This window comes from Emys orbicularis, chromosome 24 (assembly GCF_028017835.1).
Source record: "Emys orbicularis isolate rEmyOrb1 chromosome 24, rEmyOrb1.hap1, whole genome shotgun sequence".
Classification (NCBI taxonomy): Eukaryota; Metazoa; Chordata; order Testudines; family Emydidae; genus Emys; species Emys orbicularis.
In genome coordinates this window covers 10,554,402-10,622,617 of record NC_088706.1, presented here as the reverse complement: position 1 = coordinate 10,622,617, position 68,216 = coordinate 10,554,402, and the positions used below count along the sequence as shown (strand labels likewise).

The following is a 68,216-nucleotide window of genomic DNA, read 5'->3' as shown; positions in this document are numbered from 1 at the left end:
CGATTGCCCGCACGAGCCAGGCCCCACGTGGAGCTGGCGCTAGTTCATTGATCGCGCTCCCCCCGCAAAGCTGCTGCTGCTGCCGCCGCGGCGGGGCCGAGGCCGGCCGGGAGCGAGCGCGCGGGCAGCCCCCGACTCCGGCCGCCCCCTCCGCGCTGGGTGCAGCCGCCCGGTGAGTCCCCCGGGGGCGGGAGCTGGGCTGCGGGCGCCGCTCCCTGCCCGCCGGGCTCTACCTGCTGCGGAGGGGCAGGGCCCATTGTTTGGATGGAGGTGGGGGGGAGCTGGTGAGTGGGGGCACTTGCTGGGGGGGGGCAAAGGATGGGGGCAGTTGGGGCACGTTCTCAGGGGGGCAGGAGACAGAGTTGGGGGCACTTGGGGGCGGGAGCAGCTGGGGGGGCGAGGGAGGGGCCACTCTTTGGAGGTGCAAGGGAGGGGGTGCTTGCTGGCTCGCCAGTGAGCTTTCTGGGGTACAGGGCAGGATGTTTGGTGAAGAGCTTTTTCTGCCGTGGCCGTAAGTGGGGAATATCGTCTAGGGGAGCCATGGAGGGGGCACTAGAGGGAGGATGCCTGGGGCATCACTGGATGGGGTTGCTGGGTTTTTGCTTTAGGAGCAGGGGAGCCTGCAAGGATGGGGGGTGTATTCCTTGCCTGCCCATGGCCGTGCATGGACATATGCGCGTGGCGGTGTTGCGTGGATCTGGGCTAGGGAGAGGCGTTGCTGGGGAGTGCCCTGCAGTCCGTGTCAAGGGCCTTACCCACATAAAGAGGGTTGAGTTCCTCCCCTGCGCAGGGCTGGCAGGGGCGCTTGCAGGCGAGGTGCGTAGATGGGACATAGGCGCTTAGGGGATGCATAGGGAACCACGGGAGCTGTGCCCGGTGGGCCTAGCTATTTCAGTGATGGGGGCCAGCCAGGTGCTTGGGGTGCAGGGTGGCAGGTGGGTTCTTAATGACAGAGCTGGGCGAGGAGCATCTGGGTTGGTGGAGTTGGAATTTAGATCAGGGTGAGCTGGATCCTGAGAGTTCGTGTCTGAATGAGTGTGGGCGTGTTGAATAATGGGCCAATGGGGCCTAGATTCAAACTTTGGGTGAGATATTTGTTGGGGGCTGAGGAAGGGACCTCTGGCTGAGGGTCACTGCTGTACTGGGATGCATGGAGAAGGGGTGTGTAAGGCAGAGACCTTCCTGTTGAAATTTAAGAAGCATTTCTTGGTTGGATCTCACCTTCTCCCACGGGATGGGGGAAGATGAGAAGCAATGGCTCTGTGGCCGGCTGTAGTAGGACTGGTGGTAGCGGGGGTTTGGCAGGGAAGGAATGAAGAGGATTCTCCTCCTTTGAGTTTCCTTGGCTGGAACGTGACTGTCCCTGTCTCTTTCAGAGTCCGTAGCCGTGCTGGAGCTGGCCGGCTTCCTTGGGCCTGGGCCCTGAGAGAGGATCCCGTGACAGGAGTGGTGGAGTGAGATAAGGCTGGGATTGCAGGCCTGCTTCACTCCAAAGATGTTCCCCCAAAACCGCCCCCCGGTGAGTGCCCCGGTTAGACTCCGTTCCCACGGCCCTGTGTGGAGCAGCATTGGGCTGTTCCTTGACCCGCATCCCTGCAGGCCGCTCTGTCTGGATTGCCCCACCTAGGAGAGGGAGGAAGCGGTTGTTGCAAGTATCTGTGCTTCTGCCTTTGCGTGAGAGTCCCTTGCTGGTATAGCTTAAAGTGTGAATTTAAACCGGTGCGAAAGGCGGTGTGGACGCTCTTATTCCGGTTTCTCTTAGGAAGAGGATCTAAGATAAACTGAATGACCAGCGTTTGCACAGGAGGGTTGCGCTGATTTAGCTAAATCAGCTTCAAACTGGCGCAATTTCTGCGTACGCGCGAGGGCTTAGCCGGAGCTTGGTTTTATACCCCTCCGACGGTACGTCCTGCGTTCGTCTTAGGGCGGGTGTTCTCCAGCTTGGCTATTAGTCCCTGGCTGTCAAGCTGGGACCAAAGGTGGCAAAGGCTCGCCCTTCGAGGAGCTGATTTCCTTTGTGTCCATTCTCCTTCAGCTGTCCCCTTCCCGCGAGTGCCTTGCTGTCTGTCTCTCCCTTGTGACAGAGCCAGGTGTGGGGCTGGTGGCTCCAGGAATTGGGACTGGGGCTTCTGCAGTCGTTGTCCCCCCTCCCAAGAGCCTGGTTCTTGCAGGCTGCGTGAATAGCACGGCCACGTTGCGGTGACTGCCCTCTTCCTTCCATGCCCTCCGCCGTAGGCTCATCTCCAGGCACCCGCCGTGGCTTCGGCAGCTGCCAGCACGGTTTCCACGACCCCTCAGTCCCTGAAACTGACCTACCCGGAGACCTTGGACCGGATCAAGGAGGAATTCCAGTTCCTGCAAAACCAATACCACAGGTAACGCGCTGCCAAGCCCCACCGCACCAGCGAGAAGCGGTGCCACTTTAACTGAGCTGGCAACAAAACGCTCCTCTATCTCCACGCTGGGCATTAGGTCTAGGTGGGTGGGAAGTGGCACGCCAGGTTGGCACGGGCACTGAGCCATACGTGCAGCAAGAGTGTAAGAAGCCACCTTGGTTCCTTGAAACGCTCTTCTTGGGCAGCGCTGCTCAGCTCCTGTGCTTTCGGCTCTATCCCAACGTGGGCTTGGGCTTTCCCCCTGCGTGTCTGGTAATCTGGGTCCAGATTCCTGCCTGTTCTCTTGCCAGTCTAAGCAATCCTAAATGCACCCCCTTCCCCGGCCCCTGCTCTGTAGCTTGCTACATTTGGAAAGCAGATGAGAGAACATTCAAACTTCCTGCAACCTGTTTCCTTGGAGCACGGAAGCCCATGACACACATACCTTCCTGTGCGCCTGCCTGAATCCCCCCCCCCCCCCCCAACCCCCTTTTCCAGTTCCCTACCTCTTGGCAGATGGGACTGAATGGATTCTGCCCAGTGGCTCTTTTTTTCTGGGCTAGGGGTTGGCAGACCAAAGTTTTGCATGAGTCTTAAACGCAAGCTTTATGCTTCTGTGCCGCCGACTAATCCTTGTTCTCTTGGTGGGGGGTGGTGGATGAGGGTGGGGGTCTCTCTCTCACTCTTTATTTTTACAGCTTGAAGTTAGAATGTGAAAAACTGGCAACAGAAAAAACAGAAATCCAGCGACATTATGTCATGGTGAGCGGGGTGCGGGGTGGCGCTCCCCTTTCCCAGCGTTCGGAGCGAGCGAAAGACCAACCGGGTTGGGTTCCCTTGGCTCCCGGTTTATATTTGGGCTGCTGCGCCTGCCCCCAGAGATCTGGCTGGGTGAGCTCACTCATGAGATGAGTGCGGCTGAGCTCTGCCTTGGTGGCTTTCAGCGGCATGTTATTGCTGCCGGAGAGGGTGGGAGGGAGCGCTGGTCTGATGATTTACTGGGCCCCAAGCTGTGCGGGGAGGGGAGGGAATTGACAGGCAGGTACAGCCCTATCTCTGCTCTTATTCCTGGAGTTGGGAGGGGAAGGGGTTGGAATCTGCTCGTTAGTTTCCCTTTTCCATCTCTCCCCTCTCTGCTGGAAGAGAAATTGCCTAGAACGTGGGGCCTGTGTTTGAAGAAGACCGTCCTGGTTGCTGTATTGTTTCTCTGTTCCATGGGGTGGGGTGTGGGGGAGAGCTCGCCCCGCTCCTGGCAGAGAGATTTGGGGCAGTATCTTCTGATCCCTGCACGTCCCGATAATGCAGGAACTCGGGGTCAGGCTGACCTCGCACGCCTGTGCTGGAGAGGACTTTGCAGTGGGTGGTTTGCCCGTTAGCCTTGCATCTCCCTTAGTGACGCCGTGTTCTTTCCCTTGCAGTACTATGAAATGTCCTATGGCCTGAACATCGAAATGCACAAACAGGTGAGTCTCTGGCATGCCTGGTCTTCCTGCCAGCTGTCTGTGGTAGCCCCTGGTGGGCTCACCTTTGCTTCCTGCTTCGTAGCCCATCCCCGTCCCAGATAAACCCAACCCTGTCGCTTTTCTCCTTATGCAAAACACAGCTTGGGGCGTGGGTTCCACCATGCCTTTCCCATGTTACATGGGGGGGGGGCAGCCCCCCACTATGGAAAAAGACAAGAGCCACTATTGCGGACTTAGAGTGGAGGATTCCATTTCCAGCTCTGCTACTGACTTGCCTAGTGCCATTGGGGTGGTCCCTCAGTGTCACCTCCCCCCTGCAATACGGGGATAGTTCTGGCCGACAGAGGTGGTCTTCGTGCGCCCCGGCGGCAGGGGCTTCCTGTGAGCCTTTGCCCGGTGCTGGGGAAGCTCAGCGAGCATGCGGGGAAGATGGGCTTCAGGCCTGCGCGCTCAAACACTTGTGGGAGGCGGGCTTTGACATTCGCTGCTGTCCCGCTTGTCCAGTCCGGGGACCTGGTGCCGTGGGACCCCCTGAGCTAAGCCAGGCAGCCCTTGGGCACTCAGCCAATGAATGGAAGACGGGTGATAACTGGGCTCTGCGAGCCGGGGTGGAAGCTGCCAGATAATTCGTTACCAGCCTCTTGGTGAGCTCCGTTGAGCGACTACGCCGGGGTTGCCTGGGGACCTGGCAAGTGGCCTGAGGCCCTGTGATGCCCAGGAAGGGCCAAGTGTTGGATCTTCTCCCATTGCTGCCAGATCTGCCCTGCCACCCGCAGTGGCCACATGGCTTCTGTATCAGGGAGCCCGCGCGGGAGCTGAGGTGGGTGTGGGGAGGGGACTCCAGGGCCTCGGAAGCCGTCAGGCTTTTCTCCCCCTCCCCCCGCTGCACTGCACACTGGGTTACCAGCTGCTCTGAGACAGAAGGTTTCTTCTCATCTATTTTTAAAGAGGCTGCATAGGAGTCTGGCAGCGTGTGCCTTTGCCAGGCACATCCCTTCCGCCTCGTCCCCCCAGCCCGGTGGACTCACGTCCCGCCCGGCCAGCTGTTGCACGGGGGGGGGGGGGGGTGTCTCTTGGCAGCTTCGTGCCAGGGTCGCGTTTGGTTTGGAGACCCGGCTGCAGCCAAGATTGGTCTGTCCCCCCCCCTCACCTCAGGAGCACTGGGGGATGTGGTGGGGTATCCTTAGCTCCAGGTTGCACTGACGGCTGCCCTGCCCCCTGGTTTTGCGTAGCCGGCCTGCTTCTCTGCTGCCTTCCCAGCAGAAGGAAAAGGCCACCTGGTAAAGCCAGGGACTAAGGGAAGCACAACCCCCTCTCCCCTCCCTCCCCCCCCCCGGAGTAGGAGACTGAGAGCCGAAGGGAAACGGACACAGCTCTGCTCTCTGCGCCCCCCCCCCCCCATTTCATCTGGCTGCTCGCTCGCAGCGCCGCGCAGACAGCAGTATTTACTGCCGATTCCAGGTGCCGCTGGCCGCCTGCCAGCGTGCTGTCTGCACTTTTAACGAGGGCCCGTAAGTCTGCGCTCTGACAGCCAATGGCCCTCGTGTGAGAAATGGGAGCTGCCCGCGCCGAAGGCCGCAGGTTATCGGTGCTGCGGGGAGATGGGACCTCTCCTTTGCACGGCTGGCTCGTCGTCGCAAGTGGAGCCTTAGTCTGGGTCTTGTCCCTGTTCCCACCCCGCCCCCCCAGCAGGCAACCTAATGCCCCGGGCCCCCTGCCTGCTCCCACCCCCCCGGCCCGCTGCCTCTGCCAACCCGCACAAGCCCTATTTTATTTTGCTTTATCGCACGCCGCTAGCTGCTGGCATAAAGAGCGCGTCGTTAACTTAATGCTCAATAAGGAGTCTCGTTAATAAAAAGGACAAGCGTCTGAATGGTCCGGCCAAGGAAGAGTCCACCCAACGCACGTCTCGCTGAGCCGGGTCGCCCGCCCTGCTCTCAATAAGCTCAGAGAAGGATCCCAAAACCCCGTTGTCTCCAGCCGGCGGCTGCTATGGGGCAGCTGTGATGGCTACAGGCGTCCGTTCGGAACGAGACGAAGGCGATCCGCTTCTTCTGGCGTCGCCATCGCGTGCCGGGATTCTCCGCCGCTGCTGCCCTCTGGCTGACTTCGAACCGGCGACCCGGTCAAAAGGCTCTGTATCCCGCCAGCTCTCAACTGACCCGTCCAATCCCTTTTAACCCTGGCCGCTCTTCAGTACCGGGCGCGACGCTCTAGTTAAGCCCTGTCACTTCTCCCCAGGCTGCCTGGTTTCTCCCTCGTGTCGTGTGACTCTGGAGTGCGCCGCTTTCTTGTGTCAGAGCTTTGAAGAGGCTGGGAGGTGAGCGGGCCAAGCTCTGTTGGAATGGCTTTCTTCTCTCTGGCCGGCTCCCGGACTGGGAAGGAAGCCCTGGTCCCTAAGCATTCAACAGGGGAGTCATTGCACTGCGGCTGGAGAAGCTGGATTTTCTTTTAATGGCTGCTCCGTGTAGCACTATAAACCCTGCCGTGGTCCAGGCGGGAGAAGCTGCAGGCAGATCCCGGCGAGATGATATTTTTGGCATGTTATTTGTACCAGGAAAAACCCTCAAATCTGCCTGGATTTGGACTTTTCTACCCAAAATAGCGAGCGAAGGAGATTTGGGGGGGGGAGAAAAAGCCCTGAAAACAGCATGATCATTTTTCATGCTGAGAGCGTTAAAGTGCCAGTAAATTGCACATTAACGAGCGCGAGCGAATTGGAGGCAGCGTTCCCTGAGGAGCTGGCTGCCCATCAGTGCATTAGGAAGGAGAATCCATCACTGCTGGCCCCAGGAGATGGCTAAATCCTTCCCAGAAACTACCTGCTGCCAATTTTTTTTTTCTGGGGGCTAGTGTGTATCAGGGGAGGGGAGTGGCTGTTTCCTTTTTGGTGCTGGGGGGGGGGAAATGCAGAGAGCACATGGCTCTTGGCTTTGTTTTTCGTGGGTGAGAGAGCGAGATCTAGGACGGGATCATTAGATTTACAGGCTCCAGCTGAGATCTGGGCTGCACTGTGCTAGATGCTGGACAGACACACAAAGGCCCTCCCCAGAAGAGCAGTCTAAATGGAGGTGACTTTCCCAGGTCGCTGGCCTGACTCCCAATCCGGTGCCCTATCTGCTAGGCTGCACAGCCTCTGACTGATCTCCGGTAGCCCCCCTCGGCACGTGGCTCGAATGAGGGTCACCCCATTAGATAGCGATAAAGGGAGAGGTACCGAGCATCTCTTCGGGCCCATATGACTCCCATGGGCGCGTCCCGTGTGCGATGGCTGCAGATGTGGGGACCCTTTTCTGGCCCCCTGTGGGTGGGTCTGATGTTCTCTTCTCTGTCTGCTCAAATCCTGCCCGGTGTGCTCTGAGTGGGCTGTAGTGGGTCATTTTCTCGGGCATATGCCCCCACCAGGGCCCTGCAAATCTCTTGATTTGGGAGGCAAATCCAGAGGCTGCTTGCCTCCCGCCCTGCCTATAGTGGCTTCTTAGAAGCAGCTGCCTTCACTCCAGCGTTGGGAAGAGCAGAGCTGCTTGGGGCCCAAAGCTGGTGAGAGTTGGGGTGTCAGGTGCCCTTCCCTTCCCCCACAGCTGGGTCGTGCTAGAGAGAGGCCTCAGGGCAGCGTGAATGAACCAGCCCCAGGAAGGGGTTCCTCAGTTGGAATTCCCTCCCCCCAGCTGATTCGTGGGGTGGGGGCTGTGAGGGTCACCCCAGCCAGGCTTCCCCCCCTGCGTTTGAGGGGATCCCTGTCTCTTTAATTCACTGCTTTCTTCAGCTGCTCGAAGCTGGAACGTTGGCGTGGGAGTCTTTGTCTGGCCTTGCCCAGCTTGGTAGCTCGGGGCATTGATTGAAGTGCAGTGCTGTCCTCTCTCCACCTCTTTTCCTCTCCCTCCCTTGCTCTCTTCCTGCGTTCAGGCCTTCTGATTGCTTGTGGCACTCAAGTGTTGCAGAAAAACAGCAGCTGTAATGAGAGCACCTCTCCAGGGCTTCCTGGCAAACCACCGAGAGCATCAATTAGCACTCGGCAGGGCTGGAGAACTATTTCTGGTGGGGAGAGGAGACGTTTGGGGGTGGGCATCTTGACAGGACATTGAGGGGGAGGTTGGTGGGGAGGGGGCAGGATGCTATCACCGAAATTGTGTTGCATGGCTCATTAGCTGTCCGTCATGGGGAGATGGTTGCACTGAGGGTCTGGGGGAAGCTTTCTCTGGGGTGGGACATAGCAGGCATGTCAGCACCTGGTCTGGATGCTCGGGTCTGGCTTCTGAGATGCAGTGGGCTTCCCGCCCCGTGCACGGAGAGCTGCCGAGGCCGGAGGAGCGCTGAACATGGAGCAGGCTGAGTCTGCAGGGACTGGCTTGGATCAGCCTTGGGGTGCAGGGGGCTCTGTTCCTCACCTCTCCAGGGGTTACTGTTGCTTGGTTTCCCAGGGAAGCTGAGTGGCGTAAGGACCCCTCCCCCCCCCCGTCCCCTCCAGGTGCTCTCTGGATCACACGGTGCCCTTTCAGGGTGGGGTTCCTCTGCCTTCCCCCATTCATTGTAGCTGGGCGGCAGGACTCCTGCTGGGTCTGGAGGGCCTGGGTTGGAAGGAGCCCGCAGGACAGAGAGTGGCTATCAAGGGAGGGGGCAGAGCTGGGTATTAAGCAGATAAGTGTCTCTCTTACCCTGGGGGGCCGTGGACGCAGCAATGAATGAAGAGCTTGCTTGGGCGTCACATTCTCCGTCCAGACGGGCTTTGAAGTGTCAGTGGCTTCTGGGGAGTGGCAGTATCTGCTACCAGGGGATGGTGGTGGGGGGGATGCACAGGAATAGGGGAGCATTAGTCCTCTTTCCGCCAGGGGTGGGAACTAGTGTGTATTTGGCTTGCAGCAGCATCCGGGAGCCCCGGTTCTGGAACAGCTCCCCTCTGCGCCAGGCATTGCACAAACGGGCCCTGCCCCAGAGAGCTGACGGCCTGCCTCCCCCAAGACTCCCCCTTTCCCAGGGAGCTCTCCGAGGAGGAAACGAGCCCCGGCAACCTGCACACTTGTCCGGCTCGTGGCTCTCCGCTTGCTCCACTGAGCGGGAGAATCCACACGTGGCACTGGCTTCTGCTGCACCGAGTGGTGGCTGCATAAGCTGCCCCCCTCACCTCCCCCGTAACGCTAAATGGGGAGCGTGGGGCGTCACGCATGCACATTGACAGCAGGAGAGGACGTGGAGGGACGTGGGGGGCTAGAACTCTGGGGTTCTATTTGCAGCTCTGTCACAGTGATCGTGTGAGCCAGTCACGGTCCTGCTCTGCACTCTCTGTTTTGCCCTCAGTAAACAGGGGTGATACCTACCTACCTCTCCGGGGAGGGGAGAGACGGAGGGGTGTGTGTGTGTGTGGGGGGTCATTGGCGCTGGGAAACCCATCTGTGTATAATTCGGTTTGCAATGCAGCCAAATCTGGGATGGGACATGGTAACTGCTTAGCACCAGCCGTTCTGCATTGGCAGTGAGGGGATCTACACGTGACACGCTCGAAGCTTTCGATGGTGCACAACAGGGCTTAAGTGGGATGGCTGCAGTGGGATTCTAGAGGCGGAAGGTAACCCCTGCATTAGAATAGGGTCAGGACACGGGTTTGTGCTCCTCCTCCTGGGCTCTCTAATGGGCACAGCGTCTCCTAGCTCTGGATCACTCTTGGCTTGGAGGCTAGGCCAACGGGCAGCCCTTGGCAGGAAAGTGGGGGGTGTTTCTTGAAGGTCTCTGCACGCCGTGGTGAGCCCTGCCCAGGGGCCCGAGCCTGTGGGGGAACAGAAGTGCAACAGGAGCAGCTCAAAGGTGCCGCTAACGTTTGCGTGTCTTCTCCTTCCAGACGGAGATCGCCAAGCGGCTCAACGTCATCTGTGCCCAGCTCATCCCATTCCTGTCCCAGGAGGTGAGGTGGACCTGTTGCCTCTGTGGGCAGGGGGTGCGTGGGCTCGTACAGGCTGCCTGGCCGGGCCTGGCTCCAGCCACGGCTTGGAACATCCCAGGCTGTATTCTCAACCTCTGGGCAAGCCAGGCACCTCCGCCTGCGGGTGGGGGAGGGTCAGGTCATGCCATTTCCTTTCCCTGCCTTTTTAAAGGTGACCAGAGGATTTTTTTTGTCTCCTCCCAGCATCAGCAGCAAGTGGTCCAGGCAGTGGAGCGAGCCAAGCAGGTGACTATGGCAGAGTTGAACGCGGCAATCGGGGTATGTGGACCGTCCCCCACTGCTGGCCACAGTGTGTACCGCCCCTCCCGGGGTTTAACTCGGTCTCCTGCCCGCCCGGGGCCGTGGGGAGGGGCTCTTGGCCCATCCGAGGTGGGGTCCATGTCCCCCAGTAGCGGGCTCTCTCGGCACCGGGGAGTGCCTCTCCCACAGCTTGGAGCATCCGAGAGGGGATTGTCCTACTTTAGCCGGAGAGGCTGCTGTCTGGGACCTCAGCTGATGCCTGACTTCTATCCCATAATGAGCTCAGTGGGAGGACGGGGGAGGGGAGCACTCCACTAGCTCTGGCATCTAACAGCAAGGTGGGAAGCAGCTTCCCTAACTTAGAATCCTAAGCTGCTTTATTGAGGTTCCTGGCCCTTTAAAATTTGCCCTGCCCCCCTGGGGAGCGGAGTCTCCTAGTTCCAGGGAACCCTGGGCGGGGAGGGGGGGGATGTTGTTTTTTAAAGGACCGGTGCTGTAGGTACCCCATAGGTCCTCCACACCTGTGTTCTGCCAGCGAGATGCACCATGCACGCAGGATGGGGGTGGTCGGCGCCGTTCACTGGAGGGCAGGGTCCTTTCTCTTCGTCTTCCTGAGATGCCAGCGAAACGCGTGCCTCCAAAGATTCCCTGGAAATGCCCTCTGAGTGTCAACCGCCCCCTCTCCAGTACGGACGGGCTAGTGCGTTAACCCAACCCTGTTCAGTCCCCACCGGGCGCGGACCCTAGAATTGTCTTAAGTTTGGGCTGCCCCCTTCTTGGCCGTGGGGGACCGTGTGAGGTGTCGAAGGCCGGAGAAGAGCTATTGCTCAGCAGGGCCGGCTCCAGGGTTTTTGCCGCCCCAAGCGGTGCCACAAAAAAAAAAAGCCGCGATCGCGATCTGCGGCGGCAACTCGGCGGGAGGTCCTTTGCTCCGAGCGGGCGTGAGGGACCATCCGCCGAATTGCTGCCGAATAGCTGGACGTGCCGCCCCTCTCCAGAGTGGCCGCCCCAAGCACCCGCTTGGCAAGCAAGTGCCTGGAGCCGGCCCTGTTGGTCAGGGACATGGGGTGACGAGCGTGGAGACGAGCCCCCTTGAAAATTGGCGACTGTGTGTCCGGGGGAGCTGGGATGGCTGTCTCTGTGTCAGGCCAGTTGTCAGCCAGGTGGATGGATGGGGACACGCAGCCAGCCCTCTCGGGGACTTTGGGGGGGATTTTGTACTGAGTGGTGGGAGGATAAGGGAAGCATAATCCCGCCCTGGGGCCGAGAGCGGAGGGGAAGCATGTGAGACACTGGCAGAAATAAAACCCGAGGAAGGAAGCGGGGCCCAATAAAGGAGCGGTGACAACTTGCTCCATAGCCGCACTTAATGAGCAGATTATGAGAGCCTTTAAACGTAGGGACGTGAAAACGATAATGGAACAGGGTAATTGGATTTGGCACGGCATGCCAAGGATTGGGGACATGAGACGCCGAGCAGAGCGTCTGGAACAAAACGTGGCGTTCGCGGAGGCCAGTGTGCGGCACAGAAGCCGAGGAAGCGTTATGGATCCTTGTGGCGGGGAGGGCTGGCAGCTTGGCTCTTACAAGCTGTGATGGGAAGGCTGAACGCAGCTGAGAGTTGGAGGCTTAGAGACCTGGATGTGACAGAAGCAGGACAAATGATGCAGGAGAAGAGGGGGTGGGGAGAAGAGGCTCTCCCAAATGAGGATCTAAGAGTATTAGCGCTTGCATACCTTGGTGGGGCAGAGGAGCGCTGCTTAGGAGGAATACATTAAAAATGATGGAGCTGGATCATGGCAGGGCTGGATAATTGATGTGTGTATTTATTTTACTACTGCTGCTGCTCAATAGATTTGGGTGCCGAGGATTCTGTGGGCTGGTATGTCTGTGTGGGGTTACTTAGCCACAGACATCACCGCTTCTTAGTAAGGCTTGGCAGAATTCAGTTCAATATTTTTATATATCATTTTGATGAATAATATCAATTCTTTTAAAGCATTTTTTCCTTTTTTTACGTATGTTTACATTTTCACCATTGTGGGAAATTATGGATAGAATAGCCAATACTTACTTATTGGCAGTAGATGCCGAGAATCAAAAAGTTAAAGCTTTATAACCATTAAAACACAAACGACCAACATCCCCTCACGTGTCAAAATATACAAATGGAAAAACGCTTAAATCAAACACTGAGTTCACAAGGAGCATTTTTCTTACTTGGCCTGTTTGTGTTTCCAGCAATACTAATCGAAAATGTGTGTGTATATTGTGACAATAACATTTACCAACAAAAATCTGACCCTTCCATGCCTATTTTTGGTTGAGAGGACACAATCAAGCTATATTGTGACTCCAGATTCATACTCCATATTGATTTTTTTTAAAAAATCAAATACCCCCACAACGTTCTTATAAAAAAGGAACGCCAAGCAAGGTGCTTCTCTGACCAGCTTTCTGTGGTAGTGTAAACAGAGACTTTTCCCTGCTGTAGTTTGCCACCTGGGTGTTTCAGCCCTAAGAATGCAAATGAAACAGGACTCTAAACAAGAGGGAAACCGACTCCTCTGGCCCCACAGAGAGAAATGTAGAAAGTCAAGTGTGCAGAATGCAAAGTGGATCATAATTGACTTTATAAAGGGCTGTTAGGGACTCAGCTGGAGAAAGGGATGGGCTTGGGGTTTATTTTTTGGTTTGCAAGCGAAATTGACAAGTGGCCCTATTGGGAAGAGATTTTTTTTTTTTGCCACCATCTTCCCAACAGTAGCCATCCAAAACTCACTTGTGACCAAGGAAAGGGGAAAGTGGTGGTTGGCTGAACCAGAGGATTGTTGTGTATGGTGAATTGCGCTGCTAGCCCAGCCTGGCTCCTGGCTTGTGATATCTTAGGTGGCCGGGGGAAGCCAAGACAGCTGCGGCGGAGGCAAGCAGGTTACTTTGGTTACCCTGTCTGGGATGTTACCTGGGAGCCCTCTTCAGGGAAGGCCCAGACTCATGTCCTTCCGCCGCTGTAGTTCTGACCTCTCCCTTTATTTCTTAAAGCGGATGTAGCGCCGGTGCCAGGGGCTGGACTGAGAGCTCTGGAGACTGACGTCCTCTGTCCGTAGTGCAGGTACCACATGGGCGGCAGTGGCCAGGCAAACTTCCTCTGGGCCCCGGACAGCCTGCCGTCTGACCGCTGTCGGGCAGCGACCTCTGGTTCCTTCCCAGATGGAGTGAACTTCTTGGAGATCGTGGCTTGCACGGGGTCTCAGCCTTGAGTCAGCGAGGCTGGCCTGGCCCTTGAGGGCAGGGTGGGGAAAAGCAGACGCCTCTTCTCAGGCGCTGGCGTCTCATCCGCCCGGCCTTCCGCGCTCTTTCTCCACAGCATCAGCTCCAGGCGCAGCACCTGTCCCACCACGCCCCTCCCATCCCGCTGACCTCTCATCCCTCCGGCATGCAGCCCAGCATCGGTGGAGCTTCTGGGCTGCTGGCTCTGTCCGGGGCCCTGGGAGCTCAGGGCCAGCTCCTCCCGAAGGACGACAGGGGACTTCACGACAGTGAGCACAGAGGTAGGGCTGGGGTGTAGGGGGTTGGGAGAGCAGGGAAACTTGACCCTGACTGCCCAGTTGTCGAGATGGTGAACTCCAGAGAGAGTAGGGAGCCTGAGGTACGGCTGGCAAGGGGGAGCAGAGCCCTGGAGTTGAGCCCTGGGGTTAAGCCCCATCCCGGCCAGCCTTGGCCGGAGCGTAAAGGCTGTTCTCAGACTCTCTGGGCACCCTGCTCTCTTGCACTGGGGTTAGCGATTGGACAGGGCGAAGTGCTGCGGGTGGAAACGGTAGAGATTCAGCCTCGGTCATAACTGAGCACGACTGGGCATGGGGCGGGGCATCGGTGGGGTGGGGGCATTGGTGGATCTGGCCCTCTGGGTAGAGGCTGGATGGTGGGGAGGGGGTTTGAGTTTCCCTTAGGTCCTTGCCAGCAGGGGGTCTCTTACAGCGAGGGCCTTTTCCAGCCAATTTCAGGCAGCAGCCTGGCTCCTCCGCCTGGAGCCACGTACTGGGGGAACTCCCCAGCCGCTAGCAGGGGGTGCAACGAGCACTTGGGTTTGGGGCGGAGGGCTCTGCCCCAGGGTGGACACTGCGGTGCAGGGCGCAGGGTATGCTCCCAGCAAGGAGCTGACCCCCCTCCCACGCCATGCGCCCCAGTAACATGCCGGGCCGGTCTCGGGGACCAGCTTAGCAGCCTGTCCTGTCCACAAGCTGCAGAGGTGGGTGGCAGCAGACGCTGCCTCCCTGTGAAAGGAATAAGGGCGGGGGGCAGGACAGCATGTGCATGCTGGGGGGGGGGCGCCTCGGAGATGAAAGCAGCACCCTCTTCTCTCTTCCTTTCTTGCCCTGCTGCTGATCCGTGTTGCCATGGAGACAGAGCGAGACCTGGGTCCCGTAAGTACTCCTCCTCCTCCTCCGCTTATTGTTTCCTTCCAGCTGCGAAAGGCTTTGGCCAGAGAGATTGGGTTGGGGAGGGGGGGGCTTTAAAAGCTTCCTTTTAGCCGTGGGGGGGAAGGTTCCCTCCTGTCGGGGCTGGGGAGGAGGTTGTGGGTCTGGCGGAAGAGGGGTTACAACCTCAAGCAGCATCCTCGCTGCGTGCAGCTGGTAAGGAGCTGGCAGGCAGCCAGGCGGCCAAGGTCATGGTGGATTGAATCTCTTTCCTGTCGTCCCCCCCCCCCCCCTTCTGTGTTGCCCAGGGAGGGAGGCCGTGCATGGCACCCCCGTATGGGGGGAAGAGGGGGCTTCGCATGAACCCACCCTCTAGCTCGCCATGGGGGCTGGAAGCGGCGCACCCCTTGGAATGCAGTTTTGGGGGGTGGGGTCCGCACCCTTTGTCTAGGGCTAGAGCTGGGCAAAATCTTCCTGTTCGGGCTGACGCTGCTGCAGCTTGTGACCCTGGCAGCCCTCCCTCTGTGCCCGCCCGGCCCTGCCAATCCAGACTTTCCCCATCGTGGGCTGCTGGGTTCATCTCCCTCTTCCTTCGCCTGCCACCCCTGCTCCCCGCCCCCCCTTCTGCAGCTCTCAATGCCCTGTGCAGAGAGTAGGGCCCCAGCTGAGCCCCACGGGTGCAGTTCCCATTGACTCCAGTTGGTCTGGTACCGGCCTTCTGATGCCAGGGCTGTGTTGGATCCACAGCAGCCCGTGGTGCGTGGGCGGCCGGTGAAGCTTATGCCTGGTTTAGTAATGGGGAAACTGAGGCAGGGGGATGTCACACAAGGGGTGGAAGCCAGGAATCCTAGCTCCTGCTAACATCGGAGTCGGGGAGCGGCTTCCTTTCTCTGCCAGCGCATCCCTAGGTGTCCCCCTGGCTGACACAGAGCAGACAGGGACTTGCCAGTGGGAACCTTTCCAGCCTAGATCTCTGCAGCTGCCTTGTAGATGCAGGATGGAGCTGGGGTGGCAGGAGCAGCTGGCTTGCCAGGTGCCCGAGTCCGGGACGGCCAAAGCCTGGGGCACCGTGACCTGGGGTTGAGGGCAGAGCTGTGGGTTCTAGCTGGTGAAGTGGAGCCACTCCTGGAATGCAGCCTGTTACCCACCAATCAGGGGGTGCCCGGAGACCTGGCAGTAGGGGAAAGAGGGCGACCTTTGGTCCAGCAGGCTTGGGAGTACCCACATCCGGGGGCGGGGGATATCTCCCAGATTGCAAAGCTTGCTGTGTGCGTCCCCACAGCCAGCCTGCTCTGCTGCCCTGCGCAAACGTCTGGGGCCCCAGCCTCCTGGCTAGTGGGAACCGGGGGGCGGGGGGGCTGTGGCCGCAAGCTGTCAGCGGAGCCCTGGGGGCCATGGAGCTCAGCTCACTCCTGTGTCTTTCTGACCCAGTCTCTTGCCCCTGCCCCCACCCCCACCCCGCTTTCTGCTGGGAACTGGAGCTGGGACCCAAGCTTGGTCTGGAGGAGCCGCGTCCCGGTGGGGGAGGGCCTGTCGACTGCCCGGCAGCTGGGTCTAGAGGCGCACGCCGCCCTGGGCAGGCGCACGCCCCGGAGTCAGGAGCTCGCCTCCTGGCCGGATCCCCCTTCCGGCTTTACGCTCTGCCCCCATTGCTGAGTGGGGGAGGCGAACGGCGCTTCAGTTCATCCCGTGCTGCTCGAGAGATGCAGCCAGGGGAGGGGTAAGTGGCTTAGGTGACCCGTGGGCAGAGCAGAGTCCAGCTGTCCTAAGGCAGTGGCCTCGTGGGAACGTCTCCTGTGCACCATGGGGTGGAGGGTAGGGGGCTCTGCCGTTATCCCTGTCCATCCTGCTGGGAGCGCGGGGGGAGTTAAGCCGGGGCCTGCTGTCTCAGCTTCGTAACACAGCTGCTCCTCATCTCGTTCCCCAGAGCTCCCTGGTGCTGCCCAACGGGGAGCGGGTGCGAGCCATCTCGGAGTACCTGAGCAACAGCAAGAAGAGGAAGGCTGAGGAGAAGGACTTCGTCACGGACTACGTGAGTGGTTCTTTGCAGCTGCTGGTGTGGGGGCGTGTTCCCGGGACGGGGGGCAGAGGAGGTAGTGGGGGGCCTCTCCCCTCTACTGCTCCTTTTTCTAGGCTGGGTTTGCGTGTGCCGAGCTGTGAGCAGGCCTCCATGGGACGCTGCCTAAGCGGTGCCGTGACCCGTTGGTTCCCATCTCCAGCCGGGCAGCGCCCTGTGCACGGGGCCGTGCCGGCTGCTGGGTGTGAACGCGCCTCTCTCTGCGTTTCAGGGCAGCGATGCGGACAAGAGCGAGGACAACCTGGTGGTGGATGAGGTCAGTGCTCGGGAACATGCCTTGGCTCGGTTCGGCGTTTAGATGGGCTGCGGCTCAGTCTGGTGGGCTCTAGACCTTCCTTGTGGCTGGGCCTGGCCCTGTTACTGAAGACAAAACTGGCCCTCAGAGGTTAAGGTCGCACTACTGTGTAGCCGAGGTGGGAAGTGGAACCCAGGAGTCCTGCTCGAATCGCTAGACCCGGAGAGCTGGGACGAGCACCCAGGAGTCTGGACTAGTTCTTCCCCCTGCTCTAACCTGCGAGGCCCCCTCCTTCCCGGAGCTGGGAACAGAACCCAGGAGTTCAGAGGCCCAGCCCTGCTCTAACCGCTAGCTCACCCTGCCTCTGGCTGTTGTATGGAGTTCCCTGCTGGCTTTGTGGGAGGTGCCTGGCTCCTGTACCCGTCAGCAGCCAGAGCCCCCCACCTGAGGCCGGTCAATCTCGCTCTGTCCCACAGGACCCCTCCTCCCCGCACAGCGTCCACTCGTACTCCTCCCGCGAGAACGGGGTGGACAAGGTCCCGTTGCAGCGGAAGGAGGCTGTACCGCTCAGTCCCACCTCCATGGCCTCGTCCAGCAGCACCTCCCCATCGCGGAGCAAGGACCAGCCCACGGTGTGTGTGTGGGGGGGGGCTGTGTTTGGTGGGGTTCACTGGTTTCCTGCTATCCAGGGAGCAGTAGGGTGTGGGGAGGAAGCACGCTCCCCTCGTCGCGAAAAGGGAGGGCCAGGCTGAGCCGGAGTCTGATCTCACATTGGTGCCGCCCTGCGGGTTTCGTCCTGGCCTCCGTTTCCCACGGGGGGGGAGCGAGATCAGAATTGGGGCCTCCAAGGGGCGAGGGCAGCACGCGTCGGTGTATCCGGGCTAGCTCTGAGCGGGCTAGCGATAGCAGCGTGGCTGTAGTGGCACAGTCCTGCCCGGGCCCCTAGGCACGGACCCCGCTGCCCTCTGTGCTGCTGCAGCTCCTCCGCTCCGTTTAGCGAGCTAGCGCAACCCCAGTGTGCCCACGCGGGCTGCCCCCCTTGCAACGCAGACGTGTCCTGGGCACAGCTGCTCCGGCTTTGCTCAGACGTCAGGGCTATGAAACGGGCTGCCCCTTCTCTCCGGGGGGGCGGGAGAGGGCAGGGCATTACGGTCAGGAAGTGACCATGTAAAAGCAGCGCCACGTGGCCGCCTCACCGATTGCCAGCAGGAGCAAACGCCGGGCTTGGCTCGGAGGAGTTGCCCGCATCCTCAGCGCAACGTGCTGGGTCGCTCTGCCTCGGGCTAGCGGAGCGGTTCGTGCCCCTGCTGGCGTGAGCGGGGCTGTTCCGCCTCTCGCCAGCCCCGTGTGCAGCCCGCCAGTGCTGGGGGGCTAGGAGAGCTCTGCTGGAGAGGAGTCCACCCCACCAGCCACGCAGGGCATTGCAAGGGCAGATGCAGGCTGCCCGCTCCAGGGGGAGAGAGGACGACCGTGTTTCCTGGGCGTCTCGTGCAGCCACCGTCCTAGCGACGGCCTCTGGCAGCGGCCTCTGCCCTGGGTGAGGTGGGTTTGCTGGCCTGTCGCAGGGTCCTTCTCCCCACGGCCCCAGGCTCCTGTGCTAACCCCTGTGCATGGGGGGCATGGATGTAGCTGGCCTGCTGCCAAGTGCCGCTTACCAGCTTCCAAGCGCCCTACAGAGCCCTCCGTCTCCCCCTTCTCGTGCCCAAGGGAGCATCCCGATTTCACAGCGGTGTTTGGGGCCCGGGCTCCGGGGGGGAAGCCAGGCTGGGCTCTCTGCTCCCAACCAGGCAGTAAATCAGAGGCTTGGATGGCTGCCAGTTTGGAGCTGGGGGCTGCAGCGCTGTGGGTGGGAGGGGTTTGGAGCCCGCGGTGCCCAGAAAAGCCCTGGCTGAAGGCGGCACCCGTGGGGGCGGGGGATTTCCAGGCTGCTGCTGCGGCTGAGTTTGAGTCCGACTCTCTCCTTTGCAGGTGGAGAAAGTCGCAACTCCCGGTTTGAAGTCCAGCACCCCGACTTCCCAAGGAGACGCCACGGTGCCAGGCTCCAGCAGCAGCAGCGCCACCCAGCAGTTCCGCCCGGGGGCGGCAAAGCCCTCGGTGGATTCGTTAGGTAGCGGGAGGCTGGGGATGGGGACGGAGGTTACAGTGGCCGTGGGGCAGGGTGCAGCGAGACGCAGTCACTCAGCACTTGGATGCAAATCAACCTGTTGTGGTGACCCAGGAGACTGGGCTTTGGCTGCCTGCGCTGCCGTCTCTGCCCCTGCCCTGGTGCAGGGGACTAGACCCCAGTCTGATGCTTCCCGTGTCTTGAGAGGTGGCACCACGGGCCGTTCCTGGCTAACCTGGAGCCTGGCCAGGCTGCTGGGACAGGGCACCCCAGCTAGGGTGGAGTGGTGTGATGGGGCCGCCTCCTCCACCTCTGCAATATCCAGTCCGGTGGCTCTAAGAGGCCTTGTCCTGGGAGAATGAGACCTTGGCTCCAGGTACCCAGCAATCAGCTCCCAAAGCCATGGGGCGGCCCTAGAGCCGGGGCTGGAGCCTTGCTGGGCGCGAGGGCTGAATGAGGGGAGCAGCCGAAGGCAGAGCCAGCTGCCCGACGGTCAGCAAGGCAGCTCCCCTGTCCGTGCCCCTCGAGCACGGTGCCTGCCCTGCCGGGCGCAGGGGGCGCTTGAGCGAGCCCACGCCTGACGCCCAGCGGAAGGATCCGCGAACGACCTCACGCGCACCCCTGGCGGGATGCCGCCTCCCTGCCAAAGGCAGGGCTTCAAAGCCAGCGGCATCAGCAGATCCGGCCGTCGGGAAGCAGGACTGACCTGGGAGTCGCTCGGTGTCGAGATGCACAGGTGTGGCGGCGAGAGCCAGCTCTCTGTGCCCCCTGTAGACGGTGGTGGCGGAAGCTGGCGGGACCGTTCTCTGCGGCAGGTGGCCAGAGCAACCCCTGGCTGGTGGCTCCGCTCTCCCTTGGGCTAGAGCGGGCGTCGAGCAAGGCCATGCTCGTGCCTAGCCCCGTGTGTGGCCAGCGGATGCTGCTCCAGACACCGCAATGCGGTTGGGCCTGTTCACGCCATAGCTTGGTTTGGCCCTGAGCTCCTCCCTCCCATCCCCGGGTCCTGGCTGCTGCTGCTCCTCTATCCCTATGACTTTCTCCTTTCCCAGCTCTGGGCCTGAGGAACCCGCTGGCCATGCAGAGCTCCTACCCGGCCGCCTTCGGCATGGCGCACCCCTCCGTCAACGGCGACATGGCCGGGGCTGGGGCCTACGCGGGGCTGCACCTGGTGTCCTCACAGCTCAACGGGGCAGCGGCGGCCGTGGGAGCCGCCGGCTACGGCCGCTCCCCTCTGGTGAGTGCGCCGGCGGGGTGGCGGGACGGTGGCCGGCCTCCTCCTCCTGCGGGTGGCTGAAGGGAATTCTCTTCTCTGCTTGGCTAGGTCGGCTATGACCCGCACTGCCACATGCGTGTCCCGGGGCTGTCGGCCGGCATGCAGGCGGGGACCTCGGGCAAACCGTAAGTGCTGCACACGCCAGGGCGGGGGAGACCCCTCTGGTGGGGGGCTGCCAGCTGGGGTGGGGTGGGGGTTCCCCTTGTGTGCCACCTCTCCATGTTGGGCATCGCCCTGGCATTGGATGGCAAGGCAGATCCCGCTGCTGATGCTGAGCGGGCTCTGAGCAGGCTCCTTCCCTTTACATCACCCCCAGCCCCCCCCGGCTTCGAGGAGGCGTTGGGTTTGATGCTGGGCTTTTATTACTGTGACGTGCTCTCTGGGAGTGGAGGGAGAACCGGACCCAGTTTGCACAGGGGACTGGGTCTTGCTGATGCTTCCCTCCCCCCTCCAGCGCCTACTCCTTCCACGTGAGCGCCGACGGGCAGATGCAGCCGGTCCCCTTCCCTCCCGACGCCCTCATCGGCACCGGCATCCCCCGGCACGCCCGCCAGCTCCACACCCTGACCCACGGCGAGGTGGTTTGCGCCGTCACCATCAGCAACTCCACCCGGCACGTCTACACGGGGGGCAAGGGCTGCGTGAAGGTGTGGGACGTGGGGCAGCCTGGGACCAAGACGCCCGTGGCGCAGCTGGACTGCCTGGTAAGGGCAAGGGTTGGAAGGCAGAGCAAGAGAAGCAGAAATGGATTAGTCGGTTTAAAAAGGGGATATGAGAGAGATCTATAAAATCATGACTGGTGTAGAGAAAGTGATTTGGAGAAGTGTTGTTTACCCCTTCACATAACACACACAACCCAGGAGTCACCTGATGGAATTAGTAGGCAGCAGGTTTAATACAAATGGAAGGAAGTGCAATGCACAATCAACCTGTGGAACTCACTGCCAGGGGATGTTGTTCTGGCCAAATATCTAGTTCTTTTTTGAACCCGGTTAAGTTCATGGAGGTTAGGGCCATCAATGGCTATTGGCCAAGATGGCCAGGGATACAACCCCGTGCTCGGGTCAGCCCTAAACCTCTGACGGCCAGGAGGGGAAGACCGGGGTGGATCACTCCAGCTGTCCTGTTCTGGACATGCTCCCCTGACGCTCTGGTACTGGGTTAAATGGACCATTGGTCTGACCCAGTTTGGCGTCTCGGTTCTTTATGTCCTCGGAATTCCACTGCAGCCTCGAGGGGGACAGACCCTGCTGGGCTGGGTGCAGCCTCCAGTGTTTGTGGGTGCAGATGGCGAGCACATGGATGTGTCCGGTTTAGGGAAGCGTTTCGATGGGCATCTTGAATTTAAGCAGCTCCCCGAGGTGAGTAAGGGAGGTGCTCCCGGAGACCCAGTGAACTGCAGGTGTAGTGATCCTCGGTGCAAAGTTCCCACCCAGAGAAACACATGGGAAGTTTGTCTGCAAATTTGCCTGAATATTCCCCCTCATCCCATCGCTTCTGGCTGCCGCCTTTGGGGTGGGGCGTGGCCACTGGGCTAATGCGACAGTTTCAGACAGGACATTAATTCAGTAGAAACTCCACAAAGAGGATTTGGGCTCAGTAGCTTTGCCACTTGGTACTTCGATTTTGTGACCACTGGTGGCTAGTAGCAGCCTGGATATTTCTGTCTAGGAGCTTCCCTGGCCCCCGTAATCAGAATATCTTGGTATCTCCCTGTCCGTGCATTTCATCCTCTGGCAGTAGCGTGTAGGCATTTGTGTGTCCCAGTGAGTCAGTTTAAAAAAAAATTAATGGACATAGATTTAAACCCTGCTCCATGTCTTACCCCGCCCGCAAATTTCACCTCCCTTTAAACCTTGCACAAATTACTTGATGTTTGTGCCTTTAGTTTACCCATCTGTAAATTGGGGCTAATATAACTGAGCCTACTTCCTTAGCGAGCTGGGCCTTGAATCAAGCAGCATGGCTTTAGTGCGTTGTGCACTGGATTGGGTCTTGGGGAGGGGGCTGGGTTCTGTTCCGTGCTCTGCCACTAGCCTGCTGGGTCACCACAGGCAAGTCACGCTGCCTCCCTATGCCTCGGTTTCCCCATTTATAAAACGGGTGATGATACTGACCTTTTGTCAAGTGCTTTAAGCTCTGTGGATGAAAAGGGCTGGGTGGTATTATAAAGCACTCTCACATCCTTAGATAAAAGCTTCTATGCATGTACAAAGGGCAAAAAATCCTTCAGTAGCATGCACCCCAACTGAGGAACACACACAAGCCCAGTGTTGTGTGAACACACACAACTATGGTACACACACACACGGCCCAGCTTTGACCTGTGCATCGGGGTGGGTTCACATGGTTTTCAAAGCTCTGTCCAGATTCATTCTGATCTGGTGAGAATGAAAATGTAGCTGCACTATTCCCTTGCTGAGATGTCAGAAGGACACGGTGAACTGATTACTGTTGCGGACAGGAAATGAGTCGGTCTGTTTTGCCAGCGATGTGCGTAACCAGTTTCACTGTTTTCCCCTGGATATAGTCCTTGAGGCCCTGGTCCTGCAAATACTCACACATGTGCTTAAAGCTAAGCACTTGCATAAGTGTTTGCAGGATGGGCCGTAGTCAGTTTCTGCTTTTGCTTGTGGGGTCTTTATTCCCTTGTTTAATGAGAGAGAGAGACATCCTGGAAAATGGGATTCCGGGGCCACTGAATCGGGGACAGTACCTGGAACTCTTTTTAACATTGACTAGATTTCAAATATGTCCCTAACAACAAAATCCAGAGCTATCTTTTCCTGCTGGCCTTAAGGCAGCAGTCTGGTAACAAATCTTCTTCCCGGAGTTGTGCTGACCTTGACGATACTGATGCATAAACAAGGAAGCGGATGAGTCATGATCACGTCAAGCTGCATTGGAAACTCAGGAGAGGGGAAATCTGTATTTTAGTAATTGTAGGTAGTACATAAATTATTGGGTAAGGTTCTCTGTTCTGTGTTAGGAAGGAGGCTAGACTAGATGAACATAGTGGCCCATTCTGGCCTTAAAAATCTATGACCACCTTTGAGGCAGGGAAGTGCTGCTGTCACCATTTTACAGGTGAGGAAACTGAGGCATGTTGAGGCTAAGTGACTTGACCAAGGTCAGATGTGGAGTCTGTGGCAGAGCTGGGAATAGACTCCAGGTCTACTCCAGTGTCCTGACCACTAGCCCTGCCCACTTGGGAGAAGGGCCTGTGTCCCTCCTGACTAATCTGCTCCTGGCCAGGAGCCCCATCCCACAGGCTCTTGCATGGTTGCTCCTCTTGTTCATGTGCCAGAACCAGCCGTGTCTGTCGAGCAGCTGCTGGGGAGAGCCGATGCTGTGGGCATGAAGCACTAACAATCACGTGCTAATAAAGTGAAGGCCCCCTCTTGGGCCCCCAGGCGCATGTGTTCGCTGCTGGAAGCCAAGCTCCAGAGAGTGTGGGCAGCAGGGCTCTTCCCACCGCCCACATGGGCCCATCCGCTTGGGTTTCTCCCATGGGAGGCCGCGACTGGCCATAGCTGACCCCTCTGCTCCATCTCCTCTCCCTTCCCCAGAACCGCGACAACTACATCCGCTCCTGCAAGCTCCTCCCGGACGGGCGCAGCCTCATCGTGGGGGGGGAGGCCAGCACCTTGTCCATCTGGGACCTGGCCGCGCCCACCCCCCGCATCAAGGCGGAGCTGACCTCCTCGGCGCCCGCCTGCTACGCCCTGGCCATCAGCCCCGATGCCAAGGTCTGCTTCTCCTGCTGCAGCGACGGCAACATCGTGGTGTGGGACCTGCAGAACCAGACTCTGGTCAGGTGAGCGCCGGGGTTTGCCTTCCCAGGCTGCAATGCGGTGCGGCTGGCTAGCGCTGGAGAGGGGAGGTGCTGCCTGCCCCCTGGCCACAGGACCCGAACCTGCAGCAGGTGACAGTGCCTGACGGCCGCGCTCTCCCCTCCAGGCAGTTCCAGGGCCACACGGACGGCGCCAGCTGCATCGATATCTCCAACGACGGCACCAAGCTGTGGACGGGGGGGCTGGATAACACGGTGCGGTGCTGGGACCTGCGGGAGGGGCGCCAGCTGCAGCAGCACGATTTCAGCTCCCAGGTAGGTGGGTGATGGGGCGCTGCAGAGCCCGAGCGGGTGCGGGGGGAGGCGCTGCGCTCTCCCCTCCCCCAGAGAGCCAGCCGGGCAGGGACCCGTTTCCTGGGGCCTGACTCTGCCTTCTCCCCAGATCTTCTCGCTGGGTTACTGTCCCTCGGGGGAGTGGTTGGCCGTCGGCATGGAGAGCAGCAACGTGGAGATCCTGCACGTGGCCAAGCCGGACAAGTACCAGCTCCACCTCCACGAGAGCTGCGTCCTCTCCCTCAAATTTGCCTCCTGCGGTAGGGACGCGCGGTCGCTCGTAACCTGCTGTGTGGGCTGGCTGGGCTGAGCGGAGCTGTGAACCCCTTCATACCAGGGTTCCATGCGAAGGCCCACGTCCTGCCTCTGGAGCCATGCCACTGTCCCACCTGCAGTGGGAGGGAGCTATCCTGCCCCAGCCCCATATCCCCTCTGCTCTGGGACCCTCTTGCCAGCAGAGTCCCATGTCTGAGCCCCTAGGGGAAGGCGAACAGCCCCTTCTGCACTGTGCACCTAGGCAGCTCTGCAGTGGGGGTAGGAGGAAGCAGAGGAGCCTTCCTTCCTGACCCTTTGCAGCGAGCCTGGTACTCCCTGAAGCATGAGAGTGCCTCACCTGGATCTCCACTGGCATCAATCCACCGATTGCTCGGCCTGAGTCACAGCGATCCCTTTTCCTTCGCTTCATTTGGCTTTGGAGTATAATTTTGGTGCATGCCTCTGGTTTCGTGCAGGGGGTGGGGAGACATTTTTCCCTCCCCCCACCTGCTTCTTTGTCCTGGGGCTATCCTGTGCCTCACCTGGGGGCGGGGCCACACGCTTTGCCTGAGCTAGACTTGCCCACTCCCTCCGTCCTGCTCACGCGCTGACACTCTGCCGCAGGTAAATGGTTCGTGAGCACAGGGAAGGACAATCTGCTGAATGCCTGGAGGACGCCCTATGGAGCCAGTATCTTCCAGGTGAGCAAAGGGGGTGGCTTGTCCCAGCAAGGGGTTAAACCAGGGGCAGCAGCGGGAGAGGCCGTCTCAGCAGGAGACCAGTTTTTTTAGCCCAGTAGTAAATTTGTCTTAATCCGTTATCCTCAAACAATCGGCTCTCTAAACTAGCGCAGCCTAGTGTCTCCCTGGAGGCCGTGCTAAGTAGTTCAAGGCCAGCTGGTATAAATCACTGCACCACTCCACGGCCTTATAAATGAGCTGGTTTGCTATGTCCCCTCTCCCCGCTCTTCCTTACAGTCAAAGGAATCCTCCTCGGTCCTGAGCTGCGACATCTCCACCGACGACCAGTTTATCGTGACCGGCTCGGGAGACAAGAAGGCCACGGTTTACGAGGTCATTTACTGAAAGGTGGCTGGACGTGGGGGAACCGGCCGGCCGGGCGTCTGTCCCAGCCCGCCACCTCTGCCCCATGGACAAATATCCACAGCAGTGATTTTCCAAAGAACCCCTGGAAGGGAGCGGGGGGGTCATCGGCGAAGCTGGAGAGAAGAGCAAAGTGGGGGACCCTTGGAGTTCCAGCCAGCGCCCCCTTCCAGTGAGGAAATCCCTCTCGGCCCGAAGGGACAGCGTCTGCCTAGATCCTGGGCGTTCTCATTCTTTTGGGTTTTTAATCTGAACACTGGGGGACTTTTTTTTTTACAGCTGTACACTTTTTTTTTTTTCTTTCTTTTTAATGCTCCAGGCTGAGCTGGGAAGGAGGTGGCCACTCCACCCCTGGCTGTCTGGCTTCTAGGTTGTATTTAATAAAAAAAAAAAAAAAAAAACACCCGAACAATCCCCCCTGAGAGCGGTGAGCCCTGGACTCCGTAGAGAACCTCAGGCCATGGTGTGGTGGAGTACCGAAACAATCTTGAATAAGGGCTGGCAAACCCGAACAGCTCTTGGGTAACCCCCAGCAGGTCCTAGTGGAGCTGGGGTGATGGTGGCTTTGGGCTGGGGTGTATTGAGACATCCTTCCCCTGCCCCCCCCCCTCCCCCGTTGAAGCAGGGATAATGGCAGTGCCCAGCAAGAGGTTGAGGGTTAAGCACTTTTGGAGTTTTTTCCTGCGTGGGTTTCATTCTCCATCATGCTGCAGTTTGGGGGGACACATACTCGGTTACGGGGTGGGGGTGAAAGGCTGGGATGTGCTAGAATTCTTACCCCCACCCCCTTTTGACCTGGTGCAGTGGAGTACGTGTCCCCGGGTCTTCTGCGTGGCGTTGAGAGCTCCCAGGGGTGGGGGTTGCTGCTTAGGTCGCTGGCTCTGGGTCTCTTGGGAGCCAGGACAAGGCGCTGGACAGGAGGCCTGTAACTGACCAGAAGCAAAGCCCCTGGTTTCATGGTGTAGGTAGGGAACACGGCACCCCAGCTGGAAGGGGCCCCCGCCCTGCTTCAGGTTTTCCGTCTCTTCTGCAGAAAGATGTGCGAGCACCAGGGGCTGGCGCCAATGTCCCGTGGGCCTCTCTGTGCTACTGCTGCTCCAGGAGTTCTGCTTTGGCCTAGCTGGGGCAGGGGGGGAGAGGGCTGCTTGTAGGGTCTGTGTTTGTCTGGCTGGGGGCCCTAGCTTCAGATGCTCTGAGCATGGGAGCAAATAGCAAAATCTAGGGGGATGGAAGCAGTCCCCATCCCTAGCCGCTGGGGTGGGGGAAAGCTCTCTTGTAACTCCCTTGCTCCTCTTTTCAGCCACCTGCAAGAAGACTGATGGGCAGGGCCTGCTTCCCCCAAGTGCATGTGCCTCAGGGGGAGGTATAGCTACGGAGCTGGGCACAGTTCTGTGACCCCCCCCACCCCCCTGCTCCTTCTGCCAAGGTGGATCTGCTGCTACTTCCCACCTGGCACTCAGCAGGAACAGGACAGGTCCCTGCAGCAATTTACCCTTCCAGCTGGCATCTGGTGCTGCCTCCAGGCCGGGGTCTCTGCCAAGTGCAGCCTGCGTGTGTACGTCAGCCTCCTTGGGCCCAACCATTCAGCTTCCTCAGCAAAAACATCTCCCTCCTTTTCCCCCCTCTCCCCGTCACTTCCTCTGTGTTTCTTTTGGGGGGGGAGGAGAGCTCTCTGCTTCAGGAAGGGGGGGGGGGGGTTCTGATGGCTGCCCTATTTACAAGGCCTGCCTTCCCCCTCCTGCAGGTGTGTGTTTGTGCAAACTGCTGGCTGCCTGCCCTGACTTCTGGCTTTCTACCCTGCTGGGGCTGGAAGCACCGGCTCAGCCTGGCCAGAAAACAACTAGTCTGTTTTGTGGTGGTGACAGGGGCTAAGCACTGGACGTTTTAAAGACTTTTGTTCTGTTGGGGGGGGGGGGGGGGAGAACCAGGACCTCTGGAACTTTTGTGCTAGAACTGGCCTTGCCTGCCAGAACGGCCACTAGCCCAGGAGTTGGGGCCATTAGCCCAGGAGTTGGGGCAACTGCCTAGGCGCTCTAGGCTCTTGTCCCCGCTCTGAATGGTGCAGAGCGGGGTTTTGAAACAGCATCTTTACTCCCGCGTCCCGAGTGAGGGCTGGAGCCCGGGCTCTGCCTAGAAATTCCAGCCTGAACCTGCCCCATCTTCCGGCTGAAATTCTCAGCCAGGGGCTACGGTTCCAGGAAACTGGGTAAAACAAAATGGCCCTTTTTTGTTTTGGGCGGGGCGGGGATTTGTCAGACTTTCAACTGGCTCCAGTGCCGGCTTCCCGCCCCCTGCCTTTATGCTCCTGTTTGGCACAGCCGGGAATGCTCAGGCTGCGGTTGTGGTATCAGCGGTGAACTGTGATTACAAGGGCTGGGCGTTGAGGATCAGCCTTCCGTCTGAATTCCCTGCTACTGCCCCGTCTCTGAGTGAGGGACCTTCTGCCGCTGTGGGGCGAGCGGGGCCCAAGGGCGAGCTCTCTCTCCCACCCAGAGAGCTTTTGAAGAGGAAGGCAGCGCGAGTGAGTGGCTAGAGCACTGAGTGGTGCTGGGTTTTAGCCCCTTTTCTGCCGCTGCCGTTGGGCAAGTCGCTTCCCCACCTGTAAAATGGGGCTGGTGGTGACCTTTGAGAGCTACTCATGCAAAGCGCTCGGTATTAATAATGCCAGAGAGCCCTCTACACTGCGTGTGCATCGGTCTGGTGCACACACACTCATTTCAATCCAGTGCAGCACTCGGGTGTGTTTTCCTACATGCTTTGCTCCCTCTGGCACCACAGCACCACCCTCCCCTTGCCCTTAGGCCAGGGCTGGGAGAAGGAAGGGAAGGGTTACAACTCTGCTTGGGCTTCCGCCGGTGTGTCTTCGTGCTGAGGCCGAGCGCAGAAGCAGACTCAGGCAGCGTGTGTCCCCCCCCCCCCCAGCAAGGGGAGAGACAGTAGAAGTTGCTCAAATCTACAGAAGCAGCAGGTGGGGGTGGTGAACTCCAGTGGTATCCACATCCTACAGCGATGGGTGCTGAGAGCCCCACTGCAGTGATCTGCCCAGGTGCTGTACACTGAGCCACCTGGTCTCTGCAGCTTCCCCTGCCCAGGATGAGGCCATCCAGCCCTTCACCCTCTTGTCCTGTGCAATGGCCTCTTGCCCCAGCTCGGGGGTGACGGTAGAAGCCCAGGTTCTAGCTGAGCGCGGGAGGAAGACTCTCCTTTACCGAAATACTCCACTCCCCCCAGGACCAGGCCCTTTGTGGCCAAGGTCCAGAAAGGGGGCCGCTCTTTCAGCATGAGCTCCCTGGCTTCGAAGCTAAGCGAGGGCGTGCTGAGTTGGCAAGGGCTGGAGAGGTGGGTGGCAGATCAGCCCGACTGGATCCGCCCTCAATTCAGCTGTCTCGAAACCTGTTTTTCCTCTTCAGTGGGCAGGGGCTGCTGCTGGGCTCAAGCTGCTAGTGACTCAAGCTGGCTGGCCTCGGGCTCGGCTGCTCCAGCCTGTATTCGGCTTGGCAAGGGGCCTTGGCGATGGGGTTGTGTCCTGGCAGGGAAGCTGGTGAAAGGGATGGGGGTGGGAAGGCACCAAGGGGGACTCTGAACTCAGGTAGGTTTGCCTCACGGCCCGAGTGTTCCTGGTATTCTAGCTCCGCGTCAGGGGCCTGGTTCTCCGGTGGCTGGCAGGCGCAGGCCCTCGGCCGCAGGGCATCGCTGCGCCCAGCCGTTACTAGCCGCCACGCACTCTGCCCCGTGGGGCTGCAGCCAACGCCGCTGCCCTGGCTCTAGCGGGCGCAGCCGAGGCTCCAGGCAGCCCTTCAGCCGCTGCTTCTTTCTCCAGCGTGCCGCCTGCAGCCCCTGCTGCTCCTTAAGTGTCACTCCCTGGAAGGAGATAGACAACCCCATCTCCCTGCCCCCTAGCTGGGGGGCCTACTCCTGCTTTAATTAGTCCATAGAGCGTTGTAGGAGGCTCTTGATGCTCGGGCTTTAGCCCGCTGTACCATTTCCCACCTCTTCGCCTAATTAGCACCTCCCGCCTCTCGGATTGGGCTAGGCACTGCTGAAGTTGCCAACTGTCCAATGGCACAAACCCAAACACTCTTGCCCCGCCCCCTGGCCCCGCCCCTTCTCACTACATTTCCCCCTCCCTCCCTTGTTCACTTTCCCCCACCCTCACTCACTTTCACCGGTCTGGGGCAGGGTTGCAGGCTCTGGGAGGGCGTTTGGGTGTAGGAGGGGGCTCAGGGCTGGGGCAGGGGGTTGCAGGCTTGGGGTAGCGCTTATCTCCGGCTGCTCCCAGAAGCAGCGGCATGCCCCTGCCTGCAGGCACTGCCCCCACAGCTCCCATTGGCCACAGTTCCTGGCCAATGGGAGCTACGGAGTTGGCGTACAGAGACCCCCACCGGCCGCCCCTGCCTGCGCCTAGGAGCCGCTGGGACATGCCACCCCTTCCGGGAGCTGCGCACAGCCAGGGCAGGTAGGGCGCCTGCCTTAGCCCCACTGCCCCAAACCTGCCAACCGGACTTTTGGCCTATTAAAATCTACCAGATTGAGGCTGATTTCAGGAGACTCCTGGCCAATGCGGGAGCATTGGCAACCCTAGGCACTGCGCATCCCCCAAGGGGGAGGGGAGGGGGAGGCCCTGCACTGAAGAGCTCACAGTAAACCCCCAAAGCCTGGGAGCCATTTTACAGGTGAGGGACTGAGGCCTCAGGAGAGGAAGTGACTTGCCCAAGGTCATCCAGAGAGGCAGTAGCAGAGCTCACCCAGCTCAGCCCCGCCACCCTACCCCCTCCCCCCCAGCAGCGAGAGGACCCAGCCATCACCAGCACCTCCAGGGCGGACGCCGGCTCCTTTTCCACCAAGTCACTGAAGCAGCGGGTGCGTTTCGGGGGGGCTCTGGCTGTAATCCGGGCAGAACGCTCATGGAGGCGGGGTCTTGTTAGGAGCCCGGGGCCCGTCTTCACATTTTTCCAGGCTCGGTTTGACATGGCAAATCAACGTGCTGAACTGGGCCCCCTGTTTGTCCCCCGCCCCGCGGAAAATCCACACGTTTCATTAGGCAGGGATTGAAACCGCGGCCTGTTAAATACATTTATTTACCAAGGAGAAATTACAGCTGTTTTCTCAACAGAAAATTGGCATCATTAAATCAGTAGCAATAATGTGGGAGAAGTGGCAGGCCCCAGCCCCTTCGCTCGCTGAGTGAGAACAGCATCGCTTGCGCCTGTAGCCACTCCCCTCCGTGCCTTGGGAGCAGGCCATTGCTAGTCCCCGAGCTGGGAAGCCGCTCAGGCCCGGCCTCTCCGGTCAGATCCCGGCTAGTCCTTACTCCCCCACATCTGCCCCTGGGAGGAAGTGTGGAAGATGCAGAAAGGAAGCGAGGCGTCTCGTGTCTCCATCCGCCTGCACCTGTTTGCACACTCAGCCTGAGGAAGCACTGACAGGGCCCACCTCTGAGCCGGGAATGACCGCGCGAGGCTCTCGGGCCGCTCTGCAGCTGACGTGGTGGGGAGGGGCCCCACTCCCGGCGCACGCCGCCTTCGGAGGCCGCAGCGGGTGGTTGGAAAGGCTGCCCCGGGTGGCGCTGGGGTTTTGGTCACGGTACAGCTCGGTCCCGGCCACCCCCGCGCACACCGTTCAGTACACCACTTCGTAGACGGTGGCTTTCTTGTCGCCAGAGCCCGTGACGATGAACTTGTCGTTGATCGAGATGTCGCAGCTTAGCACCGACGAGGACTCTTTGGACTGAGAGGGGGTGGAGGTTAGGAGAGGGAACTTGCCCTGGGTGGCCTCGATAGTGGGATAACGGGGGGGGGGGCTGAGAGAGCAGGGCCAGGGAGACCAGTGGCAAAAGACTGGCCAAGGCCTTGTTCTGAGGTGAGTTAAAATCGAAGCACAACTTTCTCTCAGCACTCCCCGATCTCCGCCTGGCAGGGAAGGCTGACGCTAAGGGTCATTAAAACCAAGGGAAAAGCCTCCCACTGATTTAACTGATGCTCTGTGTCCATCAGGAATTAATTCAGGACACGCCCATTCTGCATCGTGCAGGAGGTCAGACTAGGGTCCAGTCTGGCTCTGGAATCTATGATCCTGGCTTTGGGGCAGCTACTGATGGGCTGGGCAGTTGCTCCCACTCTATGCATTGCCGGGGGCAAGGGATTTAAACAGAACGGGCCTCCCGGCAGAGTACCCCTTCCTCACCTGGAAGATGCTGGCTCCGTAGGGCGTCCTCCAGGCGTTCAGCAGGTTGTCCTTCCCTGTGCTCACGAACCATTTACCTGCAGCGGGAGAGTCCAATGGGTCAGCGGGGGGCTGTCCCGTGCCTGGTCGAGAGATTCAGCAAAAGGGGAGACGCTGCCCATAGGGGTGGGGGATTCCAACAGCATCCCACAAGCAGCCACCTGCCCTGGGAGCAGAGGACGATGCACCGGGAGCATCCAAAGCACAGCCCGGGCTGGATAAACTTTCAGCCTGCCTGTAAACATGGATTCCCATCCACGCAGCCTTCCAAGCTCCATTCCATGTTCCGGGGCTGGCCACTTCACGCTCAGATGAGATGTGTGCGCCATTAGCAACTCCAGCCCACAACCGAGGTTGGGTTCCCATTGTGCCGGAGCTGCACAGACACGTAGGGAAACTGCCCCTGCCCCAAAGAGCTAATCAGCTCCATGGACCTCGGGTGGGAGGGGAAACTGAGGCACGGAGCGAGGCAGTAACTGACCCAAGGGCACCCAGCAGGACAGCGGCAGAGCCAGGAACAGACGCCTTTTCCCGAGTCCCCGCCACTGCTCTGCCCACTAGGCCACGCAACCCCTCGGCCGGCCCGAGCCTGCCTCTGCACTTGCCCACACTCCTACCGCAGGAGGCGAATTTGAGGGAGAGGACGCAGCTCTCGTGGAGGTGGAGCTGGTATTTCTCCGGCTTGGCCACGTGCAGGATCTCCACGTTGCTGCTCTCCATGCCGACGGCCAGCCACTCCCCCGAGGGACAGTAACCCAGCGAGAAGATCTGGGGAGAAGGCAGAGTCAGGCCCCAGGAAACGGGTCCCTGCCCGGCTGGCTCTCTGGGGGAGGGGAGAGCGCAGCGCCTCCCCCCGCACCCGCTCAGGCTCTGCGGCGCCCCATCGCCCACCTACCTGGGAGCTGAAATCGTGCTGCTGCAGTTGGCGCCCCTCCCGCAGGTCCCAGCACCGCACCGTGTTATCCAGCCCCCCCGTCCACAGCTTGGTGCCATAGTTGGAGATATCGATGCAGCTGGCGCCGTCCGTGTGGCCCTGGAACTGCCTGGAGGGGAGAGCGCGGCCGTCAGGCACCGTCACCTGCTGCAGGTTCGGGTCCTGTGGCCAGGGGGCAGGCAGCACCTCCCCTCTCCAGCGCTAGCCAGCCGCACCGCATTGCATCCTGGGAAGGGATGCCCAGCAGGTGAGTGGCAGGCACTCACCTGACCAGAGTCTGGTTCTGCAGGTCCCACACCAGCAGCCCAGGCACCCCTAAGTCTGACCGTCGCCAACCAGCAACGAGAGGCAAAGGTCATCTAGCTGATCCCAGCAGCATGCTGTACAGGGAAGGCCCTGCGAGATACATGTGTGTGTGTGGGGGGGCTCACCTGACCATCGTCTGGTTCTGCAGGTCCCACACCACGATGTTGCCGTCGCTGCAGCAGGAGAAGCAGACCTTGGCGTCGGGGCTGATGGCCAGGGCGTAGCAGGCGGGCGCCGAGGAGGTCAGCTCCGCCTTGATGCGGGGGGTGGGCGCGGCCAGGTCCCAGATGGACAAGGTGCTGGCCTCCCCCCCCACGATGAGGCTGCGCCCGTCCGGGAGGAGCTTGCAAGAGCGGATGTAGTTGTCGCGGTTCTGGGGAAGGGAGAGGGAGGAGCAGCCTTAAAGCCAGTCACTGCGGAGTGGGGGGTCCCTGATCCAGCGCCCCTTAAGGGTCAGTGGAAAGTCTCCCCTGATTTCAGCAGGCTTTGGGTCAGACCCCCGAGGCCAGCTGCAGGCCTGCAGCCTCTCAGTGCCACCTGTCCTGCAGGGAGGGGGCGCCAGTGCCAGGGACTCAGTGGAGGTCAATGGAATTCACCCTGCAGGGCTCAGCCGCCCGCTCTAAAGCACTCCGGGCCACGAAGCAATTTCTACCTTACTCCAAAGCAGCCCAGTTCCCCACCTCTGCTTCCCCCCCAACCTGACCCAGTGTCCTGCCCATTGCCAAGAGTCTAGGGCCCTTGGCAAAGCAGCCCAGGGTCTGGTCTCAGCATCAAGCCATTGACAACAAGCTGTTATGCTTTGCCTAGTGGCCCCACGGTGGTAGGTGCTGCGCGCACACACACACACACACACACACACACACACACACACACACCCACCCACCCTCTGGCCCCAAGGGTTTACAATTGGAACACAGGCAATTAAATGACTTGCCCGAGCTCAGACAGGGAGTCAGTGGCAGAGCCGGGAATTAAACCCGGATCTCCTGAAGCCCCGGCCAACGCCTTACGCACAAGCCCATTCGTTGTCCCGCGTGCCTGAGAGTGTCAGTGCCCAGTTACAGAGACTGGCCTGTTTTACCCTCCATCCCATTGGCGGTCAGGGCTTCTGAGGCCTGGGGGAGACAGAGAGCGCCCCACGCAGGCTCTTAACAGCAGTGCAAAGCGCAGGGAGCTCTCAGCACATACCACGGTCAGCCAAACCTGCCCAGCCCCCCTCTAACACGCCCAGCACCGCAGCATCCGGCCGGCGCTGAAGTGACCCCAAGCTGCTGCTGCTTCAGTCCCAGACCCGCCGCTCTTGGGACACTTTGCCGCCGGCCCGTGGGCTTGGGGCTTAAGGAAATTTCACTGGGATTAGGCATTTCAGATACAGGCATTTGAGGCCACCAGCTTCCACGCTAGGCCGTGCTCCCCCCCGCCCCGGCCTGCGGCCTCCGCACAGGGCGTTAGGAGCCGAAATACCTTGGAGTTCTTCCCGATCGCCCCTCCCCAGCAGCCCTACCTTCCAAAGTAGCCTGTGGCTCTCCTTGCCCTGGCCTGGCTGGCAGGCTGGCGTACACCCCTGCGCTTGCTGGCGCGGTCATGGCATTGCACATGGAGGCCTCGGAAGCAGAAAATCCCCAGTGTGTGTGTGTGTGGGGGGGGGGTGGCACGAGGGACAAAAACTGGTCAGAGATGGGAGGAGAGCAAGTGCCCCTCCCCTTCCTCCCCCAGTGCTGCAGCCATGAGCCGTCCTGCCACGCTCCACAGCACCTTCCAGTCATGGCAGGAGCGCTGGAGTCTCTGGCCCCGGGGGGCAGCTCAAATATTAATTGCTCTTCCTTTTGATGAGGGTTTTCTAGCGAAGGAGCAATTCCAGTGCCCGCCGATGCTCCCGACGCGCTGGGGAAGCGGGCCTGGAACGGCCCCAGCCGTCGCACACAGAGATCATTTCCCACCACCACCTGGGAAAGGTTCCTTTGCCGGCTCGACAGGGGAAACTGAGGCAGGGCTTCACACACACACACAGAGCCCAGCCCACGGTGGGCACACAGCAGCAAAGCCAGAACTACAACTTGGGGATCCTGAGTCCAAACTCTATGGTCCAGTCTACCAGCCAAGAGGGGCCTTGGAGAAGGTGCCACTCCAACAAACTAAGTGACAATCTCCAGTGTGTATCGACCTGGTGCCTTCGGCTGCTGCGGCATATAGGGCCAGATCCTCAGCGATTTCCCCCAGCCAGGGATCTGGCCCTCAAGGGTAGCAAGGAATTGTGTTGGAGCCAACGGAAGCTCTTTTGTCCCCATGCCCTTTCCCCTTACCAGGCAGTCCAGCTGCGCCACGGGCGTCTTGGTCCCAGGCTGCCCCACGTCCCACACCTTCACGCAGCCCTTGCCCCCCGTGTAGACGTGCTGGGTGGAGTTGCTGATGGTGACGGCGCAGACCACCTCGCCGTGGGTCAGGGTGTGGAGCTGGCGGGCGTGCCGGGGGATGCCAGTGCCGATGAGGGCGTCGGGAGGGAAGGGGACCGGCTGCATCTGCCCGTCGGCGCTCACGTGGAAGGAGTAGGCGCTGGAGGAGGGGGAGAGGCAGGTAAGTGCTGGCAGGCCTTAAAGGGACGCAGCCCTCCTGGGCATTACGCTCCGCGTCTGGGCTTCTGTCACCCCTTTTGTCCCGGAGCTTCCGGCTGGCTGTGCTGGGGATTTCCCCTGCCAGGGAGGGCGGGGGTCACACGCTAGATAAGGAGGGGCCTCTCCAGGCAGGGAGGTACCCAGCCCCATTACTGTGGTAGCTGAGCCCCTCCCAGCCTGTATTGGTCCTGACAGCCCCACCCCCCAAGAGGCAGGGCCGTAAACCCCAGCGCCCAGATGGGGAAACTGAGTCACAGAACAATGACGCGACTCAGTCAGGGGCAGAGCAGGGAATTGAACCCAGGGCTCCAGAGTCTTACAGCAGAGCCCTAACCACTGGGCCATCCTTCCTCCCGGCTGCAGCCTGGCCTTGGCCTGTTTATTACCGGCTTCACGCAGGAGCTCCTGTGTGGAATTCTGCCGTGGGCCGGTGGGTGCCTGGCTCGGTGACCTGCATCCCACCACCTCCCCCTGGGGTGTTTCCATGATTCCTCCCTGCCCCCCAGCACAGATTTGGCTGCACTTACGGTTTCCCACCGGGGATGGCCGGCAGAGAGGAGGAGACGGTGGAAGCCCTCAGGTGAGGGTGAGACTCAAAAGCCACCTGCAAAGCAAAGGGAACCTGGTCCACAAAGCGGTGTGGTGGGAAGGGGCCGCAGGAGTTGGGCCTACAGACAAGCAGTATCCGGCCACCCTGCACTAAGACTGGCTTAGAACAACCTCTCTGGCTATCTCTGCAGCCTGTTTCCTCCAAGAATATACGGGAGGGGGCAGCGGCCGACACCAGGGGCCACAATCCTCATGGCTGAGACCTGCTCCTGCTGACGATGGCAGCAAAACTCTGATGGGACCAGGGCTTGGTGTGTTCCAATGGGGGAAGATCTTCAAAGAGCCAACACACACCCTCTGGGAGCCGGGCACCTAATTGGAAAGGTGCCCAGTGCCGGCTGGGGGAGGTGCTAGGGTGTACACACACACACACACCCCCTCTGGGAGCCGGGCACCTAATTGGAAAGGTGCCCAGTGCCGGCTGGGGGAGGTGCTAGGGTGTACACACACACACACACCCCCTCTGGGAGCCGGGCACCTAATTGGAAAGGTGCCCAGTGCCGGCTGGGGGAGGTGCTAGGGTGTGAGAGGGCGGGGAAAATGTGTGTATTGGGGCACTAGGGAGTGGGGGTTGCTGGGCAGTAGTGGTGGGGCTGTGGGCAGGGGGGCGCTGGGCAGGGGTGGTGGTGCGCTGTGCATTTGTGCGGGGGTTGGAGGGGTGCTGGCCACAGTGGATCCAGGGGGGCTCTGGCCACTGGGAGTCGGGGGGAGGTGTTGGGTGAGGGGGCCGTGTGGCATGGCATGGGCCTGCCCCTGAGGGCAAGGGGCACGCTGGCAGCACAGGGCCGGGTGGGCCACTATGTGTCTGGCAACTGCCGGTTTGTAAATAGTGCCCTCGCGCTGGGCAGAGCAGGGCTGCCCAGCCATGTCCCGCCCCATTGCCCCTGCCCGGCCCCTCGCTTTGGGGACAGACCTCCTCGTGCCATGCTCCATTGCCTCCTGTTTGGCCACAAAAGGTTAATCCGGCCCTGAAGGTGCCCCACTGTATTTGGCTGGCCCATGCCCTACACTGAGCTGCCCCCTGTTGAGGTCACCACTGCTACTCTCTATCCCCCGCACACACATGGGATTTTGTGGTGGCGGGGGAGCAGGGCCTTTGCAGGAGGCGGCGGGAGCTGAACTGGCCTCTGCCCCGGCCTGTCCGCGACTCACCAGAGGGGACCGTCCGTACATCACCGTCCCGCTGACTTGCGGAGAGAGGTGGATGCTCACGTAGGTGCTGGGGGCAGCGAGCTCGCCGTTGATGGTGGCGTGGGGCACCATCCCGAATGAAGACGCGTAGGTGCTGGGCACGCTCAGGGGGCTGCGCAGAGCTGGGGGTTCGAGAGAAGAGACGCAGCCACTGAGCAGCACCCCTGGGTGCTGGTTACCTGCATTATGGCAGCGTAACGCCCCAGGGTGGCTCACGGCCAGCGGGGATTGAACCTGGGACCAGTGGATCTAACTGTCTGAGTGCCAAGAGCCAGCTCTGCTAGCCGAGGCTGGAAGCCAGGAACTTGTGAGTAGTTAATATTTGTACCACAGTAGCACCATGAAGCCTCAGCTGAGATCAGATCAGCTGCTGCCTCAAGGCAGACAAAGGGGAAACTGAGGCACAAAGAGGCGACGGGACTTCCCCTGGGTGACCTTGGGCATCAGCGGCAGAGCCAGGAATAGAACCCAGGTCTCCTAAGTCCCAAGCCAGTGGCCCTAGTCATGCTGCCTTTCAAACCCTTGATGCAGAGGCTCTGAAATCCCTTTAAACTGGGCTCGTACTGAATGAAGCTAAATCAACGCAAGTGAGTTCTAAGCTGATCCTGGTGCATTTATCTCAGAAGTTCTCCTGGTTTATCAAGATCCATTTCCATCCCCTCATCGGAGTCATTTTCTAGCACAGAAAAGGGCTTCATTTCTCAAATTCTTGCTCTATTTCCACTTCGAAAACTGCCAGTCTTGATCAAACCTTCCCCCCCCCCCCACTACCCAGCTTTCAGCCGGGATGCATTTCTATTAGCCGAAAGCCCCATGACGCTCTACGGCTCCTCTCACGGGAGGATTGCAAAGCGCTCTCCAAACACCAGTTCACAGCAACCCCTCTGACGTCAGTAATGCTCCTGGTTTACAGATGGGGAAACTGAGGCACCAAGCGGCAAAGTAACTTGCCCAGCATCCCCCAGAGAGGCAGAGCTGGTCCAAGGCACCTCTGCAGGCCTGTGCCTTTAACATTGAGGCACACCCCTAAGGGCTTTCAAGTGATCCCCACTTATACAGCTAGATCTTCAGGGCAGGGACCACGTCTCTTGCTGTCTGTGGAGCACCCAGCACCACGGGGCCCTGATCTCAGTCGGGGCCTCTAGGCGTGACTGTGAAACAAACCACAAACAACAGTGCAGGGCCAATCCTGCACCGCTTACTCAAGGGAGTAATACCTCAACGGTGCGGCTTCTTCTGGCTACCGGCCAACCTATCTCCAAAGGGATATTGCAGACCTGGGGGGGGCCCAGAGCCACCAATGATGGAGGACCTGGAAAAACTCTCCTAGGAAGAGAGACTGAACGGACTGGGAGCATCACCTGCGAGAGGAGACGAACAGGGGGCAGAGGATAGAGTCTCGAAAATACTGAATGGTCCAGAGAAGGGAGATCGGGAGCTTCTGTCCTGTCTCCTAGCACAAGACCAAGAGTGTCCAGTGTAAGATCTTGCTTGTTTTCCGTCTGCTTCCGTCTCTCTTTCCTGGTTCCTAAAATCACAATGTAGCCACAGCGGCTCAGTCTAGCCACCTAGTACGTTCCGAGGAACTCTGACGGGGTTTCACTCGGGCAGCTAGCCCGAGCCGCTCCGGCTACCTTGTTATTTTAGGCACTCGCTCAAGCAGAGCTAGCACATGTACATCGAACCCAGGCCGGGACTGACACCTTTCAGCTGCAGTGTAGGGTACACACACACCCAGCACCCACAGAAAAATCCAGCATTGGGCCCTGGTCTCTGGGAGTGGCCAGTATCTGATGCGTCAGAAGGAGATGAAAACTCTCCAAAGGCATCTGGGCTACAGAGCAATATGCACCTTGGTGGGGAGGAAAATACATTAGGATCAACTAATTGTGTCAAAATAACCCACGGCCCCCAATACCAGGGACCCTTTGTAACTAGGCACCGTGTAGACACATCGAAAGAGACGAAAAGCCGACGATCTCTTTTGCACAGATGGAGTATTGAGGCACAGAGAGAGTAAAGCCTAGATCCTCAAAAGGTATTTAGACACCTGAATCAATGGGAGTTAGGTACCTTTGAGGATCTGGGCCTAAATGACTGGCTCAGGGCCACCCAGGGAGTCTGTGGCAGAGCCGGGAACTGAATCCAGATCTCCTGAGTCCCTGTCCAGTCAGCGCCGTACCCACAAGATCATCCTTCCTCTGCCAGTTCCTTCCTGACCCCTTCAGCCAATGTCTTGAAGCATGCGCTTTGATCACCCTTGTTTTCACACCAATAGCCAGAAATATTATGAGTCAGAAACAATGCAGAACCCTTTCCAAAAGCCAGACACAGTATTCGTCACTCTGAATTCCTGCAGCAGTGAGTTCCACAGGTTGACACAAACCATACTATGGACCCACACCTGAGAAGCAAGGAGGGCCTTGTATTGCACAGCAGGCTCTCAGCACCTTGACGCATTGGACCTGTTGGTGTAATTGACCCACACGCCATATTACCACAGCAGAAGCGCTTCCATAAAATTGGCTGTGATATGAGTGGAAATCCACCACTGACCCAGAGCCCTGTGGTAACTGCATCAGCTGCCATGCACCCCTGCACACACACATGCTGTGTTACAAGGCCAGGCAGTTTCTCAGAAGGATGCAGATGCCTTAGAGAGACTCACTGATGGTGTCCGTGGCAGGCGGCTTAGAGGAGAGTTGCCGGAGATGGGAGGCCGAGCTTGGCCCGGGGCCGGGCGTTAGGGAGTCCCGTGGAGGAGAGGAGCTGGAGGACTTGGAGGTGGGAGTGTTGGCTGAGACTTCGTTCTGCAATGGAAAGGAGATGTTGCCCTGCCCTGCTCTAGAGCCTTCCAGCCAAGGCCCCCCAGAGCACTACCTGTCCAGTCATGAAACCTCACACACCCCAATGGGGAAACTGAGGCACAGGACAGCGACGTAATTTACCCAAAGTCACAGAGAGATTCCATGGCTGGGTTTGGTATAGAACCTAGGAGTCCTGGCTCCCAGCCCCTCTTGCTGCTTCAACCACTGGGACTGGACCCCACCCCTTTCCAGAGCTGGGAAGACAGCACAGGAGTCGTGACTTGCAGCCCCCTGCTCTGACCCCCTAGAGAACACCCCCTTCCAGTTAATACTTGCACAGAGAGTCTGCAGCCCCCGCCCCAGGACTGTGTGCACCAGCCCCTTTGCAGGATCCGGCCCATCGACCAGCCGTCCCACCCTGCCCGCTGTTTCACTGAAGGGGTGTCCAATAAACCCTGGTGCATTTTTGCTCTCCTTGGGATTCTGTGGAGACCGGTAGAAATCCAAGCGGAGCCCGCAAATCTCACATCACTTAGGGCATTTCGCCTGCTCTAATCAGATTGTCCCGGGGAGAAACGCCAGCAACCCTAATGAAGGCTCCCAAACCCCTGCAGCCGACAGATTGCTCCCAATGAATCTGGTAAGTGCCTCGCGCTCCTCCACTCGATGGCTGGGCTGGGAATGACAGCGCAATCAATACCCTCCCTCCCGCTGATGTTTCAATCTGAGAATCAGGTTGATGCTGGGCAAATCGATAGATTGCACAGCGCGCGGAGGAGCCCAGGGGAATTCTGCAGGCAGCCGGATGGAAAATACCTGCAAAGCCAGGCTCCAGTTACCAGCGTATTAATCTCCCTTCCAAAGGCACTCGCCCCTTGCCAGGCAGCGCGGGAGACCCGCTAGCGATAGCGGTGATTCGTTATTAATTAATTAATCAGCACGCCAAGGATCTCCAAGCGCCTGATGCACACTCATTAATTAGGGCCTCCTCATGCTCCCACGGCGCGTTAGACACGCTGCACAGATGGGATGAGGCAAGGCCCGGGGCGGGGAACTGACTGGCCCAAGGCGTCCTGGCTCCCAGAGCCCACCCTGCTGCAACCACTAGGCAAGGCTGCCTGCTGATAGCACAGCAAAGCCCACACACTGCCTGCGCCCCAAACCGTTCTGTCTCGCTCGGCTGCGGTTAACCCTTAGAGCGCCGGAGAACCTCCAGGGGACACAGACTCTGGGTTTGATCCAGCGTAGTGTGGCCTGGAGGGTTAACCCTTTGGGGACCAGGTTGTTTCCTAGGCTTCCGGCTGGCCCTCAGTGCTGGAGAAGATGGGAGAGATCCTGGCAGAAGAGGATTGTTAGGAGGAGTAACCCCTGGTCTGTTGTGCCCCCCCCAGCTCCCACTGCCACCTCTCCACCTGGCACAATCCCTCTTACCCCATTGCCAGTCTATGACCCCTCCAGGGCTTGGAATCAGCAGTGGGGGACGTGGGTTGCATCAGGATTGGAGGCAGTGCAATGCAATTCTTCCCCTCTGGAGGTGTCTGGTGTCTGGCAGGGATGAGGGAGCCAGGGGAAGAGGTGGGGTGGGCAGGGAGCAATAGGATGGCAGGGAGAGGGAGTGGCGAGAAGCTCTCTCTCGTTAAGTGCTTGAGGGGTTAAGGACCAGACGGGAAGCCCAAGCAATTGCGTGTGATGGGGGAAGGAGCATGGGAGGGGATTGCGGGGGGCAGCATCCCCTTTCCCCAATCCAGAGCTCCAGCAGGGGCAGCCCCCGGTGCGTCCTCCAGGCTGGACTGCCTGCGACATGCCCTCTAAGCAGGGACAGAGAATCCCAGATCCACTCCCCTCCCCTCCCCATGTGCTGCAGCAGGGAGAGACACCCTGGGGCAGTGCCCTGGGATACAGAGGTAGGTGCCGACATCCCCACCCCCACCCCAATCCCACGGCCTCTCTCCAGCTTGCCAGCCCATCTCTTTACCAGGCTCTGGTCCTTCAGTTTGAGGGGTGTTGTGCTCCGGCTGGAGGCCAGGGAGGCTGGGCTTTCGGGCATGTCCCTGCGGGCGGGCGGGAGCTTCGTGCTGGGTGCATGGGCAGGGCTGCTGGGCTCAGAGGGCGGGTCCTGCAGTGGGGAAGAGAAAAGCAGACAGCCTTCAGACCCTGGTGCACTGGGGTTAATCCGCTGAGCCGAATGGAGACGCTCCAGAGTCACACAGGTGGTGGAGCAGGATCCAGACCTGCTTTTGCAGATGTAGCCTAGGAGGATATGAGAAAATTGCCTCTACTTTTGAATGCACTGGGAATTTTGCAAGCCATATTAATTCTCTCTCTCTCTCTCTTTTAATGCTTTGGGTGGTTTCCAATTGGCTGCAACAGGCAGCTGGGTAGCGACTGGGAAGAACTGGGGGACACCCGCCGATTTGCTACAATATAATAAACCGGACAGACAAAACGACTGTTTGCAAATCAGTCGAGTCTCCACTCAGGGACAGACGCCTCCAGCTTGCCAACCCATGGACCTGGCTGACCAGGGAGATTTTTTCTTTTAAAATAACAGCTCTGGGGTTCTTTCTATTTGCCTTTCCGAGGTCACACTTCCCAGCTTCTCTCCACAGTCAGGAAGGCTAGAAACGGACTTGTTTTTTTTAAAAAGAAAACTGAGATTCTGATACAGTCACGTGACTTCCAGAACTGGGGCTTCCCAAAAAACACCAAATATCACGAGACTTGTGATAAAACCACCAGAGGTGGCAACTCTGTCTAACAGAATCACCTTCGGTTACCATCTTAGACCTGGTCTATACACAGATTTCAGACCAGTATCATTATTCCGGTTTGGGGAGAGACGTTTCCAGATATGGTTTTATCAGTACAGCTGCTAGAGGTGCCTTACCCCAGCATAATTCATTCCCCTTTCTGCGCAGCTTTTACCGTCGCACGGAGAGGTTGCAGCTGTAGCTAAAGTAATATGAATTGTGTGTCTAGACAAGGCCTTAAGAGATCTAATTAAAAACTTCTCACTCACCTCATCCACTACTAGGTTATAATCACTCTTGTCCCCGTCGCTGTCCTGCCGAGGGGAGAAACAGAGCCAGGAACAATTAAAACAGCAAAATACCGACACAGGACAGATCTTCGAGGCAGTGCTGCCTAGTGGCTCAAGCACTGGATTGTGACTCAGAAGACCTGAGGTCTATTCCTAGCTCTGCCACTGGCCTGCTGGATGGGAGAGTTACGTCACCTCTTTGTGCCTCAGTTTGCCCATCTGGAAAATGGGCAGAATGATACTGATGTCCTTTGTAAAGTGTTTTAAACTAACGGCTGGAAAACCCTAAGGATTATTATCATCTCTCCACTCTGTTGGCTTGTCTCCCTGACCCAAAGCCCAAGGAAGTGACTTCAATGGGCTTTGGATCAGACCCCACACAAGCAAAGGCTCCGTCAGACAGAGCAGAGACCCAGAAACTCCTCAGATTTAAGGGCTCCCCATGGAATTCTTTTTTAAGGTATTTTCTCAAATATTTTTCTGCAGCACTTTAAAGCTAGTAAGCAATGTTGAAAGGTCCCTTTAAGTTAAAAAGCTTCTTCAGAGTCGCCATTTCCTATCTCCATAGGGTCCGGACCGAATTTTCTTTTTTAAAGTCATCATCATCATCCCCCAGATTTCGCCCCCAAATCTCCTGCAGAATCTGGAAGAAAAATCCCACAGCATCCGGGCAACATTAAAAACAACAGGCTGGGCGGGTGTAGAATTGTTAGTAGTATTGGAACAGAGCCTAACGCTCTCAACTGAGATCAGGGCTCCAATGCGCTAGGTGCTGTACATACAACTAAGGAGAGACAGCAAGATTGCAGTCTAACTAGACATGAGAGAAAAAGGTCAGAGGGGGAAACTGAGGCACAGGGAAGGGATGTGACTTATTCAAGTTCACCCAGCAGGTCAGTGGCAGAGCTGGGAAAAGAATGCTGGTCTGCTGAGTCCCAATCCAGTGAACACGCCACCTACCTACATGACCCCTAATGAGAGAGGCTGGAGCAGACCCCCTCTGGGGTTCTGTTCTGGACACCGCCCAAGGCCCCCTGCCTTGCCTCCAAAGGCTCGATAAGGGACAAGAGCTCCCCCAGGGTGCAGGTCACCCCAGCAGAGAATCTGGCTCATTGACTTAAATGGCGTTGAAGCCAATTTACACCCTGAAAGCAAGATCAGCATCAGGCCCACTCCGTTCCTGCCCCAGATTCTTCTGGAGCAACTCCCAGTGAGGGACCCAGCTGCTCGTCCCCAAGGTCACCCAGCAGAGCCAGGAATAGAACTCAGGTCCCCTGAGTCCCAGCCCAGTGCATTATCCACTGAACCATGCGACCTTTCTACATGAGGCCCTAGTGGGGAAGTCTGCTGATGACTGCCAGGCTGAAAAGCCCCCCCCCCCCACCAGGGGTTCTCAGATAACCCTTTGGGGGTTCAGGGAGGGTAGCCCCCCGGCCTGGTGCAGTGGAACATTGGTCTGCTGGAGTTTGCTACGGAATCATAGAACTGCAGGGCTGGAAGGGACCTCGAGTGGTCATCAAGTCCAGCCCCTGCACTGAACCAGGGCCGAGTAAACCTAAGACCATCCCGGACAGGGGTTTGTCTAACCCGTTCTTCCGAACAGCCCCAGAGGAGCGGGATCTGCCTTTTACATCACTGCATGGCAAACCCAGACCTTGCCCTCTGCCAGCTCCAGAACCGCCCCCCCTCCCTCTGCAGCAATACCCGGCCCATCCTCCCAGGGGCAGGGATCCGGGTGTCGCCCACCATGCTCCCTGGCTGCACTCACGTAATGTCCCGGCAGGTCCTTCTCCTCCCGTTTCCGCTTGAGCCCTGTGCCGCCCGGCCGCTCCTCGCCCTGCAGGCTCTCCGGAGGGGAGGCAGAAATGCTCTGCACAGGGGAAGCGAGAGGAGACCAGAGTTAATGCACAGCGAGGGCGGAGAGTCCCAGAAGCTGCCAAGCCATTTCCCACAGCTTCCTCCCCGGAGGCCAAGGGGACTGGAGCTCGGCACGCAGCTGCCAGCTTTGCGGCTGGCCATCAGCCTGTGTGGCCTCGCTCTTTTCGGGGTGGGGAATTAACGTCATGGGCCTCTGGGCTCTGGCATCTGAACCCCTTCAAAGGCCAGGGTGGAGACTTGGGGTCTCGTAAATGCTGCCGCTCACCCGATCTCCCTCGCTAGTCGGGGGGGCGGGGGGGGTCGCTTGGCACCAGACCCCCATCGTATCCGCTCTCTTGGCAGCAGGATGTAAAGGGGAGGTCAACTCATGCCCTCAGCTCCCCCCGCCCTCCAGTTGCCTTTCTAGCACCCTGGGACCCTGCCCCTACCTGGACGCACCCACAAACTCTCAGATTGGCACTGTGCAAAATCACACCCCAAATGTTAAAAGGCAGAGGCAGGTTCTAGCCCAGTGGTTAGAGCAGCCAGCGAGTATTAGGAATGGAATCCCGGAGTCCTGTCTCTGGGGAGGGAGTGGGGTCAAGCGGGTTAGAGCAGGGGGTACTAGGAGACAGGACTCCGCGGGGCTACTCTTGGTTCAGGGAGGGGGAATTTTGTCTAAGGGTCAAGCGTGGATCAGGGAGTCACGACTCCTGGGTTCTGCTGCCCACTCCAGGAGGGAGTGAAGTGGAGCAGTTAGGACAGCAGGAACTGGGAGCCAGGACTCCTGGGTTCTCGATCACCGACTCACTCAGGCAAACTGCTTCTCTGCACCTCAGTTTCCCCATCTGCACAATCAGGATAATGCTCCTTACTTGCCTCCCAAGGAGGGGGGAAAAGACCAGGAGGCTTAATTCACTGAATGTTTATAAAACACTTAAAGATCTCCCTGAAAAGGCACCAAACAGCTGCTGAGTTTTGTCAATTTCACGTTCTGCCCTTAGCTCCCATGGCCAAGAATCCTCCAGCGCTGGCCGGGAGCCCATGCAACAGTCCAGATTGAGATCTGCCAGCTCCCCACACGCCTTCCTTAAAAAACAAACAAACATCTCTCCTCTCCTGGGCTCAGCCACCTTTGGGCACGAACATTGTTCAGCTGCCAGCATGTCCCTTCTTCAGTAAACCATTCCACAGCTGGGCTGGCAGGATTTTTGTGCTTGCACTGAAGGAAGAGGGAGAAATAAAAAAATCCACCCAGCCCAACAAGGCCGCATGCCTTTCCCCAGTCAGGCACCGCCAGTGCATCTGGATGGGGGGGGGGGGTGTCAGTTCAAGGAGAGAGACCAGTCGCTGGGAGCTGGCACATGCAAACAGATCTGTGTGCGGCAGGTGGGCCTCGTAAATGACCTATTTAAATAAGCATTTTCCAGAAGGAAAGGGGGGGCAGCTGGGAGCAGAAGAGCCGCCCCCCCATCCCCCCACCACTGGAGGAAGCGCTGTGGTCTCTTTGCAGACCAGCCCTAACAGAGATGTTTGTATACTGGCTAAATTAAAACAACAGTCGAATAACAGCGGCCTCCCTTAGTCCCTGGACTTGAAAGAAGTTTTGCCCCTTTGGGAGATAATGAGGCATGACAGGAATGGAAAATCCCCATCAGCAGTCTCCTGTTTACTCTGCACGTCCCCGCCTTAACCCCTTCACCGCTGGAACAAGGGAGGTGGGGTATGAAGATGAGTTAGTACGTCCCTTTCCCCCTTCCCCATTGGCACCGGCCTGGTGTAGGTTTGATTGTAACAAAACCTGCGTGGGTGTCTTAAATCCCTTTATCCCCCGCTACCGTGCTCTCCTCTCCCCCCCACCCCCACGCACCTGCTTTGGCCAAATTCTGATCCCGGTGGAACTGGCGTATAATCCGGAGTGACACTGGATTGACACTGGTGTTACAGGGGATCTAATCTACCTGATTAGGTTGAGAGGATACAGGGGTTTCAAAGTGGGCACTGATGTCCGGGTGCTTGGGCTTTGGGGTGCTCCCCCAGAGACATCCTGGGGCCTGATGTGCCAGGCTGCTGGGCACTCGCAGTTCCCAACAAGTTGTAGGTGCCCAGGATCTATGAAAATAAGGCCCCAGGGCACCTAGATCTGAAAACAAAATCAGTGGCCAGGCTGGAAAGTTTTGGCCTAAGATTGGTCATTTCCCCACCCCCCGCTCCTCTCCATGAACTGGCATTTGTTTGGAGCAAAGATCTCCCACTAGTAAACTCAGAGTGGACCAGAGGAAGCGACCTGTTCGCCCCGCAGACAGTTAATGCATGGGACTCCCTGCTGTAGGAGAACGCAAACCGCTTCCAAGGATTAGTCACTTGTCTGGCCTCTCCAGTGACAACGTGCCAAGATGAAAAGGACAAAGGGCCATCAATCCTCAGGCTTCAGGGCACAAGCAGATCCGTGGCTGTGGTCAGGCAGAATTTCCCCCAGTCCACCCCACTTACGTACTGCAGTAATGCCTGGGAGCCCCAATCAGGGCCCAGAACCCCAAGGGGCAAGGTGCTGTATGAACACACAGCGTACGTGCCCCCAAGGGCGTACGCCTTCCTCTAAGGATCTGGAATCGACCCCTTTTGGATCAATCCACCTGCTGTGGCACGGTAGCCACGGTTCTTTCTTCCCGTGCCGCACGCTGGCTGTCTAGCACATCACTTGTCCAGCCCACGCCATTGCTCATCCTCAGAGGAATTACGAGACCATCCTTCATGGTGGATCGATGCAAATGACTGGCCATCTTGAGGGGCACAGCGAGATCTTTAACCCTTCCTTGCCCTGCCTCCACCGTTCGCTACAGACCAGAAAGGCTGAACCACAAAGCAATTTAACACCAAGGCACCGCCAGTCCCTGCCGGTGCCAGCTCCCTCTGCCCTGAAGCATTCCCTAGCCTCCTATTCCACCAGGACAAATGCCTGAGTAGCATGAATCTGGGATACATCTGAATAGGGTCTTTTTGGCCCTACTGGGGAGATCAGAACACACCTCCTCTTCCCCCTCCTCCCACCAGGTTCCTGTCAAGTCACCTGGATTTCACAGGTGGACACAGCTCAGGTGAGAGACCAGTTCTCTGGGCTGTCGCTCAGAGCCCACACAAAGGGAGAGAGAGATCTAAAGGCAGGAGGAGTGGTTCAAGCCTAGAACTGGGGGCTCGAGACACGCAGGTCCTATTCCTGGCCCTGGCTAGATCTTGGGCAATTCACTTCCCTGCCCCATGCCTCAGTTTCCCTCCCCGTGACCCTTGGCTGGCTAGAGCTAGGGATGCGTTAAGTGGGGGTTTGAGGTCACCCCTACCCTGGCGCATCCCCGGGCTTGGCCCAGCCTGCTCACGCAGGTGACCGCGGTATACTGGCAGGCAAGGCGGGAATACAGCAGCGCGGGGATCGGGAGGCACAGCACGCGCAGATGATCGCTGCCAGAGCAGGGCAGAACAGCTCTCTCCTCGGCAAGGACGTAAGAGGCTATTTTGGGACGAGCTCGACCTTTAGACACTCGCCGTAGCGAGCGGGCAAATGGGCCAAGTCAGGCTGAGCACCTCCATCATTAAACTGCCCCCCCACGCCCCTGAACAGGCGCCCACCTGTCCAAGCGAGGGGGTTATTTTATCCCCCAGCAAGGAACCCCTTTATCTGGCACATTCCCAGCTCAGACTTGATCACTGATCCCCCCCCAACACTGCTGAGAGCTCCTCACAGATTTCATCGGGATCCGTTACCCTTCGCTTCCCATCCTGAGCTGCCGTGTGGCATTGCTGGAGCGCTGTTAAATGGCCACCACGTTCCACCCCAGAGGTGGCTGCATTTTAGTGGTGGGTGAATGGGTTTCCTGTGTGCTTTTTGTAGTGCTTTTAAGTAGGGTGAAGAGGACCGTAGGAGATGCCCCAGATAACACTTTCTGATGTCAGGAACAATAGGAATATGCCTGTTTCCTATGGGGCTGGCTCGAGCGAACTATACAGCTGTGGGGGAGGGGAGCCTCCCCCCAGTTCCCAGAAACCCCCTCAGCGGACACAAGGGTGTAATGGATGCACCCCGTTTTACACACTGCAGGCACCCGGCCATGTTTATTACTGTGTGTACTTGACAGTCACTGCAGCTTTGAATTATGAGCTTCAAGTGTGTGTGTGTGTAAAGGCTCTCGGGGTGTGTGTGTAAAGGCTCTAGGGGTGTGGGTGTGTGTGTGTAAAGGCTCTAGGGGTGTGGGTGTGTGTGTGTAAAGGCTCTCGGGGGTGTGTGTGTGTGTGTGTGTGTGTGTGTATAAAGGCTCTCGGGGGTGTGTGTGTGTGTGTGTGTGTGTGTGTGTGTGTGTGTGTGTGTGTGTGTGTGTGTGTGTGTTGGGGGCGGATAGGGGGACAGGAAGCGTGCCTCTCACTGCAGCACTGCACACAGCCTTTGTGCGGAGGAAGGAGGGCGCTGGGCTGACAAGCTGGGACCCGTCTGCTCCCAGCTCGGCGGTGACAGCGGAAGCGCCCGACACTTTGCACAGAACAACAAACAAGGGTTAGGCCGGTGCGGCGCCCCTGGCAGGTTCGGGCTCCCTTCCATCAGGCCAGCTCTGAGCGAGGCTGGTTTCTAGAGGAGGGGAAGGGATCTGCCTTCAGCTCTTTAGTGCTGGGAGACCCAATTCCTCTGTCCCCAGCCCAGGGCAGCCCTCCGGCAAGCTTCTCCCACGCCCCCGGGCTCCTGCCAGCCGGCACCCACCCTGGAGATAGGAACGGGAGGGGAATTCAGCCTCTATGGTCCACTAGTCCCAAGCTTCTCTGCCGAAGTTCCCAGCCAGGGGCCGAGTTTGCTAAGTGCTCAGCATCCACCCACCGGGCCCAGCTCCTCCAAAGAGCACCCAGCATGTGGAGCCTTTGCAAGCCCAGCCCTTGGGACAAGTCACCCTTGGCACATCCCTAGCTCTTTCCTTCTGGAGATCGCAGACAACTGATCACAGTCCCCGATTGACAGCTGGGGGAAACTGAGGCACCGAGCGGGGAAGTGACTCAGTGGCACAAACTAGTAACCTTAGCTCCTCAGACCACGTCTTCATTACAAGGCCATCATCCTTCTCCACCAACGCGGGCCCATGACTCACCCCCCACTCCGCAAGGCCATCAGACAGGCGGGATCCGAGGGCAAGTCCCATCCTGTGCACCCCTCCCCGAGCCAGCCAGTCCCTCCTCACCCCCGAGAGGGAAAAGCAAAGCTCTTTGGGGAATGCGTCAATGATCTTTGCTTCCTTGGTGCAAATTCCATTTCTGGGCCAGATCCTCAGCGGGTGCAAACAGCTGTAGCTACATTTACGTCAATGGTGTAACCCGGATGGTGTAACCCGATAGAGCTCCATTGAAGTCAGTGGGGCCCAATCCCCAGCTGCTGTCAATCAGCCTTGCTCTACTGAAGTCCCTGGGGTCTGCCCCCCGGGGCAGGGGAGAACCCCCTGGAGTCAGATCCCCAGCTGGCGTAGGTAACGGTAGCTTCCCTGAAGTCAACGGAGCGATGCCAATTGACACCAGTTCCAAATGGGGCTCTCTGGCTTTAATACAACTCCACCCCCAGCCCCTGGAAATAATCTGTCCACAGAAGCAAATTAAATGTGGATCCCGAGCGCTGCAGAAAACATCCCCGTTTCTCTCCCGCTGGTTCCCCTCCAGCCGCGAATCCTCCCCCAGGCCACGGCTCAGACTCTAGCCCTGGCATTGAAAACAAAGGGCAGCAGGAATGCTATCTCCGGGCTGTTTGATTTGAAAAGGTCAGGCAACAAAACATTCCTGGGAATCCCAGTGCAACCACAAGAGAAGGGAGCCGGGCGCAGCGCTTGGAGAGAAGGCGCCACTCACGGCTCTTCCTGAAAGCACCCAAAGATGGAGTCTGGCTGAGCCTGTCTCACCAACAGAGCGACCCCTCGGCCCTTCAGTCTCTCTGCTGCTCTGGGGTCTCAAAGGGCGGCCCCCCGGGAATCCACCTGCCACGCAGGGGGCATAGCTGGTGTAAGGGCCATACACCAAACCTGCTCCCACCTATGGCCTGGCCAGAGTACCCTGCACTGTGGCTAGTCTCTGCTTTCCAATGCTCCGCTGGGCACCCAAAGCCAGAGGCCTCTTTGCCCAGAGTCAGGTTGAGAGCTGGGATTGAAACTCAGCTTCCAGCCCTGTACACAGGCCAGCTGACCTCACGTCTCCGGATCCTTGCAGGCCGGGAGGGGATGAGACGCGCCCACCCTGCCAGAGCCCCAAGATTGTCATTTCAGTATGAGCCCTCGCTCATTGCTTGAGGTCCAACACCTTCCTTTAAGCTAATATCCACCCTCGCCCAGACAGGTCCTCGCCAGGCCCCCGTCGCATGGCTTACCCGGCTTGGCGTGCGCTCTGGGGTCCGTCCAGCAGGCAGACACAGGTGCGTAGATAGCCCCAGATTGGGAAAACACAAAGGGAGAACAAAGAGATTCATTTAGTTCTGATGTCACATGGCCAAGCCCAAGCCGCAGAGGTCTGAGCTGGGTTGTACGTCCCCAGAGTAATCAGGGCCCTCTGTCAGCCAGGAAAGGCTGGACAGAGCCATTCCTGGCAACCCGGCTACAGAGGCACAATCATTTCCTTGCACTAGTGAATGGATGGTCCAGATCACTTGGGAATAGAATTAGATCTTTCTACCCACTGGGCTTCATTCCAGCATCAAGGGTTACCCTGGTCTGGTCACCCCACATAATCACAGGTAAGCGTCTGAGACACACCCATCTGAGTCTGATGCACAGCCCCCAAGCAGGAATTTAGAGAACCCCAAAGCCTGAGGGCTGTGATGTAGCAGCTTGTACCATAAAGAGAAACTGTCTGTGTAAAACAATAGCAAATTGTCTCTGGTGGAGGACAGCGTGAACCCGATCCTTGGCCGGGGCTGCAGGGCTGATGTTGCTTGTACTCATGACCGATACGGGAACTGCAAAAGCAGGTAGGCCTTGTCCATGTCTGGCCAGAGAAAACGGTTATTTGGAGCCCAGGCGTGCCTGTGCGGTGTCTTTGTATTGTTCTCGTTGTGTAAAGCTCAAAAGACACAGTAGGGACATCACCCCCATTTCACAGATGGAGAACTGAGGCACAGAGCAGATGAAGTGGCTTGCCCACGGTCCCACAGCAAATCTGTGGGTGAGCGGAGAAGTGAAAGCACATCTCCCGAGTCCCAGCCTAGAGCCCTCTCCCCGAGCCCAGTGGCTCTCCACCTTTCCAGACTACTGTGCCCTTTCCGGAGTCTGCTCTGTCTCGCGTCCCTCCAAGTTCCACCTCACTTCAAAACGACTTGCTTACAAAATCAGACGTAAAAGGACAGAAGTGTCCCAGCTCACTCGTACTGAACAATGGCTGACTTTCTCCTTTTTACCATATAATTATAAAATAAATCAACTGGAATATAAATATTGTATGTACATTTCAGTGTATAGTACACAGAGCAGTATAACCAAGTCATGGTCCGTATGCAATTTTACTTTGTCCTGACTTCGCTACTGCTTTTTATGTAGCCTGTTGTAAAACTAAGTGAATACCCCCTGGAAGATCTCTGCGTCCCCCCAGGGGTACGCGAACCCCTGGCTGAGAACCACTGCCCTAGACCATCCTTCCTCCCCTATCAGCGCGACCGTTAGCTACAAGGGGAGGGTCTGAACTTCCCCAAAGTTTGAGGATACTCAGATTGGGGGCAGGAGAAAATGGAGGTTGGGGGCAGGAGGTAGATACACAATACCTTGGCTAAAGGGAGACAGGCTAACTGATGCTGGACACAATTGTAGAAAAAAGCCAGGTGCATCCCCATACCCACAGGCCCTGTGTGTGCTTTTCCTCTTCCCAAGCTTTGACCAGGCCTCTTTTGCATGCAATGCATGTGACACAAACACCATCTCATCAAATGAGCCGAGATCACCAGGGGTCTGGCTGCAAATTTCAGCCTGAGGTTGTCTGTACAGCGCTCCCTGCTCCCCGAAGATCCTGGCTGGTAATGATCGCATCAGCATTTGGAGAGGATAAATGGGTTCTCCCAGCAGAATCCCAATCTTCTCTGGCAGGAGGACAGATGCTCAGGGATGAAGCAGACGGAAATCAAGAGATGGGGGTTTCTGAACAGATTTAACCGCTCCAGGACTCACTGGTCAGCACAAAGGGGTGGGGGTGGGGATTACAATCTCATAATGCAGGATGGATTTAATCATACCAGTTCTTGAATAATTCACCCCGAGATACTAGGATTGCCCCTTAGATGTATGTAGCATTGCACGGGTTTTTAAGGGCAAAAGGGACCATCTAATCCAACACAACACAGCCCGTAGGAGGACACCTACTGTCTCCTGCATCCAGGGCCGGCTCCAGGCACCAGCTTAGCAAGCAGGTGCTTGGGGCGGCCAAGGGGAAGGGGTGGCATGTCAGGCTCTTCGGCGGCGGGTCCCTCGGTCCCTCTCAAAGGACCTGCCGCCGAATTGCCGCGGAAGAAGAAAGCGGCGCGGCTGAGCTGCCGCCGATCGCGGCTTCCCCCCCCCCCCCCGCCGCGTGGGGCGGCAAAAACCCTGGCAAAAAGCCCAGCAGTGCACAGGACAAGCTTCCTCTTAAAGCATCCATCGGCCTACCTGTCTGGCTCTCAAAGGGTTAAGCAAGAAAGAGTAAAGCCTGCTTTTCTCCTCTTCCAACTGTTGTCTTACTTTTGGGGGGGGGGGCACCTTAAAGAGACACTGTCAAAATTAAAAGCGTGCACCTACGTGTGCAGAGGGTGTATACACACACGCTCACACCCGATTGCTGGTGCCACTCATGCCACTTAAAATGATCTAGTTTTGCTTTTAATAATGCATCTGACGAAGTGGGTATTCACCCACGAAAGCTGATGCTCCAATACATCTGTTAGTCTTAAAGGTGCCACAGGCCTCTCTGTTGCTGTTAAAAACAGTTTCCCTTTCACCATTTTTGTTCTTATTTATGTAACCGTTGTGTGCACCTGAGGGTTCTCCATCAGGGAACCGGCCGAAGCACCGGAACGCTTACTGAAAAGACAAAAAAGAGTTTGCAATCTCGGGTTTGTTTGCAATTTAGCAGCGACCTTAGACTGGTCCATTTCGCTTCTGGCATCTCATAAACCAGGCTAGTCCTGTTGTGTTTGGGTTGCTAACATTACATGGGGACCCTGGTGTGTAAAGAAACAAAACAAATGATTGAATCACCCTTTTTGTTTCCTTTAAATAAATCACAACAACATTTCTAGTACCTTCAGGGCTCAGAACACACTCATAGGATATCAGGGTTGGAAGGGACTTCAGGAGGTCATCTAGTCCCACCCCCTGCTCAAAGCAGGACCAATCCCCAGACAGATTTTTACCCCAGTTCCCTAAATGGCCCCCTCAAGGATTGAACTCACAACCCTGGGTTTAGCAGGCCAATGCTCAAACCACTGAGCTATCCCTCTTAACCACAACCTATGTTTAACATACACTGCCCCTACTGGAAGGCAGCATGGCCTAGTGGACAGAGCACCAGTGTGCAACCCAGGAGCCCTGGGTTTTATTTCTGGCTCTTCTACTAGGCTGCCAGGTGACTCTGGGCAATGCACTTCACTACCCAATGCCTCAGTTTCCCCATACGTAAAATGGGGATAGCGAGACCTCTGTCACAAAGTGCTTTGAGATGTCTGGATAAGAAGCATTTTAGAGCTAGATACTATGATGACCCACAGTAGCTGACATGAACATTAGCCTTTAGCTAATTTAATGATGATTAAGATAGTAAGTAAGGGGTTGTAAACCATTTTGTGATGCTGGTATAAAAAGTAGGGCTGGTTGGAAAATAACTCCATTTCAAACTTTGGTTTCATTCTGTTATCAGAACAAAAGTGAGACCCTTCTAAATCTTTTCATGAGAAAAGAGAGAAAGCAAGCACAAGCGCACACATGCAAGAGAGGAGAGGGGGAAAAAATGGATTCTCTCCACCCCAGAATAGCCTAGTGCACTCACCAGGACTGCAAGACACCCAGGCTCCAAACCCTGCTTTGTCTGATTTAGAGCAAGGACTTGAACCTGGGTCCCTCACACCCTTAACCACTGGTCTCCGGAGTCAGTCTCTCTTGTTTTAACCAGAAATTCCATCTTCAGTGAATCGGCATTTTCCGAGCAAAAAAATTCCCGCCCAGCTCTACTACAAAAGGTATCAGAGAAGGACGATCTATTATTGTTAACTTCCACCACCCTTTGCAAGACAGCACAGTATAAATCATTGGAACAGAGGACATCGGTTCCAAATTTATTACACTGTTCCTAACTCTTGAGTCTTGCACTACGTTAGTGTTGTTCTTAAAGCCCCAGCTCCTGGAGTCATGTGAGTGCCCAAGAATCGCAACTTTCATTGGAACCAAAATTAATTTCTAGCCCTCGGAGCTGTGGAGAAAAAGCTTGAAAACGGGTCTGAAGTGGAAGGAAAAAGACATAGAACCCAACGCCGTTTTTAGAACCATCTACTGATTTTCGTGGGCCTGACTCTCGAGCGCTGAACATTTGGGGTTGGCAGTAAGGACTTTAGCAGACAGGCTTCTTGAGCATTATAATGTCACGCTGATGGCCCAATGGAACGGTATGCATTGGCAACGGGCATCTTTATCTGAAAACAACGTGGGAAATACCAAATGCCACTACCTGCCTAGGCTCCTATGCCATGCCCCTCGCCAAGCTGAGCGTTGGCAGAGAGCAGCTGGCAAGAGTTACCCTCTTAGTGCATGGACATAGAGCCAGAGTGTGGTGCTGGACTGCCCAAGCATGCTGGAAGCAGTGGGCACAGAGGGGGAAGATAAACACCGACGTAGGACAGGGAGAGGAGGAACACAGGACCAGAGCCATAGAAGGCGAGAGGCTGGAAAGGACGGGAGGTGGAGGTGGCTGATTCATTCAGTTTCAAAGCAATTTCTGCCCAGGGAGCAGGTGGACACAGAGAACAAGCTGGGCTGAGTCCAGAAGGGTCAAACAACAATGACAGGAAGTGACTGAGAAAGATGGAGAGGGCAGCGCTGGGGGTCGCAGCCGCTGCTGCAGCCCGGAGAGATGCCCAGGGGGTGGATGTCACACACAATGTAGCAGGGCCACCCTCTTTCCTGATTTCCACCTGGCTCGGGCTAGCCAGGGAAGCTGATTCTCAGGCATCTTCCCTGCCCTGTTTGGTACCCGAGGATCCCAGCACTGCTTGGCTCCATACCTCACCCTCCTCCCCCATCCAGGAGGGGCCCATTCCGAGCCAGTCGGCACCGATCCTTGGGAGGTGCAAAGGCCCACTGTGCTACCTTTGCGGCTTTCCCAATCCTCGGCCACACTGGGAGGAGGAGACTACGAGCTGGGTTTTAGCTGATGGGGGTCCCCCCGTCCCCGAGTGGCAGTGCAGAGGTTGCAGCCACACAGAGCAGGCTGTTAATGGCATCTTCCCCCCAAACCGTTTGGAGACAGGACTAAGGAGCGGTTTGGATAACAGTATCCTTATTAGCTAAAGCCCCTGGTACACGACAGAGCGTTCCGGGGAGGCGTACGGGGCAAAGCGTCAAAGAAACAGCAGCAGCTCTGCTGATCGCCCCAGTGGAGCCCATCACACGCGCCTTTGCGTGCGCATTCACGAGCGCACACTCACGTGTGCACAAATCCACGCACGTACAGCGGCACATACACCCCTGTATGCATGGGGCACACCGATAAAGACACACGCGTCCTGTGCACGGGTTTCACGGACACAACCAGGCACACGTCCTGCCCACGCGCACGCCTTCCGGGGTCCACTCGGCGTCGCAGCTGTTCCCTCCGTCAAAAATAGCGCCAACCTCGCGAGGCTCCAGAGACTTAATTAGCTTCATCTATCACTCGCCGCGCCCGGCACTTTCCTGGCCGGAGCCGGCAGCTGCCGCAAACCAGTGAGCCCTGGGTAAAGGGCAGAGTGGGGCGACATCTGCTCTCACTGCTGTGGTTTGCTGAAGGCCCCTGGTGGGGGGGCTGTTGGCTGACACCAAATGGCAGTGCTCCTTAGGGACCAATCACTTCCCCTCCAGTCCACGCCCTAGCCAGCCTGGCTCTGCCCCCGCAGGAGAAACGGGCATCTTTCAGGCTTCAAAGGGCTAATTGCCCATTGTCCCTCCCCACTCCCGCACTACGCAAGTCCCTTTCCCATACCTCTGTTATTCTCAGCATCCTGAGCCGCCCTGTCCTCCTTTGCGGCAAGCTGAGACTGGGCCACCAGTGCCCCCGACAGGGCCAGGAGTCCCGAGGTGCTGACCAGGCTGGAAGGCTGCATGCCCGAAGGGTGCGGGGTGAGCGGGATGGGAGGCGCGTGGTGGGAGAGGTGCTGGAGCTGCTGCTGCTGAAGGAGAAAGAGCCAGGGCTGCGGGGTATTGCTACGAGACGTCCTTCCCCCCGACTCACCCAACCCCCTTAGCCCCGCTACCCGCCCCGAAGCAGTTCCAAGATCCTTTGCCCAGCTGCAGCCATGAGCCAGAGCAGCTAGGGCCAACGGTGCCCAGGGCTGAGCACAAACAGGGACACCCTCTCGGAGGTGGGGGGTGATCGGGCTCTCTGCTGCAGGATGACCTCCAAGGCTCCCTGCACGATTTCAACAGCTCCCCTTGAGACCTGCCCAGGGCCCGGAGCAGCTCTTAGGTCAGTGGGAGTTTGGCCATTGTTGTCAGAAGGCTCCTGGTCTCCACCCAGGCCTGTCCAATGCCGCCTTGAGGCCATGATGTTCCCTCCCCTCCACCCGGCTTTCCTGCCTTTTGCTGCCTGTGGGACACTGAGTGGTGTGCCGCAGGGGGAGACGACTGTCTGGCTTGCTCATCACATGGCTGCAAAGGAGGAAGACACAAGGGAGCATCCATCCAGCTGGCTGGGGGCAGCCCGGAGCTGTGGTCTGGGGTTACCCTGCCAGGGGAATCCTGGCTCCAAATTCCCTGATCAGAACTCCCTTCCCCTCCCCCATCGCTGGGCTACTCACCCCAATGATGCTGTTCAGTTCCCCCATGGTCACCTGCTTGGCCCGCTCCACGGCTTGCAGCACCTGCTGCTGGTGCTGGGAAAGGAAGGCATGGCGGGTCAGGAGCCCGGCCGGGCGTGAGCTCACGCCCCATCGAAAAGACAACTGAGCCTCTGGGGGACGAGGCGGAGCTGCCTCCTCCCGGGTTATGGTCCAGGAGACCCTCCCAGGGGGAAAACCCCCAGAGGCGCTCACCCTCCTGGGATCTCCCTCTCACACAGCACAACTTTTTATCCCAGTGCAACCTAGCGTCTCCTAGTGTCCTCCACCGCCACCGCGCCACGACTCTACCCATCCCCCAGGCAGCCCGACGCACGCCCGCTTACCTCCTGCGTCAGGAACGGTATGATCTGGGCACAGATGGCACTCAGCCTCTTCACTATCTCCGCCTGAAAGGGCAAAAGGCAGCTCTGTCATGCCAAGCGCTGGCGCTGCTTAGAAGAACGGGTGCTCTTTAAATCAAGCCCCCCCACCCCCCGCCCAGGCTCAGGGCTAAGAGCGATGTTGATAGCCTGGGATAAACTCCCAAACTCCCATCCCAGCCTGCAGCGGGGCTCGGTGCAAAGACCAGGATGGATTCTCGAGGGATCCCTGCTCCAGAGTCCTGGTGGGGACTTTGCAGGGCATGTCCCCGGGGTATTACATGCACTGGATTTCACGGGCTCCACCATTCCTGCCGGGCACAGATCCCGCATGCAGCCTGTGCCTTTTGCCCACTGGTACGAGGGCTGGGTGCTTGGCCAACCCCTGTTTTCTGGGGGTTGCCAAAGGAGTTGGTATTCACCCAGAACACTTCCTAGGGGGTCTCTCGTCTGCCCCCTAACACCACTGCCCAGACACATGGAGTTCACGACACCCCTCGGAGGAGGGGAGCATTACGATCTCCGTTGCACAGATGGGGAAACAGACAGAGAGACTAAGTACCTCACAAGACAGGGTTTAACCCTGATCTCCTGAGCCCCAGGCCGGCGCCGTAGCCACGAGGCTCTCCTCGCTCACCTAACACCTGTCTTTTCTTTCACGGCTGAGTCAACTGAAAAACTCTTCCTAGCCAAAGGACAGGCTGTGCTCAGCGCGGGGCACAGAAGAGCCCCGAAGCTCGGCTGGCCCACGGCCAGAGCAGAGGGACCGCCCTAGAGAGGACTGGCTCCTCTGAATGATGTTTCTCCCCCTTCCCTGCCAAGCGGAACGTGATAGCAAGAGCGTTCGAGCTGGAGTCAAACTTTCCAACCCACAGTGAGTTCGAGTGGGTTCAAAATAAGGCAAAAGCAGTTCATCCACCCGACACGGAGCTCTTTCTGGCAGGCTGCTTGGGGGATTTGGGGCTCTTCCCTACAGGGCGATAGCTAGGGATATAAAAATCTGCTCCACCCCCTGCACTGGGCTTGATCCGTCAGCCCCACTCATGGAATCTCTAAACTGCCAGGGCTGGTGGGCTGCCTAGACATAATTGATGCACTGGTATTTATTTAGATGCATGATCACACTTAGCCCTTCAGCTGTCTTTTCTGTGTACTGATCTCAGAGCCCTTTCTGAAGAGGGGACAACACAATCATCTCAGTTTTACAGAGGGGGAAACTGAGGCACCGCGCGGGGCGGTTACTTGCCCACAGTCTCAAAGGGGTAGAACCCAAGTCTCCCGTCTCCCAGCCTCGTGCCCGGCCCCGTTGGATACACTGCCTCCTGCACGAAAACAGTTTCCCAAGGGAAGCAGTAAAAGCCTCAGAGCTCGATAACATTTAAACCTCATGCAGCAAATCCACCTTGGCACTCGCCTGGGGACACAGACGAGCTGGTCTGCTCTATTTTTCCATCTCAGATTTCTAGGACTCTCCGAGAGAGGTGCAGAGAGCTCGTGAGCGCTAATATAAAGCCCAGCGAAGAACAAAGGAAATCGGCCAGGCCCCCTAAGTAACACGGCCCCGGCTATTCCCAGTCACAGCCAGGGGGGCACACAGCACCGGCAAATCCACCCAGCCTTCCCTCCTGACACCCGACAGTGACAGGGCATCGGAGATGCAGCAACCAGAAACCAAATGGAGTTAATTCAGTCCAATGGAAATAAAAGCAGCACTACTCGTCACCTGCAGCTCCCACTCCCTGCTCTAACCACTAAAGCGTACTTCCACCCGCAGCTAAAGACTAGAGCCCGAGTCCGCGGACCCAGTCTTCTGCTCTTAGACCACACACACATTCAGAGCTAGGAGTAGAACCCAGGAGTCCTGAGACATACTCCCAGAATTGGGATTAGAACCCAGGAGTCCTTGTTCCCAGGCTGCTTTGTTCTAACCACTTGGCAACACTCCTTTCCAGCTCGCTGTAGCTTCGTTGCCTTGTACAACAAACAAATCTGGTTTGTTCTTGTTCAGCTCCCGGGGTGCCTGCTGGATCTCGGGATCCCATCAGAGTTTGGAGTAAATTAGGAAGCTGAGAATGAAAGTGACTCTCACGCACCACCCTGCTAACAAAAGGAGCAAACTTGGAGGGCTGAGCCAGCTGGAGAAATATGGCAGTCGACTTGCCACTTTGTCAGGCACCGTTCCAAACTAATTTCCCTGGCAGCCAGCCCTGCGATGACTAGATTGATAAATCTGAAGAGGAAAGCAAATTACAGCTGGAACAAAAGGAGACCGGGATGGTGAAAAACACTCCAGCGTCTTTGGGAAGGGAAGGAAAGAAAAAAAAAAAAAAAAAGATCCATTTGATTTTCAGTTTCTCTAGGCCTTCTCTCCAGCTCCCTGCTGTTCACCCCCAGCTTTCTCTGTAGCGGAGGTGCCAGATAAACCATCCGCCTAAGAGCACAGCGGTGCTAATGCCCACTGGGCTGGGGCCTAATTAGGAGACCGCGGGCTGGATTTTTAAAGGTCTTTTGGTGCCTACAGATGAAAATAGGCCCCAAGTGGGATTTTCAGAAATGCCTTGAAATCAATGGCTCTGCGTCTTTAGATGCCGAAGTACCTTAACAAATCTGACCCTTAGCCCCCCTCAGATTGGCTAAGACCCAAAGGCAGCAAGCACCGACCTACCAGCCAATCTCTAGCACACAGATAACCACCTGCGAACAGTCTACTCCTGAGCCTGGTTCCACACCTGCCCCTCACACCTTTCTCCTTCTCAGCCCCCCTTTTCCCCTTGTCTTTCCGTTTTAGCTGATCCCCTCCTAACTAAACCCACCCAAACATTATTAAATGAAAGAAAAATCATGCCGCTACCATGCTATTTGCAGCCATCACATTGATCATTCTGTTAGGCCTTCGATCCCTTCCCCTGGGTCTGTCTTATCTATTTGGCTTGCAAGCGCTTCAGGGTAAGGACAGTATCTTACGCTGGGTTTGTACAGCAACTAGCACAACACGGCTCCATCCTCCATTGGTCCCGAGGTGCTACTCTACTAAACATAACTCATAATCACACCCAGAGTTTCTGCCATGTGCATTTGCCAATTGTTATGGATTTAAATGTTCCCAGTTGCACAAAATTAGGGGTTTTAAGCACTCCCCCCCCCCCCCCGTTTTTATCAATTTACATTTTCACAGTTGCAGGAAATTAGGGAGGGGGGCGTCAAACAATAATTATTTAATGACAGTAGATGTTGAGATCCAGAAAGTTAAAGCTTTAGAACTGTTTGTGTTCTAACTGTCAACATCACATGTCAAAATCCACAAAGGAAACAGCCTTAAATCAAAACGTCTCAGGCTGAATTTTTCTTACTTTGCCCATCTGTAAATGTAGATGATCAGCAACGGAAATATTTTTGCTGGTGTGTGTGCGTGCGCGCGGTGAAATTGACGCTTATCGACATTTACTAATACAAATGGAACCCTTCCAAGGCTGCATACAGGCCAGCGGTGAATGGGTCCATGGTCTGGCATGAGCTTACCCGCTGAATCGGGTATGTGGCTGGCAGGGCCGGCTCCAGGCACCAGCTTGGCAAGCAGGTGCTTGGGGCGGCCACTCCGGAGCGGGGCGGCAGGTCCAGCTATTCGGCGGACGGTCCCTCACTCCCGCTCGGAGCGAAGGACCTTCCGCCAAATTGCCGCCGCAGATCGCGATCGCGGCTTTTTTTTTTTTTTTTTGGCTGCTTGGGAAGGCCAAAACCCTGGAGCCGGCCCTGGTGGCTGGCCGGCTAACGGTGCCTTGGGAATGCCTTGCACTGTTCTCCTCACCTGGCTGCCTATTGAATTCAAGTCCCTGAGCAGACTGGAGGTCCAGCCCCCAAGTGAACCTCAGTTTCCAATCACCAGGCTGCAGTCCTATGGGATTAAGCAAATTCTCCCAGCCCCCCAGGTCTAAGCCGGAAGCTCCGCGTTCAGCCCCAGCCCCAGACGAAGACACAGAACGGTCGGCGTCAGAGATAACTGGGGTTGGGGTGGGGAACAGTTTCCAGAGATGCTGCAGAGATGGGGTTGCTCCTATATCCTTATCCCAATTCCCCCCAGCTAATCAAGAGCCCCCCTCACTCACCTGCTTGTGCATTTCAATGTTCAGCCCATAGGACATTTCATAGTACTGAAAGCAAACCACAACACAGCTGGTTAGAAGAGGACTCTCCATTCGCCACCAGATAACAAACCAGCTACCAGCAGGGCTTGGTAGCTACTCCACATGGCTCCCTCCCCCCGGCCAAACTGGCCCTGGTGTAACTCCAATCAGCAGTCAATTACAGAGATGGGTTTTGCTTTTCCCAGGGTCAGGCCCAGATTTATTGACTGAGGGACAGATCGGGGATAGGTGCTGGCCTCTTTCAGTTCTGGGAAGGTGGGAGGAGCCCACAGAAGGCCCGCCCCTTCAGATGAGGGAGGGGCCACAGGACCAGGATTCAGCTAAGCAGGGAGGTTCAGTCTCCACAGCCCAATCTAATCCAGGCCAACTCTGAGCGCTGGACTCTGAGTCTCTGGGCCACCCAGAGATTAAGGGGTTGACTTCTCTGGCTCCAGCGCTAACCATTGGGCTATACTCCCTCTGGCAATGCGCATCAAGGGCAACAATGGGTTTTTGTGATGGTGGGAGGGGCACTTGTCCACCAGGGACTGGACTGAGACCCACCAAACTCATATCACCAGAAACGGACGAATGGAACTGATTTTTCAGTCACTTACAACCTAGCACGAGTTCAGGATGGTGACCTGGAGAAGGTATATTATGGTTTAAAGAAGGTAGCTCAGGATCTTTGATTCGTCCTATTGTCATAATACCAGGACGAAGGAGCAGTCAATGAAACAGAAAGGTGGAAAATTCAAAACTGATCACAGGAAGTGATTTTTTTTTTCTCCAGACAAAGCTCAGTTTAGCCTGTGGAACTCCTTGTCACAAGAAGTCACTGAGGCTGAGAACTTGGCAGGATTTGGACAGGGATCATACATCTGTATGAACAGGGACAGCCAAAGTGACAACAGTAAAGATTAAAGAATCAATGAGTGTTCTGGAAGGGAAATAAACCCTCATGCTTCAGGGCATGCACAACCCCTAGCTATTGGGGTCAGGAGGAAGTTTTCCCTGGAGGCAGCTTGTCTCATAACTGCCTATTGAGGGGTTTCTTGCACCTTCCTCTGAAGCAGATGGTAACATCAGAGACAAGATATTGGGCTAGAATCGGACCCTGGGTTTAATTCACCATGGCAATTCCTGTGTCCCTATCCCGTTTCCAACCTCAGCCCTAACCCCACCAGGCTGATCGCCGGAGGCCTATAATTTGCTGGAATTATGGGCAGTGGCAAGTAGCAATTCTGATTAACTCCGCGATGGCTGTTTCAAGAAGCCCACATCAGAGTCCATCCTCCGGCAGTACTTTGGAAGGGGTTTTATGAAACGACCTTGGGGTTCAGTTTGCTTCCAGCCACCCCCTCTCCACCTGGAAGGGCTGGACGTCAATAGTTACGAGGCCAAATGAAAAAATGGCATCATTCCCAGCATCTAACAGCATCATGGCAGTGGCAGCAGACGGCGCGGCAGGAACCAACCGTTGCTAGGAATAGATGTTAACTCCTTCCTGACCAGTGCCTTTCCCCGCCCCCACCCCCTTGGGAGAGCACCCATAGGCAGGTGAGTGCAACATCATCCAGCTAGGAGTGGCGGTCCTTGGAGGCCAGCTCTCAGGCTGAATGGCTTGTTGACCTGCCCCAGTAGGATGATTATGTGACCCCTTTGGTGGGTGGTCAAGAGGGTCTCTTACCATGACATAATGTCTCTGCATCTCGGTCTTCTCGCTCGCCAGCTTCTCACATTCCAGCTTCAGACTGCAAGGGGAAACCGTCTTCATTTGCAGCCCCGGATCCACCTCCACCCCCGAGCTGCACCCTGCACACCTCCCACCCAGCCCCGCTGCGGCGGAAGGGGCCATCCCCGCAGCAGGAGTCGGGTGCCATCGCTCCGTGCCACGCACGTCCCCAGCGGCGTTCCACCAGCTGGTCAGCGGCTTGGAGCCTGGCTTGGAAGGGTATAAATCTGGCCCCTGGCCTGTCACCCACCCAGCCCCACTCCCCTGAGCTCCTCTCCGCTCCCATCGCTGTTCCCCCTTGTAACACCGAGTCCAGCGAGGCCTTGCTGTGGCTTGAGAAAACGAACCTGCCTCCTCCCACTTTGCCTGTGACCCCGAGCGCAGCTCTGGAGCGCTCCTGACATGTATCCCCTGAACTGCCTGTCCCACCCCACCCCCGGCTCCCTCTCCCTGATCTGTGACCCCAAGACCCCTCGGAGCTCCCCCTCGCATTTGTGTGCGCCCAGCCCTGCCTCAAACGCCTTACCTGGGACCCTCAGAATCGCCCCTCTGTGATCACCCCCTGCCTTACCTGTAACCCTGGACACCAGTCTCTCCACCCCAACCCCCTTTTCCCTGCGATCCTAGACACTTGTCTATCTGCATCTCTCACCCGACCCCAGGACGGTCCCTTCCCCATGGCCCCCTCCCCCGCGCCTGCCCGCCCCCTCCCCCAACGGCCTGCCCCTCACCTGTGATACTGAGCCTGCAGGAACTGGAATTCTTCCTTAATCCGGTCGCAGATTTCCAAAATCGAGAACTTGAAGGGCTGCCCAGACTGAAGCGGAGCCTAGAGTAGATCAGTAACAACAACGCTGCTGCCAGCCCAGCCCACCCCATCGCCAACGCACTGCCCTGACCCACCTTCCAACCCCAACCCTCTCCTCTCCCTTAGCTCATGGCCCAGGGACCGCCCCCCCTCCCATTCCAAAATCCACCCCCTCGCCTCACCCCCAGCCCGTCCGGCACACCCGGAGCCCAGGATGGTACTTACAGGGTGCCGTCCTTGTGGGTACATCCTGGGGGACTTGCCCAAAATTGATGCCCACCGGAGGAGGGAGAACACCCTCTTTAACCTCCCCACCCTGGCTTCTTCTTTAACTTCTCCAACAGCCGCTGGTCACCAGGAGAACAAGCGGGCGAAGGAATCCTGTCTCCGGGAGGGACGGACGGATATTGGAATCTTCCTCCGATGGGCTTTTTTTTTTTTTTGAAATACAATTATTTATTGTTGTGGGTACGGCTCAGCCGGGGCGAAGAACATTTCCGTCGGGTGAAAGGGGAGAGAGAATTCCTCCCCAGTGGGTCGTGCTTGGCCGGGTCGCCTCGGCCCCCCCATCGGACACGGGGCTGGGGGGAAATATAATCTGTCTTAAAGCACCACACACACACACACAAAAAAGGCAGGAACAGAAGGTCAGTAGAAAATCTGGCCGGATTTCAATAGCGGTCCCTGGCTAGAATGAAAACTGCCTCCTGGCAAGGCAAAGGGAGAGCAGGGGAGTCTGTCGAACTGGATCCTTAAGGTGGTCCTTTCTCGGTAGGAGGTGGCACCAGGGGCTTTGCCCGCTGGCTCTGGGATCCATGCCAGACACCCGCTAGAGGTGTCAGAGGGCAGAGATTCCCCCCACCACACGCCCCCGCTCCACGCCCGCCTCCCTCCTCCCCATCGTGGTGGGAAGGCAAACTGAACCGAGGGAAGCAGCTGCTCCCACTTCCTAGCGGCTCCCCCACATCCTGCTGGGCTGGGGGAGGATGGGTTGCTAGCCGACTGGCCCGCTCAGTCTCCTGCTCGCTTGGCCTTTGAGGACAGGGCCCAGGATTTGGGGGGGAGGGGTTGGCCTCCTCATTGGCCTTTCGTGTCGCCTGGGATGTTCAGCTCCAAGCTGGCTCAGTTATATCCCTGCGTGGGCCCCCTTAAAGTGTGGGGCTGGGCTGCCTCAACCAGAATGATGGGGACCCCTCCCAAATGTCCCCCCACTCGCTGACTGTCCCTCCCTCGCACCCCAGACACACCCGTCTCTCCCAGCCCACCCCCCTTGTCCCTCCCCTTTGCCCCAAAAAGTCTCTTCCCCCTCCTCTGCCCCCAGACCTCTCCTCCATACAGGCCCCCCACCCCACTGGCCTCTGGGATCTTCCACTCCCACAGAGATCCATGCTTCCCCGCTGCCAGTGCCTCAGACAGGTGGGCCCAGATCTGAAGGGGCCTGGATGTAAGCCCCCCCCGACCCAAATGAAGCCAACCTTAATAAGCTTTGCCCTCTGGGAGCCTCCATCCGCCTGGTTTCATGCTTCCTGGCCCTTTGGACAGCAGAGCGGTCTGCCGGCGTTACGCAGCAGCATCTCGCTAGCCCATGGCTTGACACTGGAAATAGCACGTGCTGTTCGCACAGCAGTAAAGGCATCATCAATATATAATCATAAAATATACTCAGGGTTTTAAAGCCTCTGTCTGACCCAGTGATCCAAGCCAGGCTGCAGTCTCGGGGCGTTCCCTGGGGCAGGCTTCCTTGGAGAGACCGGGAAAAAATTCAGAGCTGGTTTTCGTGGTAGGACGGCACAGGCTGTTAGCCACCCCACAACTGTGCCATCTGTACCATTCCTTCCAGCGCCTCCTGCTGGGAGCAGACTGGCATGGCTCCCTGGAGGGTTTGGGTAGCATTGACTGAAGCTACACCTGACATAGGTGGGACTTGGAAGTTCCCCACACCCACCTCTCCTGCACCCTTCCCTCCCGGGCCACCTGCTGGCAGGGACTGAGCCTGGACAAGCTGTGAACGGCCTTTCGGCCAGCATTCCCTACAGCGCCTCCTGCTGGAACAGCTGTAAGGAGCAATTTCTCCAGACATTTGTGTGTGTGTGTCCCTAAATGACAATGGCTGATTATTAGGCAGGGAGGCAGCCTGGCTTTCCAGGCGCCCCAAAAGCCAGGCCATGGATACCTTCTCCTTCCCGAAAAAGAATCCTCCAAAAGGGCCCCCACTCCCTGCAGGATCATTATTATTATTATTATTACACCCAAGCCTTCATGCTGGTGGGAAAACCAGCCCCCAGGTCCACCTTAAACAGCTTTACAGCCTCTGCTACTGGGGCCCTGCTTCCATTGGCTGCGAGCGCCAGCCAATCGGCCCCGCCCGTTCCCACATGGGTCTCTGATGTCAAAGGCTTCAGAGGCTAATCAGGAGCGAGAGCAGCTGGAGGATAAACAGGAGTGAGCTGGGGGTGGGGGAGGGAACAGCCCCGGGGCAGGCTGGGAGTTGTAGTCCTCTCTGCTCCCCCTCCAGCGCCTGCCTTTGCTGCAGCTGGGGCAGCTCCCAGAGTTAGTTTTTGTTGGAGGTCGGAGGTTGCACAGGCCGGGTGCTGGCGTGCTCCTGGGAGAGGGGTGTCTCAATTTTCAAGCCTCCTTCCCTGCTCAATGTCATCCTGCTTAGATAGACACCCAGACACACCGACCGGGGAATCGATCGCTGCTTCCTGGCCTTTGGGCGAAGGGCGACGTACCAGCCGCTCGCTAGTCCAGGGGGGGCTATCGTAGGCGTAGTTTGACTTCTAGATTTGGGGGGAGAAGCTCCTGTCAAGCCAATGGGGCCATGCGTGGAGGAGCAAATCCCACACTTGCATTTCGGGGGGGGGCATTGTCCCCCAAACTACGCCCACAGGGCCTGTGTCCTTTTGGGGACAGACTGAGAGCAGCTGGGTCGCACCTCAGTTTCCCCAGCTGTAAACGGG

The 68,216-nt window shown here is 57.8% G+C and overlaps 2 protein-coding genes across 6 annotated transcripts; one reads left to right on the top strand and one right to left on the bottom strand.

Moving 5' to 3' along the window:
* Positions 1–1,495: 1,495 nt before the first annotated feature.
* On the top strand, positions 1,496–25,586 carry LOC135894207 (transducin-like enhancer protein 1). Of its 3 annotated transcripts, XM_065422261.1 has the most exons (22): positions 1,496–1,519; positions 2,236–2,375; positions 3,074–3,137; positions 3,794–3,838; positions 9,672–9,734; positions 9,957–10,035; positions 10,860–10,876; positions 12,467–12,475; positions 13,381–13,564; positions 14,421–14,437; positions 16,359–16,463; positions 16,720–16,764; positions 17,220–17,375; positions 18,712–18,850; positions 19,897–20,081; positions 20,169–20,245; positions 20,575–20,824; positions 23,690–23,937; positions 24,081–24,228; positions 24,356–24,506; positions 25,126–25,202; positions 25,479–25,586. In XM_065422261.1, exons 1-22 carry the CDS (start codon positions 1,496–1,498, stop codon positions 25,584–25,586), a joined length of 2,331 nt encoding a protein of 776 aa, XP_065278333.1. The 3 variants fall into 3 exon arrangements, with proteins under 3 accessions (XP_065278333.1, XP_065278334.1, XP_065278336.1); XM_065422262.1 differs by lacking the exons at positions 10,860–10,876; positions 12,467–12,475 and having other exon boundaries at positions 9,957–10,031; XM_065422264.1 differs by lacking the exons at positions 1,496–1,519; positions 10,860–10,876; positions 12,467–12,475; positions 14,421–14,437 and adding an exon at positions 15,363–15,379 and having other exon boundaries at positions 2,299–2,375; positions 9,957–10,031.
* Positions 25,587–31,223: 5,637 nt separating this feature from the next.
* On the bottom strand, positions 31,224–65,505 carry TLE2 (TLE family member 2, transcriptional corepressor). Of its 3 annotated transcripts, none has more exons than XM_065422259.1 (21): positions 65,482–65,505; positions 65,180–65,277; positions 64,404–64,467; positions 62,696–62,740; positions 58,557–58,619; positions 58,192–58,266; positions 57,378–57,564; positions 53,533–53,535; positions 51,562–51,578; positions 45,094–45,195; positions 43,305–43,349; positions 42,261–42,401; positions 40,147–40,288; positions 37,440–37,600; positions 36,206–36,282; positions 35,370–35,619; positions 33,192–33,439; positions 32,722–32,869; positions 32,444–32,594; positions 31,788–31,864; positions 31,224–31,331 (listed from the first exon to the last, which is right to left on the bottom strand). In XM_065422259.1, exons 1-21 carry the CDS (start codon positions 65,503–65,505, stop codon positions 31,224–31,226), a joined length of 2,226 nt encoding a protein of 741 aa, XP_065278331.1. The 3 variants fall into 3 exon arrangements, with proteins under 3 accessions (XP_065278331.1, XP_065278332.1, XP_065278330.1); XM_065422260.1 differs by having other exon boundaries at positions 57,378–57,561; XM_065422258.1 differs by lacking the exon at positions 53,533–53,535.
* Between the last annotated feature and the right edge of the window lie 2,711 nt (positions 65,506–68,216).

Excerpts from the sequence above, each read along its gene's own strand:
- LOC135894207 (XM_065422261.1), top strand. The coding sequence starts at position 1,496 with ATGTTCCCCCAAAACCGCCCCCCG. Across the intron at positions 3,138-3,793 it reads TCCAGCGACATTATGTCATG|TACTATGAAATGTCCTATGG; the intron begins GTGAGCGGGGTG and ends TTTCCCTTGCAG. Across the intron at positions 20,825-23,689 it reads TGGCGCAGCTGGACTGCCTG|AACCGCGACAACTACATCCG; the intron begins GTAAGGGCAAGG and ends TCCCTTCCCCAG.
- TLE2 (XM_065422259.1), bottom strand. The coding sequence starts at position 65,505 with ATGTACCCACAAGGACGGCACCCT. Across the intron at positions 62,741-64,403 it reads TGCAGAGACATTATGTCATG|TACTATGAAATGTCCTATGG; the intron begins GTAAGAGACCCT and ends GTTTGCTTTCAG. Across the intron at positions 43,350-45,093 it reads AGGACCTGCCGGGACATTAC|GACAGCGACGGGGACAAGAG; the intron begins GTGAGTGCAGCC and ends TCCCCTCGGCAG.